This window comes from Atractosteus spatula, unplaced genomic scaffold (assembly GCF_055471065.1).
Source record: "Atractosteus spatula isolate fAtrSpa1 unplaced genomic scaffold, fAtrSpa1.hap1 Scaffold_4, whole genome shotgun sequence".
NCBI lineage: Eukaryota > Metazoa > Chordata > Actinopteri > Semionotiformes > Lepisosteidae > Atractosteus > Atractosteus spatula.
In genome coordinates this window covers 69,650-121,465 of record NW_028296868.1, presented here as the reverse complement: position 1 = coordinate 121,465, position 51,816 = coordinate 69,650, and the positions used below count along the sequence as shown (strand labels likewise).

The window sequence follows — 51,816 nt, the reverse complement described above, 5'->3', positions numbered from 1 at the left end:
GAGACTTAAAAGAGCTGGAGAGGATTTCTTACAACTTTTGAGCCGGCACAGTTTTCGAAAACGTTTTCTTCACGCTGCACTATACAACACAGACAGCCAAGAGTCTCCAAAACAAAACGAATTGACAGATAGGAGAAAAGTCCCACTCGTCCTAAAGTTCCCAAAATCCAGCACTGAGCGTAAACAAAGTGTTCAAGTAGCGTGGGAATGCTACCCCTAATGCTAGCTGGAGTTTGAGCGTCTGGTTCAGAGTTTGCTCAAGAGTTTACCTTTCACAGATGCGCAAAGATGAATGTTGAGGGTGCACGCTTCAAGGCGCCTTACAGTGCAGGGAGTGATTAGAGACGATTCGTGACGTGTGCTCGTTCCCATATACCGTACGCCCCGGGTTGCAGTGCTAGGATGACGTCCAATACCGCTTCGGCACGTAACGGCATTATATTCAAGTGCAGGACATGAGGGTTTTATTTTGTTCGTTTTGTTCTGCTCTGCTTTGCTTTGTTTTGCTTTCCATGGCGTTTGTAAGAGCGTCAATAAAAAGGCGATTCCTGCGTCTAACACGAATGTAAGAGCTATTTCAAGTGCGGCTTCTAAAATGCTTGTAGACATTTGTCTGTTGTTGATTGTTTTTTTGTGTCTAACAAAGTGCCATTTTCCTGTCCAGACGGGGAGACTTTATCATTCCCATATGAAGTAACCCTTAAGTCCTCTGAGGCGTGTCTGTCTGCAAGGTTTGTATTTTGGAAAGGTTTTTTTTTTTAACGGAGAACGACTTTGAAAAAGATTTCCGCCGGCGTCTCGCGATCCATGTGAGATTGTAGCAAGAATGCAGCAATAACAGCATTTGCTGTAGTCGTGGCTGAGTGGTTAAGGTGATGGACTACTAATACATTGTGCTCTGCATGCATGGGTTCAAATCACACACTTGTTGCTCTCCATGTCTGACACGTGTGGTACTAGAGCAGTACGTTTTCCAGCGGTGGCTGAACATGGTATAGTAGGCTAACGTTGGTATCAAGCAGTGACAATAACAGTGGTTAAGTGCCGCTACTGCCAAGTGACTCTGGGTTGAGACTGTGTTTCCATTTACTTGCAACGCAAATGGAGAAAGAGATTTTTGACAGTCTCTCGAGAGACTGCGCTAGGTGTTTAGAGATAGACTTTGTCAGTTCCCCCTGGAATGATGGCCTCTCAAATAGTTTGTGATTCCTCTAGACGTTTATACAGTAGAAGCATGGTTCGTGGCTTAAATTCAAGCTGACCAAGACTTAGGAAACGAGTTAGAGGTCTGATGCAGAACTGCGAATTCAGTGAACGGGAACACTACAGTACATTGCACTGCATGTGTGAGGAAAGCTGCCCACTTCAGTCCCTTGTCGACCGAACAGAGGACTGTAAAGGATACCACCAAGAAACTTTAGGATGCTGGTTGGAATTCAGCTCCAAAGAAGCCCCTTTGGATGTTATGTCATCAAAAAGTAAGAACAACGAATCTCCCTTTGATCAAAAGCGCAACAAAACTGTTTTCTGTGGAGCAGGTTTCAGACCCGTAGACCTGTTTTATTTTTAGGGCAGGGCGCATTCCCAAACGCGAATCTCCTGTTTTAGAAATGCTTTGGGCGGCGTGAAGTGAAAATAAGAAATGAACTCCAGATGCACATGGAAGCAATCAAGTGTTTCATCCGAGCTGTTTCAAAACTGCTCAAGAGCTTTCCTTTCACAGAGGCGCAACGATTAATGATGGCGGTGCACCCTTCAATGCGCCTTACAACTCTAGGGAGTGATTGAGACGATTCGTAGCGTGTGCTCATTTCCCTATATTCCCCGTGCTGCAGTGGTAGGATGACGTACGTTACTGCTTCGACACGTAACGGCATTATATTCAACTGCAGGAGCTGAGGGCTTTCGTAAGCGCGTAAACCAAAGGCAATTCCTGCGTCTAACACTAATTTAAATGCTTTTCAAAGTGCAGTGTGGTGCAGCTTGTAAAATCCTTGTCCACATTTGTGGTTTGTTGATGTTTTTTCTGTCTGCCAAAGTTGCATTTTGACATCAGGACGGGGAGACTTTATCCTTTGAACGTGAAGCCACCCTTAAACCCTCGGAGGCGTGTCTGTCTGCCGGCACGTATTTTGTCAAAGGTATTTTTTTTAACGGGGAGCGACTCTGAAAAGGTTTCCCCAGCCACCTCGCACTCGTGTTAGATTATAGGAGGAATGCGGCAGTGGCAAGCTTGCCGTAGTCGTGGCCGAGTGGTTAAGGCGATGGACTTGAAATCTGGTGGGGACTCCCCGCGCAGGTTCAAATCCTGCCGTCTACGGCGGCTGCCGCACATTGTAGTGTGCCTGCGCGGCAGAGGCGAAGTGCCGCTTCTCCTTTTCTGGTACTATAAAAACGCTAAATCGCTTGGACCCGCTGCCATGGAAATCAATTCTTCAGATAACCACACATTTTGCGTTCGCACGTCTGGTGCTCTACTTATGCCTTTGAAAATCGGATCAATAAAGCTCAAAGAACCGACAAGATAGGTGCTCGTAAAGCACGCAGTAAAGAATTCTTATCAGCGAGGGTTTCAGTGGGTTAACTGAGGAGAAGGCGTGATCGCTAATTGTTGAGTTTTTATTTGGTGTTAGAAACACTCTTACTGTGCATGAAGTGCAACAAATGTAGCCACAGAAATTGCATCGTGCTTTCATTTATGCTATTGCAGACACCAACGTTGCCTAGATAGAAAACCGAAAAAGCCGTGGGTTTGCTTGCCAGTCTGAAGGATCTCTCTTCGAATCTCTATCATTTGTCAATGGAAGTAAAAGGCGCTGCAATCTGATACGTTCACATTCAAACCCTCAGCTGTTGTTCGACTTTATTTCTTGACTAATTACAACTGAGTGTCGCATGAGCAGTTACGTAAACTTGTCTGCTATATTTGAACACAAATGCCGTTCTTCAATTAAAACTAACAGTACATTGTCAGGGACATTCAGTTATATACAAACAAGAGACAGACAAGAGAATATTTCTACCTTTCATGTGGACTACGTGTTGACTTACTGATCGGAATAATTGAAATGTTCGGGTTCATAGCCGATGCAGTGCGTGCTAATTAGAACAGCAACGCTGGGCTCTCAGCACCGTACTGAGCCCAGGTGCAGTTCATTTACATGAAGGAAATCTTGTACTGGGTACGATTACACCCACATACAGTAAGTAGCACAGGCTACTTAGGGAGTAGCCTGATGCGTTTAAAAGTGACCCGAGCCAGGCAGGAGCCGAACCTACAATCTCCTGATCCGTAGTCAGACGCGTTATCCATTGCGCCACTGGCCCTGGTGTCACACTGCACGACTGCAACCCAGTGAGCTCAGCACTGCAACTAGTAAAACATTACCCCCGGTCCATTCTTTTCCAAAAGTGAGAAACACCTGTTTTCTACATTGTGTCTGTTTAAAACCATATCTCTTTAAACCAAACCAAGAGTTTGTCCTTTGCACTGATATTCTGATTCATTTCGATTTCAAAGAAAAAAAAAACACTTTCTTCCAAAGCATCATAAAATTGTCCCTTCTTCCAGACTCTACTTCTCTCTTGTAGTAGTACAGCAGACCTTTCCAGGTGAGCAGATCACAGAGTCCGAAATGAGCTTCCTCCATCCAGCAAAGTACCTGAACATGACTCTGTCATCATAAAAGCACCCCTGTAGTAAAGCAATTAAATCCGAAATCAAGAGGGCAATTGCCTACTGAAGTTCAAGAAGTCATCAATTTTAACCTAGCAACACATTAAAGGCTGCATCTATACAAGTACGATTCTAGAAATGCTCACCAGATTACGTTTTAAGAAGGAACTGCGGCTCAGGTTCCGCCGAGATCTAAACTCGGATGGCAGGATTCAGAGTCCAGAGTTTGGACGGGTGGCGCACAGAGGGTCCATATACTGTAGATCCCTCAGTGATCTTCCGCGTGTTCAAACCGCCAGCGTGTGACTCCCCTGTCCCCGTGACCTCATTGCTCTGCTCTCGCCTGTGTGCAACCGAGCCCGACTCATGGTAAAGTGGAAAAAAAATGCCCTCAACGTGTGATTTACTCTGGAGCGAGGACAGATGTCACCTTCTTATCATTGAACAGGATGTATGTGATGTGGCGACTAGGTTCAATTTTTTATCCTCTTTAAAAGATTAAGGACTGGGTGAGCCTGATTTACTACCCTTTCAGCTAAGAACCCGACGTGCGGACCGTTTAAGCTACGTAGACTCGGTCGTTTAACTCTTCTCCATTAGCAGGGTTAAGGTTAAAGAAAAAACATTGCTGACTTCTTTTTTGTTTTCCAGCCGCGAGCGCTGATTAGCAAGGTTTGCATTTCATGTTTTGCAAGTTGCATTCTAAGAAAAACAAGTCGTTCAAGACAGGAAATGAATACTTGCATTTAATTAAGTCTAGCCGTAGGCGGTTGTCCATAATGACCAGTCCTGTTCGAGAAGACAGAACAAAAAAAGGAACCGCTGGGATTCGGACCCGGGATCTCCTGTTTACTAGGCAGGCGCTTTAACCAACTAAGCCACAGCGCGCCAGGAGCTCTGTCCTTTTGCAGCCACTTGGACACACAACTCAGACACATCTGCATTCGCTGTGCGCTCCGCCTGCTCGCTGAGCAAGTTGCCACCTTTACATACAATAGCAACATCGACACCAAGAGAAAGGATGACAAATGGCTTTTAACTGGAACTTTTCATGTCCAAGGAGCTCAATGTGCTTTCCGTGTACAACAGGGCCACTGAACTCCACACCGGCCACTGAAGCACAGCAGTGGCTTGCTGGCTTGACATCTCCCAAGGAAGATGTTGAAATTGCATGTGGAACAGGAAAATGACCCTCGAGTACGAGGGAAAAAAAAGAAAAAGAAAATCTGGAGCGCGCCAACTCATGTCCGGACAGCCTGGTTTGAACAAAGTGTTCAAGTAGCATGGGAATGCGACCCCTAATCCTAGCTGGAGTTTGAGCGTCTGGTTCAGAGTTTGCTCAAGAGTTTACCTTTCACAGATGCGCAAAGATGAATGTTGAGGGTGCACGCTTCAAGGCGCCTTACAGTGCAGGGAGTGATTAGAGACGATTCGTGACGTGTGCTCGTTCCCATATACCGTACGCCCCGGGTTGCAGTGCTAGGATGACGTCCAATACCGCTTCGGCACGTAACGGCATTATATTCAAGTGCAGGACGTGAGGGTTTTATTTTGTTCGTTTTGTTCTGCTCTGCTTTGTTTTATTTTGCTTTCCATGGTGTTCGTAAGAACGTCAATAAAAAGGCGATTCCTGCGTCTAACACGAATATAAGAGCTATTTCAAGTGCGGCTTCTAAAATGCTTGTAGACATTTGTCTGTTGTTGATTGTTTTTTTGTGTCTAACAAAGTGCCATTTTCCTGTCCGGACGGGGAGACTTTATCATTCCCACATGAAGCAACCCTTAAGTCCTCTGAGGCGTGTCTGTCTGCAAGGTTTGTATTTTGGAAAGGTTTTTTTTTTTAACGGAGAACGACTTTGAAAAAGATTTCCGCCGGCGTCTCGCGATCCGTGTGTGATTGTAGCAAGAACATGGTGCGGCTTCTTAAATGCTTGTGGACATTTGTCTGTTGTTGATTGTTTCTTTGTGTCTAACAAAGTGCCATTTTCCTGTCCAGACGGGGAGGCTTTATCATTCCCACATGAAGCCACCCTTAAGTCCTCTGAGGCGTGTCTGTCTGCATGGCTTGTATTTTGGAAAGGTTTTTTTTTTAATGGAGACTGACTTTGAAAAATGTTTCCGCCGGCGCCTCGCGATCCATGTGAGATTGTAGCAAGAACGCAGCAACGGCGGTGCTCGCTGTAGTTGTGGCCGAGTGGTTAAGGCGATGGACTAGAAATCCATTGGGGTCTCCCCGCGCAGGTTCGAATTCTGCCGACTACGGTGTCCTCCTCACATCGTTGTGTGCTGGCGCAAGCAAGGAAAAGTGCCTTTCTTCTTTTCCTGGTGGTTTTAAAACGCGAGATCGCTTGTACCCGCTGCCTTGGAAAGAAATGTCTACATGTTTACTTGCACATTGTCTATTGTTTGTACATTGTCTTGATGCACTGTTTGCACTTTGTCTTGTTTTTTACACTTGTTTTACAATCGAGAGACCTTCTGTAAGTAAGAATTCCATTGTACCAGTACCGGTTACATATGGCAATAAAGTTCAAGTTCAAATGCTTCAGCGTCCGCAAACGGCATTTTGCAGCTGGAAGCAGATGGCGACGCTTTTTGCGGTCGCGTGTCTTGTGCCCCATTTCCGGCCTTTAACATCGAATCAATAAAGCTGTTAGAACCGACACCATAGGTGCTTTTCTTACAACTTTTGATCTGACTCAGTTTCGGAATGCAATTCCTGAACACTGCGAGAGACAACCTACAGATGCAGCCATTCAAAATGAGCGGTAAAAACCCGTAGTACAGTAACCAACCCGCAGGGCACCGTAGGGCACCGCGGTAAGTGATTGGCTGGTCAAAATGACCGACAGGGGCACTCGTGGTGCCTTTACTGTGCACCTTTACTAATGTCTTTACTGTGAACATTTCAATCCGCTTAGTTTTGAATATTTATATGGAATTTTACCACTAAAGGGAAATTTTAGTAGCTGAGCATAAAAAGAAGAGGAGCATAACGCATCTGAAGGTCATAAACGATATTAATTTAGGAACATAAACATTACTGTATGTACATAAACTGTACTGTGTATGGCTGGTCTTGATAGTTTAAAGAAAAAATACACACCAGTCTTCCATTTCTCCCTAAACATTTTAAGCATGAAAGTTTTATGAAACAGTACCCAAATATGTGATTGCTGTATAGAATGAATTTTAATTTTTAAAAATTATTTAACATGAAAATTAAGCTGTTTACATCTTCCGCCTGAGAACAGTCACCCGTTGCTACCCAACGCAGAAACACAGCCACTAACTAGCAAAGAGAGGACATTAGCTAGCCAATATGATAAAGAAATAAATGATTATTTTATTTCTTTTGCACATTTATTTGAACATTTCCATCGATTGTACAAGCACTTGGAAACTGTCCAATCCCTAGTTCATCAAGCATTTACCGGTCTGGTGCCGGTCTGTGTCTTCTAGGATATAATGCCAGCGAACTCTTGTTTTTATGTCCACTATAACTACGCTGGGCAAACGTTCCGAGGTCAAATTCTTCCAGCACGGGGGTACCTTTAAAGCGGAGACGACGGCACCGAAATTTTTTGGCGCGCCTTCTCTTTAAAGCCCTGGCCAAATATGAAGACAGTACGTACAGTTATAATTCAAACGGAATTAAAAACTACACATCCCAGTTACCATGGTGGTGCTTGTGATCATTGCGTTTAACCAACGAAACAGGGCGAAAAATCAGTCACATGACTTTGGGGCAGAGTTTCGAAAGCTTAACCTATCAGCAACAAAGCGAAATTTATACGATAGGCTACCTCAAACTGTCAGTTACACGACTGTGTATGTCGCTTAAGCCACTCCTATTTGGCATTTTAGTTATGGAGGCGAGAAGACGCCCCCCCCCTCCCCCCTCTGGGTGTCTGATTTGCCGCCATCTTTAACTGTTCGGTGTCTAAATCGGAGTAGCTACGCGTACGAAATAAAGTTAATCCCAACTACAAAACATATATTTTTGTGGTAAGAGGGCGCAAAACATCAGTATTTACTGCTATTAATTACTGTACGATTTATAGTTGAAATCTGAGCCTAGATATAAAGTTAGATATAAAGTTAAAATCTCGACAAAGCAATGTAGGAAATACAGAGAAAATAAATCCTTTCTGACATCTAAAATCAGTTTCGATCGAGGTCTCTAAAACGAACAAGAAAAAGAGGATTTTCGGAGGGCAATTACGCTGTGTTTATATAGAATAACTGATTTATGAGCAATCTAATTTCTTGTTCGTTTAAAACAGTGAAATGTCAGCTGCAAAAGATCGCACCAGAAACAGCACTCTCTCTGCCTGTCATAGACGTTCAGGAAAGGCTGAATGAAGTCATGTCAAGTACAATAATTCGGTGATCAATAATAACAGTTGTAGGACAGTATATAAGGAGGATAAGGATTTTGAAGTTGACTCGAAATCTGATAGGTAACCAGTGCAAGGACTTGAAAACAGGTGTAATGCATCCCTGATAGGATTCTTGCCGTCATATTCTGAACATATTGAAGATTGCTCAGTGTGGATTTAATTTCCCCAGTGAACAGGATGTGCATTTATTAATTCTAGAAAAAAAGCCTTTCTTGATTTCTCTAGTTCCCTTTAAAATAAACTATTATTCCACAATGCAGAGTATTACATGGCCAGTATTTACACATGATATTTGTGATTTAAAGAAATTAACACAAGCAGCTTTTGGAGATTTAAGTGTTGGCTGAGTTATTGCAGGATAAAAGACTAGAGATGTTGGCAAGAAGAAGATAATTTGGGGAAAGCTGAGGAATACACTTATAACAAGAACACTTCCTAATGGGGTTAGGCATACTTTTGATGAAGATGATGAAGTTAACAGACTATATGTTTACATAGATACTGAAATAAGGATTGTATTTTAGATTATGTGTAGTTGCTGGCATTGAACTGTGTGTTGGATGTACATGAATTGAAGGAATGGGCAAACATAGCTGATGCGGATCCACAGAGCCAGCATATTAAGATGTTTATAATTAGAGGCAATTTGTTTAAATAACTAGGTATGGATACTGATGTGCAAGAGAGGTGGAAAGGTGGAAAGGTTTCCTTAAGCCAGCACTATAAAATATTTTATTCTCAGTGAGATGCTGCCATTTCATCGTGGGTTTCTAACACTGTGTATAGTTCCATCCACACAGTGCCTTTACTTCCATCCATTTCTAATCTCTTTATCAAGTACAGAGGATTTGGAGCCTATCCCAGTAAGCAAAGGACACAAGGCAGAATACACCCTGGACATAGCGCCAGTCCATCACAGGACAGACAGACACAAACACACACACGCCAGGGCCAGTTTTCCCATAAACCAATTAACTTACCAGTATGTTTTGGAGTGCGAGAGGGAGTCATATCACACATATGGAGAAAAACCATCTAACCCAGAGAGAACATGTAAACCCCTCACACACAGGATGGCAGGAATTGAACCTAGGACCCCAGTGCTGTGTTGTAACAGAAGAAATAAGGTTCTTGATCCTGAGATGAAGTAAAACAGATGAGTTTATTGCATGCAAGGAACAATAAAGCCGAAGTCTTGTTTCCCGCAAGAAACAACAAAACCGAAGTATTGTTCAACGTACTGTTACAAACTTTTGGGTTATATAGTGTTTTCTTCTCCGTTTCTGACGTCACTCGGTCTGATGGTAAAGAGGGGGGTTCATGGTATTTGGCCAGTTTACGATGTTCTGGGCAAATGGTCAGTTTAACATTACACCCAGGGGGGTTCCTAGCTTGCATCTGCAATCCTTATCAGTTAACCCCCTTTCCTGCCATAAACCCCAGCTTGTGACTTAGAAGTCTAAACCCCCTACAGAAAGGATTAAATTCAAACCCCCGTCTTCACATCTTTCTTCATTCCCCCCTTATAAAATATGGCATACGTCAGTGTAGCCTATTTTTATACATACAATGTCAGGGCAGATCTTTCCTTTCTTGGCGAACAGGTATGTATTGCCATGTCATTGTACGTTCCACGGTTATAGCAAGATGTGATACATGTTTTTGTGAATGTGATGATTACAATTATACATATAAACAATACTACTCCTACAGATACACACTATAAAAAGGTTCCACCCCAGGCCCCAAACACAGACTTTACCCAAGACCCAATTCCCCAATTTTCAGTATAATAGTCCTGATATTTCTGTCCCTCATTGTAAATGTGTTGGGCCAGATCTGAGACGTGCTCAGAATTATCAGGAATATATGTGCAGCATTCAGTGTCAATTACTGCACAAGTTCCTCCTTGGGCCGCCAGTACATAATCTAAAGCTAGTCGGTTCTGCATGGCCACTGTTCTGAGGGCTACCATCTCATCATTAACAGCCTTCAGACTAGATGAGGTAGAATTTGCTAATTCTTCTAAAGTCGAGGCCATTTGAATTAACTCTCGACTCAGAAAGTTCATGCCGGCTTGTGGAAATATTATACCTAAATAATATTCCCAATCAGCCAATTTTCTTTGTGGTCTGTGGTTAGGTCCGAAGGGGCTGTGGATTTGAACACGGATATGAGGAACCACATATCCTAAATAACACGAGCCAGACCACTGGGCTGGCAACCATGGGTAGGCTCGTTTTCCACAAATGAAAGATGTTCCGTTTGGCGCTCCCCATGCCTCTGAAAATAAGAAGCTTATACTGAATTGTGGGGTGTGCCGATCCCATCCTGGAATTTGGAAGGTAGAGGTGGATATATTTGCAGCGATGGTAAGGTTGCAACGACTCCATCCAACCAAGTGCAGACCAATTAGTGTGCTGAAAACATATGTTTCCCTCACGTTCCTTATTGAGAGTCAGGTATGGTGGTGTATGGCTTCTGTTATATTTAGGAGCGTAAGAGCCTGTGAAACTCGTGGGCTCTAAGCCTCGCTCCTGTAGATATTGTAATGTTGTGCAGGTTAAAGTCGTGTTATGGCAACCCCCCATAGTTTGTCATATTAAAATCTCCTAAATTATCCCTCCAAATGATCATGCCTATGACTTCCTCGAGACGCCAAGGAATGGCTCCCATAGGAAGTCCTCCCTGTACATATTTGGGTAATGTGGCACACACCCAGCAGGCACTTTGGTTGGTTTTCTTAGCTGTCAGATAGGAGAGGCCTAAAAAGGAATTAATTCCATGTTCTCCTTTGTGGGAGAGATGATCATTAATTCCTGCGGAACATAGTCCTACAGCAACAATTATTCTTATAAACAGAAATGATTTCTTTCTGAGTCTGTAAATGGGGATGAGGCTCGTCGGCAGTGTGGCGCGTGGATCCAGCGATCTTTTCCTTCCACTCGAACCGCAGACTCGGTTGTCAACAGGATCTGGTAGGGTCCGTCCCACCTGGGCTGGAGAACCTGTGAAGGAAATTTCCTGATCCACACCCACTCTCCTGGGATGAGGTTGTGCCCTCCTTCAGGTGGTGGTCCCCACGCCTCCAGGACCTGCTCGCGGGCTCCTTGGGTGGCCTCTGTCAGCAACTTGCAATAATACAAAGGAATGGTTGATCCATCTGAGGAAACCCCAGTCTCAGCACCTGTAAGAGAACTTGTTTCAAATTATTAAAGGCGGCTTTTGCTGCGGGAACCAAGGCAATCTTGTCCTTGTACTGCACTCCCCCCTTAAGCAGATCTGTTAAGAGTTGTGCTCACCCTGTAAAAAACATTGCACCCAGGCCCTGTTAAAATTTCACAATGCTAGACACAAAAGGGCCTTATCATAACTGCTTCTATTAGACACTCTAAAGCTGAAGCAACTCAGACTTGTGGGTTTCCTCATCAGGGGAAGCACTCAGAATACCATCAACATACTGAGTGATCACAGCCAGTTGAAGCTACGTGATACCCTGTTCTGCATAGTCATTCTTTGTAATGCATAATATTCCAACCCAATAGATCTGGTATAAAACCACCCATTAAAATCTGGTACTCGGCAAGTAAAACTTGCTGTCCCAATACTCCTGTGGCCTCCTGCCATCTTCCCCTATACATTGCTCTATAGTACACTGTTGAACAGAGGAGTGAAACAAGCAGGACAGTAGTGCTCCAGTATCCCCTAACAGAGAAACCAACACTCCATTAACAGTACATTTTTATCCACTGGACTGGGACAGACTTAGGGAGGCTACAAGGGATTTACAGGATCTAATCGTTAGGTAAACAGATTTTCTCACAAGACGTTATTCTCCCCAGTCTCGATTCTAAACCTACAGCGTTTCAGCATGTCTGGTTTCGAGACATTCGAATAAAACCAAATTGTTTCCACTATTGCAACTAATTGTATAAATTACAATTTATAATAATTTATAATAATACAAAAACTGTTTAACTACTTTTACGTCCACCTGTACTGTACTTATACGTTTCAGACGCTCTTATATTTTCCAATCTCCTTAAGTTGATTTTCGTCAAGTCTCTTTAGTTACGTCTCTAGCCAGTCCCGCTGGCTAAACACACTCACACCGTCATTTAGTATACCAAAACTCACAGTTACACACATACATGCCGGCACACAAATTCATAAAACACACATACACATCGAGAATATATTTTTCTCTTCGTAATACAATGTGCTGTATTCTTGTTTTACTTCTACATGAATCCTTTTAATTCCTGAAGCGCACTCCAGGTTCGCTGCATTTCTAATTTCGGGTGCGGTACTTTAGCCCACCGGTCAATATCTTACGGTTTTGGATTTGATCGTATGGGGGAAATCAGGGAAGGTAGGTGCGATTGCAGACCCCCTCGACGGGGTGCGAGACAGTGTTAGAGTGGCGCTGTCATCAACGGCGCCAGCCCCTGCTACATCAAGTCCTTTCCCACTTCGAGTGAGAGTACAGATCTGCGGGCGCCCTCCCTCTAACAGGGGAGACCCTGATCCGTCTTTATCACACTCATACCAAGTGTTATCCCAATCAGACCCCCCTTCTCCATATGGCCACTGAGGGAATTGATCCCAATTATTTTCGTTTCCTGCCTGTTTGTTCCCCTGTGGGAGAGCAGGATATAACTTAGTCGCTGGCTGCAGCACATTAACCAGTGCAGCGTGACCAGAAGTTAATTCCTTCTTTAGTTTCTCATTCTCCTGTACTGCCTCTTTTAGCTTTTTTTTTCTATACTCTTTCGTAGCGAGTAAAGTATATTTTCTTCCGGGTTTTTATTTTCCCCGTAAACACACTTTTAAGTCACATCCCAATTTCTTTCTTTTTCGTCATGTATCTGCCACTACTGGTGCCGGCCGTGCACCAGGGTGGGAGCTACATGCTTGTGCTTTTGCCAATCAATACTCATATGCTTTCTTTACAGGCGTCTTCGCCCCAAATTCCCTCTGACAAACTCAGCTTTTTCCATATTTTTCTCCTTCTTTTCCGTCAACTTACACTTTTCCGATATTTAAACGGACCCTTCCACCACTTTCTCAAACCATCAGTTAGCGCACATGTTCGGTCTCTTTAAGATTTACTTTTGTCGTGTGTGAGGTAACAGCTCATTCAGTAGGGGGATGCTTTCACTTGAAAAACCTGTGCATTCCTGCACTCATTCAGCCAAAGGCGTCTGTTACCTCCAGATCTAAATACCTCTCAGAGACTTTAGAGAGGATTTACACCGCACTGTTCACAGGTAAGAAACGAGACCTCGAAAACCCCCTTTCTTGATCAGTAATTCACCATCCCCAGAACGCCAGCATCGCTGCTTTTGCCCCGGGGTGGACTTACGCACTGAGCTCAATCAGGGCGATTCTCGGGTCTCAACGTCCTTTAAATCCTGCTACTTAATGCTTTGCTCTTTTATTATGAGGTGTGTTTATGTTAGTGTCGTGCGTGTGTATATGTATTTCACAAACAAGGAAAACACCAAAAACATACATGCATATATCTCTTCTACTCCTGTTTCCTTTAAAACAAAAAAACCCACGCCACGCCAGAAACCACGCCACTCCAATCTGTGCACGATCAAGGCGTAGCTAATCTCAGGACCCCGGGCGTAATTAAAGCCCACACCAATCCTGGATTATACGTGCATTTAATGCACCACTCAGCTCCAGAACCCCGGGCGCAATTAAGGCCCACACCGATCCCGAGCCACAGAACTCCGGGTGCAATTAAGACCCACACCAGTCCTGAACTACGTGCATTTAATGCACCACTTGCTCTAGAACCCCGGGCGCAATTAAGGCCCACGCCGATTCTGAGCCTCAGAACTCCGGGTGCAATTAAGACCCAAACCAGTTCTGACCTTCAGAACTCCGGGTGCAATTAAGACCCACACCAGTCCTGAACTTCACGGTAAGGGTCCAAAACCCGTTCAAAACTCCACGCGCAATTAAGGCATACACCAGCTTCGAACGCCTGTACACAATACCGCGGAACCCCTGCCAGACCAAATTCTGGGCTTACAGCAACCAACCCATTACATACACCGGTGCCTTCCCCGGGCCAGAGGAATTCAGAAACTCACGTTTACTCCGTCATCTCGGGCGATTCTCGCAGGGAGCAGAGATTTCCCAATCGGTCAGAGAGAGTCGGGACTTTTAAATAAAAGAGGAGTCCTTACCTCTTAGTTACAGATGCAGCCATTCAAAGTGTGCGTCACAGACACGTACCGCAGGTGACGTCGCTCAGTATGACGCAAGATGACGCGTGGCACCGCAGTAAGCGATTGGTTGACCGACAGGGGCACTCGTGGTCCGTTGGTCTGTCGTAGAAAGACTTACAGTAAAAACGTCTTTGCTGTGCCCGTTGTAGATATTGAATTTACCAATGAAGGGAAATCTTAGTAGCTGAGCATAAAAAGAATAGGAGCATACTGTAACGCGTGTGAAGGCCATAAACGATATTAATTTTGGAACATAAACATACAGTATATAGCTGGTCTTGGTACTTTAAAGAAAAAAATACACACCAGTATTCCATTTCTCCCTAAACATTTTAAGCTTTGAAGTCTTTAACTAACGTGATACCGGAGTCAACAAGCATACTTTTAGAATTTGATTAAAAGGGAATATAATATGGAATCGCGTATCTAAGGAATTTAATAATGGTATTCGTGTGCTGCGACAGGGCTGTGTAGGGCTGTTTCGCTTGCCTGTTCATGCGAGCTGTGTTGTAGCCGACTGGTCTAGGTGCGTGCCTAGCAACTGGTAGGTTGTGTGTTCAAATCCAGCTGGTACCGGACTTTTCTTTTAACAAACATTTCTTCGAAAAAATAGAATAGCGATATTATGGACAATCAATTGACTTTTATATTTCAAAATATCGCAACATGATCGATATTTGCGATATTTTGAACATATCTTCCCTTCTGACAGCGGTTCCTCCTTCTATTGTGTGTGTGTGTGCAACAGAGTAAATTTTTATAGAGAAATGGAGGCTGGACAGTATGCGTTACAATATAAACATTTATATTGATTTAAATCGTGTTCTGATTTAAATCGCAAACGCGTGTTTAATTATGTGTTTTTTAATCATAATCAGGCTAATGCATTTCTACATTTTCTGTATGAACCAGCTTAGAGGTTCATACAGAAAGACAGCTTGTGTTTAAATTGAGTGTAAGGTAATTTATGCTTCTAAAGTCATGGTCAGCATTTATTATCGTACTGTGCTGTAAACTTTTTCTGTGCCTAGTCACATTATTTTATAGCGTTTTTATTGCGTTATTAAATCTGGTGGCGCTGTGTGTTACAGTAGTTTCGTGACTCCCATGTCACATGGTCTGTGATTGAATCCCATAGAACTATGACTTTATTTTTTAACAAACATTTCTTTGAAAAAAATGAAACATTTCCCTTGGTCAGAGATTAAATAAAACCTCACTCGCACCAAACAAATTTATATTTCTAAATATCACAAAATACGTTCATTGTCTTCCAATCGAATCGAGTTGACATTGGAAGCCTGCCACACCCGGACTCTTAAACCAACGCATTAGCACGTCAAAGCCCATCGAGGGTATTGAGCCAGTATTGGCTTTAGTATTCCCCCCCTCTCCCCTCAATTCAATTCAATTCAAGGTGTTTTATTTGCATGACAGATGGGTACAAGCAGTGTTGGGTATGTATATTGTAACGCTTACGGCAGACAGGCACTGTGTAAGAGCCGGCGCACCAGAGCAGCGCACCGAGGGAGCGTCTGCATTTCTAACTTAGTTTTTAAAATTAGTCAAGCAATATGAAGCATCCCCTTTTACTTTGTGCCTGAGCATAAAAAGAATAGGAGCATACTGCAACGCGTGTGAAGTCCATAAACGATATTAATTTTGGAACTTAAACATACAGTATATGGCTGGTATCGGTACTTTAAAGAAAACATACACACCAGTATTCCATTTCTCCCTAAACATTTTAAGCATCGAAGTCTTTAACTACCGCGATACCGGAGTCAACAAGCATACTTTTAGAATTTGATTAAAAGGGAATATAATATGGAATCGCGTATCTCAAGAAATTAATAACGATATAATTATATTCATGTTGCAAAAGAACTGCAACGGACATAAAAACTCCCTTGCTTTTAATAGAGCGTTCCATAATTTCTAACTACGAAAATGCCAGGTGAAAGGATTTGTAAACATATTTTGTTAAAGCAAGTCAGTTTTTTCCGCAACACATAAAAGACATTTTTCCAAGAAAGTTTAGCCTTTGTCACTAATGAAACCACTAAATAAAGACATAAATATAGAAATCTTAAGATTTGTTTTATTTAATGTTGGTAGCAGGATGAACTGTCAGAGTGTATATTTTGTCGCAGAGTTGCTGCAAGATGTTAACAGTGAAAAAGGTATTTAGAAATGAGTTATTTCAAGATGAAAATTTTCAGAATAATTGCAAATCTAGCAGGATAGAGAAAGCACAGAAAACTGGCAGTTAGATTGATCAGATTAGTATGAAAAGTCATTTAGCAAAGGGAATTAGAAGAGTGACAAACTAGTATACTTTAGATCTTTTTTTTCTGAACCAGGGACAATCTGATCATGTTTCCCTATAACAATAATAAAAAACTTTATTTGATATATCACCATTAAAGGTGGCATCTCAAAGCAATACAGTAGATGTAAAAACAGATAAAAGGACCACAGATTACAAAGTAAATGCATATAAGAAAGACAAGCAGGTAGAGGTGCTACCAAAATTAGAAAATGAAGCAGATACAGACACTAAGTCTTCTGAAAAGAAAGGTTCTGAGGTTAGATTTAAACTGGCCCTGGTGTGTGTGTGTTTGTGTCTGTCCTGTGATGGACTGGCGCTATGTCCAGGGTGTATTCTGCCTTGTGTCCGTCGCTTCATTCATGTGCATCCAACACACAGTTCAACGCTAGCAACTACACAAAATCTAAAATATGAGCTCTACTTGCCACTTACAGTACCAACAGTACCAGCTAACTTTAGTAGTGACATTTTCATGGATCTTTTTAACAATAAAATTTACAACATCAGACTTCAGACACAATTAAACAGGCCTCAAAAAAGTCTGGTACAAACATTTTCAGCATGGAATAAACCATTACTTTAATGGTATAAACCTTAAATGGATTCATATTCTCAATAAGATTTGGTGCTCAGTAACATGACTTAGAAAATGACAGAAGACATACGTATCATGCTTATCCTTCTATTTTTCATAATCGTAAACTCCTTAAGGCAGTTACATTTTCTCTGTTCTGACCTGGAGTTACAGAGAAATTTAAATTCTAATAAGAGATTTGTAATGAGGAAAGTCATACCAATCACTCATACAGTACCAGGATTTGCAATTACAATACAAATACTTTCTTTCTGTATGTGTTTATTTTGCAGTTTGAGTCTATGGCATTCCTTTGGGGGTCTATACTCCAAGGCATGACTTTTTTATGTATAAACATCAGTATTTACTGCTATTAATTACTGTACGATTTATAGTTGAAATCTGAGCCTAGATATAAAGTTAAAATCTCGACAAAGCAATGTAGGAAATACAGAGAAAATAAATCCTTTCTGACATCTAAAATCAGTTTCGATCAAGGTCTCTAAAACGAACAAGAAAAAGAAGATTTTCGGAGGGCAATTACGCTGTGTTTATATAGAATAAGTGATTTATGAGCAATCTAATTTCTTGTTCGTTTAAAACAGTGAAATGTCAGCTGTAAAAGATCGCACCAGAAACAGCACTCTCTCTGCCTGTCATAGACGTTCAGGAAAGGCTGAATGAAGTCATGTCAAGTACAATAATTCGGAGATCAATAATACCAGTTGTAGGACAGTACATAAGGAGGATAAGGATTTTGAAGTTGACTCGAAATCTGATAGGTAACCAGTGCAAGGACTTGAAAACAGGTGTAATGCATCCCTGATAGGATTCTTGCTGTCATATTGTGAACATATTGAAGATTGCTCAGTGTGGATTTAATTTCCCCAGTGAACAGGATGTGCATTTATTAATTCTAGAAAAAAAGCCTTTCTTGATTTCTCTAGTTCTTAGTTTCTCTAGTTCCCTTTAAAATAAACTATTATTCCACAATGCAGAGTATTACATGGCCAGTATTTACACATGATATTTGTGATTTAAAGAAATTAACACAAGCAGCTTTTGGAGATTTAAGTGTTGGCTGAGTTATTGCAAGATAAAAGACTAGAGATGTTGGCAAGAAGAAGATAGTTTGGGGAAAGCTGAGGAATACACTTATAACAAGAACACTTCCTAATGGGGTTAGGCATACTTTTGATGAAGATGATGAAGTTAACAGACTATATGTTTACATAGATACTGAAATAAGGATTGTATTTTAGATTATGTGTAGTTGCTGGCATTGAACTGTGTGTTGGATGCACATGAATTGAAGGAATGGGCAAACATAGCTGATGCGGATCCACAGAGCCAGCATATTAAGATGTTTATAATTAGAGGCAATTTGTTTAAATAACTAGGTATGGATACTGATGTGCAAGAGAGGTGGAAAGGCTGTTTCCTTAAGCCAGCAGTATAAAATATTTTATTCTCAGTGAGATGCTGCCATTTCATAGTGGGTTTCTAACACTGTGTATAGTTCCATCCACACAGTGCCTTTACTTCCATTTCTAATCTCTTTATCCAGTACAGAGGATTTGGAGCCTATCCCAGTAAGCAACGGACACAAGGCAGAATACACCCTGGACATAGCGCCAGTCCATCACAGGACAGACAGACACAAACACACACAGACCAGGGCCAGGTTTCCCATAAACTAATTAACTTACCAGTATGTTTTGGAGTGCGAGAGGGAGTCATATCACACATATGGAGAAAAACCATGTAACCCAGAGAGAACATGTAAACCCCACACACACAGGATGGCAGGAATTGAACCTAGGACCCCAGTGCTGCAAGATAGCAATGCTAACCACTTTGCCACCATTATAAATGGATGGATATCTTAGTTATCTTTCTAGTTCACAGGTTTGCATGCATAATTTAATTTTGAAAGCCACTGAGACATCAGGTACTACTGTTGTATTTATGAAAAAGAAACAAAACAAAAAACATACTAACAACTGTGCCATCCTACTCCTTAGCTAATACATTTTATTATTCATAAACAGTTAACATTGTTAGCAAAATATTTTGAATTATATTTAACCCTATTTTTTCTTTAGTTTTGTATTTAACTTATTATATGATAGTCAGACTTAATGTATATTTGAACAATGAAAATATATTTTTACAAGATTTTACATTAAGCACTTAAAATTAATATGGTTAATAATAGTAAACTGTAACATGCTGTAACAAGATCGGTTAAACAGCGAAGAAAATGCTTTCAGAGAAAATGTTTCAGGTGTGAAGAACATAGATCTCCAATGCAATTTCAACCAAACCTGTTCCCACACACCCTGCCCCCACTACCATTAGAATATACACAAAGCACTCAAATCTTTCGAGCTAATGATCAGGTGACCCGAGAGAGAGCGAGAGAAACACCAAGGGGTGCGGAACCAGGGAACTATTTACATGGAAAACGGGCGATCTCCCCAGACTGTCCGCCCGTTTCACTGTTACCTGGATACCTCTTTATTTAGAACTCACTAACACTGATTTTTAGTTTAGAAGGATTCAAGTAGGGTTTTAGATGAAAGGCAGCGACCTTAATCAAGCCCAAATCACAATTGAACCCATTCAGAGCCTACATTACATTTTAGCGTTTCATTCTGAGCAGAAGACCCTCACACCTGAAGAAGGGGGAGGTGTTTTTCGCTGGAAATCTCGCCTGCTTCTACTTTACAACCGGAGTGCTGGCTGTGACGAATTAAACCGGTATTACAGGTTTCAATCACAGACCATGTGACATGGGAGTCAGGAAACTAACACCGCGCCACCGGATTTGATAACGCTATAAAAACGCTATAAAATAATGTGACTTGGCACAGAACAAGTTTACGGCACAGTACAAAAATGCTGACCATGACTTTAGAAGCATAAATTGCCTTACACTCAATTTAAACACAAGCTGTCTTTAGCCCTCTAAGCTGGTTCATACACAAATGTAGAGATCCAGGCTCAGAACACACAGCTTCATTAGCGAATACATATGCAGGACAACTAGAGAAGACGTTTTACAGAGGATGGATTTTTAGAAACATCCCATCAGTGACATCACTGAAGTCAACTCCTAGGTACTGTAACTGTCGTGTGGATAGTTTCACAAGAATCAGACAAAGGTTTAAGCATCGCTTGTTCTAGATAAAACTGCAAAAAAAAAACAACCACCCATAATGTACTTCTTTGCGGCTCTGTTTGCCCAAATCATATATTCACAACGTGAAATCTAGAACATAATATTACGTAACCAAAATCCGCAATATGGAAACAGAACCTGTGTAATTGTTGATAGATGATGTACTCGTAACATTTTTTCAAGACGAACTACAACATTTAAAAAATGACTTGTATGTACTTGATATCTCTAATCAATCCACGGGTCCCAGCACGAAACGAAACTAAAACGCATACCGTTTCGCGCTTCTTATTAGTTGCTCAAAAGTAATTTGACCGTATGAAATGCATAATATAAACCTAGAAACATATACGTGAGTAGTACTTAAGCACTGTAGTATCTGTGTTAAGACATCAGGATGTCTTCTATCTTCTTCAGGATGAATAAAGTGGGCCTATTTATCTATCAATCATATTTAAATAACTAGTGTTCTGTACCGTGGAACCCCTAAAAGTACCACACTTGTACCATACAACAGTAGTACCTGATGTCTCAGTGGCTTTCAAAATTAAATTATGCAATAAATAACCACATGTAAGACTCTGATGCTTAAAATGTTTAGGGAGAAAGTGGAATACTGGTGTGTATTTTTTCTTTAAACTACCAATACCAGCCATATACAGTCTGTAACGTAGGGATTTCTATACGTCTTTATTTAGTGTTTACATTAGTGACAAAGGCTAAACGTTTAGCTTCAGTAACGTGTACATATCTCCCCTTTTTATAAAACGACATGGTTGAAAACTGTTCCAGAGCCACTGTTGTTTCATCAGTGAAAAGTACATCATGAAATGCCTCTCCCTGTTCAATCCACTGGAAAAAAGAAAAGGAGCATAAAGCTTCTGATGGTCATAAACGATATTCATTTAGGAGCAGCATCAGAGGTATGTTTTTAACTGCACTGCATTGGAGAGAATACCATAGTGTGTTTTTTTTTACTCCCTGGCGGAAACTGGCTTCCAGAAGAATCAGTATGGCTCAGAGATTAAATAAAACTTCACTCGCACCAAACAAATGTATATTTCTAAATATCACAACATGATCGAATTTAAGTCATTTTAATAACAATGAATAGTCACCTATGCGTTACAATATAAACATTTATATTGATTTAAATCGCGTTTAAATCACCTTTATTTAAAACCCATAAATAAAGCTGATACTGTTTAGACTTCCAATTATTTAAAACTGTATTAAAGCAGCACGATACACAATGCAACGTAAATCGCTATCTTTGTCTTCTGTGTAATAATGTTCACCTCTCTGTCCAGCAAATTTACAGGTTAAAAATAATACTGTTAGGCTGGGAAAACGATTTTTCTCCCCCCCCCCCCTCAAAAACCCAGTAAGTACAGTACTTACTAGTTAAAGGCTAGGCTCCCGACTACGGCGAAAGGAACCCTTCTTTCATTAGAATACAATGAACATATTTTAGCCCTGAATGAATAAATAGCAAACATGGTTTACATAAAAGACATTTTTCCAAGAAAGTTTAGCCTTTGTCACTAATGAAACCACTAAATAAAGACATAAATATAAAAATCTTAAGATTTTTAAAATGCATGACTTTGCTAAAATTTATTTGAAAATAAAAACAATTACAACCGCCAGGGGAGAGAGAGAACAGGGGAGGGATGTTGGTTTTGCATAAGGGGCGGGGCTATGGAAATTAGGTCTGTTTGGGAATGTGTAGTTACATGTTCTGGCTGTTTGTGAATTATCATTGTTGAGTATGGAGTGTTGAGGTATTGATTTTGTGTAATGCTTTATGTTGAAAATTGAGGTGGATTTTGTTTATGATAAACAGGATAAACTGGGATGGGAGGAAGGTTTGGTTTTGCATAAGGGGCGGGATTATGATAATTGGAGGACTTTGCGAGAGTAAAATGGTTTGATATATTTGATTTTGTATTGTGGTTGTTATCTATGTTTTTGGTTGGTATTATGTTTATATGGTTGTTTTTGTTGGTTGGTTGTTATTATGGTTATTAATAATACGATCTATAGTTGAAATCTGAGCCTAAATAAAAAGAAAAAGCAAGTGATTAGGTTTATGAGCAATCTAATTACTTATTCGTTTAAAACGCTATATAAAATAAAGTTTATTATTAATTTGCTGCACAGAGCGGTGAATATTATTATGCATAAGACAAAGATAACGATCCTGATCAGTTTAGAAATCTGTGTACGCTGTAAGGTTTTTACTTCTTAAACTTTTAAAATACACGTTTTGAATAGAAAGAAATCCTCTTCCTGTTACAGTATGTATAGCAAACTAGCACGTCTTTTTTCTCCAATCAGAGGGGTGTCAGATGGTGTCAGCCAATCACCATTCTGCGTTGGGTAGCAACGGGTGACTGTTCTCAGGCGGAAGATGTAAACAGCTTAATGTTCGTGTTAAATAATTTTTTAAAATTCAATTAAACGGGCACAGTTAAGACATTAAATATACATATACATACTGTATACAGTACAGTTTGCATACGGTAATATGTTACGCGATTAAAAAATAAATAAATAAAACTGGAAGGTTCAGCACCAGCTGGATTCGAGCACACAACCTGCCCGTTGGTAGGCACGCACCTAGACCAGTCGGCTACAGTCAGCTCGCATGAGCAGGCAGGCGAAACAGCCCTACACAGCCCTGCCGCAGTACACGGATATAATCATACCGTTATTAAATTCTTGAGATACGCGATTCCATATTATATTCCCTTTTAATCAAATTCTAAAAGTATGCTTGTTGACTCCGGTATCACGTTAGTTAAAGACTTCGAAGCTTACAATGTTTAGGGAGAAATGGAATACCGGTGTGTATTTTTCCTTGTGATATTTTAAGCTCTAGTTGAATGATAGGTGTCGCATTTTAAATCATTTTCGTAGTTAGAAATTATGAAACGCCCTGTTAAAAGCAAGGAAGTTTTTATGCCCGTTGAAGTAAAACAAAATGCCTGACAAAGTATGGCTTGGACAGATTCCAAGTGCTTGTACAAATGTGCTAAAGAAATTATACTTTGAGTATACAGCTTGTCCAAAGTCATCCATTATTAATACTATTAGTAATATCTTCGGTAAAGGCTTTGATGCATAAATATTTCTGATAAAGGTAGGTTGTGTACTTTTGTCCAACTGAGCAATCTTGCTTTCATAAAATATACCAACATTTTAATGACTGAAGATTAACATGCTGTAATACACTGTTCAAAATTAAAGGCTCAAATGCTGTACATGAGAGGTTAAGCTCCCCCTGGCGGTTTTACAAGGTGACGCCGGATAGTTTCCGGCAGAGCGTCAAATGACGCGCGATTAACCACGTCACACTGCGTGACACTGCGTGATGCCGCGACACGCCCACCGGGGTATGCCGCAAAATAACGCACGCATTTTGAATGGCTGCATCTGTATGTGCGCGCTGACCGTCTCTCCTGCCGATGGGAAGTTCTGCGCCTTCTGGAGCATCCGCCGACTACGCCAAATTTGTTGTAACAGAAGAAATAAGGTTCTTGATCCTGAGATGAAGTAAAACAGATGAGTTTATTGCATGCAAGGAACAATAAAGCCGAAGTCTTGTTTCCCGCAAGAAACAACAAAACCGAAGCATTGTTCAACGTACTGTTACAAACTTTTGGGTTATATAGTGTTTTCTTCTCCGTTTCTGACGTCACTCGGTCTGATGGTAAAGAGGGGGGTTCATGGTATTTGGCCAGTTTACGATGTTCTGGGCAAATGGTCAGTTTAACATTACACCCAGGGGGGTTCCTAGCTTGCATCTGCAATCCTTATCAGTTAACCCCCTTTCCTGCCATAAACCCCAGCTTGTGACTTAGAAGTCTAAACCCCCTACAGAAAGGATTAAATTCAAAACCCCGTCTTCACATCTTTCTTCAGCTGCAAGATAGCAATGCTAACCACTTCGCCACCATTATAAATGGATGGATATTGAAGTGGAAATCTAATAAGTAAATTGATTCTTAAAAATGTAGAGAGCTTTGAAAAAAATATATTGGTGCTTTTAGATAATATATTTCAAGGATGTAACTGCTGTGCTACAGTGCGTGCAGAATTTTAGAAAACAGTTCGTCAACAAAGTACACTGTTTAGGTTAGTTTAGAAGACAATGTACCAAAACAATATATGCTGTCTGGGTCATTAGAATTAGCTGAAAGTAACCGATAAGCTTTGAATAACAAATCTAGTTTTTCTTCTCTCGCTCTATGATGTAATCTGTTTTCTCTTAGAGAAAGTGGAAGTTTTAGAAGGGACCAAGTGCTGAACTTTTTTACAGTGCAACGTCTTATAAAAACCCTGTACTGCTTGTAACAAATTGAGTCTCTGGTTGCACTTTGCGAAGTGGCAGCAGGGCTCCCAATATTGCAATATTGAAATAAAGACCTTACTCAGGTGAGAACTCTCTTTTGTGGCTTCCTTGATAGTTATATTTCCATGACAATATCTTAGTTATCTTTCTAGTTCACAGGTTTGCATGCATGATTTAATTTTGAAAGCCACTGAGACATCAGGTACTACTGTTGTATTTATGAAAAAGAAACAAAACAAAAAACATACTAACAACTGTGCCATCCTACTCCTTAGTTAATACATTTTATTATTCATAAACAGTTAACATTGTTAGCAAAATATTTTGAATTATATTTAACCCTATTTTTTCTTTAGTTTTGTATTTAACTTATTATATGATAGTCAGACTTAATGTATATTTGAACAATGAAAATATATTTTTACAAGATGCGGGGGAAAGTGCAACATCTTATTACAGTGCTAAATTTAATATTATTGATTGCTAATAGTTTATGCTAACACCTAACTTTCTTAATTAGATGTATTTAAAACAGTGAACTAAGTGTAACATACTATTCAGAAATACAATCGAAAATAGTTTTGTGGTGTTTGTATGGATGAAACGTTTCTAAAATGTATAACGTAACAAAATTAAAGACGATTAAAATCTGTAATCTTTCCACTTGTAATGTCATTAGACAGAACAACACGTTTCTGGTTTGTTTTAATTAGTATTAGTTAGTAGTTAGTAGTTTTAATTTAATTAGTATTGCAATTCGCACTGATTCACTTGCGAAGATATGGACTTAAGAATATTCGTGCCTGGTCAAAAAATGGCATTAAGCACTTAAAATTAATATGGTTAATAATAGTAAACTGTAACATGCTGTAACAAGATCGGTTAAACTGCGAAGAAAATGCTTTCAGAGAAAATGTTTCAGGTGTGAAGAACATAGATCTCCAATGCAATTTCAACCAAACCTGTTCCCACACACCCTGCCCCCACTACCATTAGAATATACACAAAGCACTGAAATCTTTCGAGCTAATGATCAGGTGACCCGAGAGAGAGCGAGAGAAACACCAAGGGGTGCGGAACCAGGGAACTATTTACATGGAAAACGGGCGATCTCCCCAGACTGTCCGCCCGTTTCACTGTTACCTGGATACCTCTTTATTTAGAACTCACTAACACTGATTTTTAGTTTAGAAGGATTCAAGTAGGGTTTTAGATGAAAGGCAGCGACCTTAATCAAGCCCAAATCATAATTGAACCCATTCAGAGCCTACATTACATTTTAGCGTTTCATTCTGAGCAGAAGACCCTCACACCTGAAGAAGGCTTGCGTTTTCTCTCTTCTCTTTTAAGCATGTGTACAATGTGTAATACAATTAGAATGTGTAATTACAATGCGAATCGTATGAGGGTGGGGGGGAGGTGTCTTTCGCTGGAAATCTCGCCTGCTTCTACTTTACGAGCACAACCCCCTCTCTGCCGGAGTGCTGGCTGTGACGAATTAAACCGGTTTCACAGGTTTCAATCACAGACCATGTGACATGGGAGTCAGGAAACTAACACACAGCGCCACCGGATTTGATAACACTATAAAAACGCTATAAAATAATGTGACTAGGCACAGAACAAGTTTACAGCACAGTACAATAATAAATGCTGACCATGACTTTAGAAGCATAAATTGCCTTATACTCAATTTAAACACAAGCTGTCTTTAGCCCTCTAAGCTGGTTCATACAGAAATGTAGAGATCCAGGCTCAGAACACACAGCTTCATTAGCGAATACATATGCAGGACAACTAGAGAAGACGTTTTACAGAGGATGGATTTTTAGAAACATCCCATCAGTGACATCACTGAAGTCAACTCCTAGGTACTGTAACTGTCGTGTGGATAGTTTCACAAGAATCAGACAAAGGTTTAAGCATCGCTTGTTCTAGATAAAACTGCAAAAAAAACAACAACAACCCATAATGTACTTCTTTGCGGCTCTGTTTGCCCAAATCATATATTCACAACGTGAAATCTAGAAAATAATATTACGTAACCAAAATCCGCAATATGGAAACAGAACCTGTGTAATTGTTGATAGATGATGTACTCGTAACATTTTTTCAAGACGAACTACAACATTTAAAAAATGACTTGTATGTACTTGATATCTCTAATCAATCCACGGGTCCCAGCACAAAACGAAACTAAAACGCATACCGTTTCGCGCTTCTTATTAGTTGCTCAAAAGTAATTTGACCGTATGAAATGCATAATATAAACCTAGAAACATATACGTGAGCAGTACTTAAGCACTGTAGTATCGGTGTTAAGACATACCTCTCAAATACTGTAAATCAAGTTAAAAATATCTCAAGACCGATTCTGGTCATAATGAAACCATGTTTCGTGTATGTTTTCTTTAAAGTACCGAGACCAGCCATATACTCTATGTTTATGTTCCAAAATTAATATCGTTTATGGCTTCACACGCGTTGCAGTATGCTCCTATTCTTTTTATGCTCAGCTACTAAGATTTCCCTTCAGTGGTAAAATCAGATATGAATATTCAATACTTAAACGGGCACAGTTAAGACATTAAATATACATATACATACTGTATACAGTACAGTTTTCATACGGTAATATGTTTATGTTCCTAAATCAATCTCTTTTATGAGCATGTGAAAGGCATGGTGAATCGATTCTCAAAAATTACTGTACTTTGCATGATTGGACACAAATGCGTGATTGCGAAATGCTGTGGTGTTACTTTTACAAAGACGGTCAATGAAAAAAAGAATGTTGACCAGGGCAATACTTTGAGTTTACACTTACAGCTTGTCCAAGGTCATTCATTATTAATACTATTAGTAATATCTTCGTTAAAGACTTTGATGGCCACAGCTCAAACATGAGAGGTTGAGCTTTATTAGCTCCACCTTGCGGAAATTCCGGATACTATTATTTTGCTTGTCGTATTATAGGAGAATTTACGGTAACTCGCGGTATTTACCGGTAGCTTGAGGTAGACTGCGTACAGCGTACCGCAAAATAATGCGGTATCGCCCGCGCATTTTGAATGGCTGCATCTGTAGGCTGCCAAAAGTCTCCGAAACCAAATTTTGATAGCAGAAAATTCTCACTCGTCCAGAAGTTCCCTTGGGACCCAACATCCAGCACAGAGTGGTAAAAAACGTCTTTTTTGTAGACCCTTGCAGCGTGCATTGGTGGTTCAGTGGTAGAATTCTCGCCTGCCACGCGGGAGGCCCGGGTTCGATTCCTGGCCAATGCAGTGGCTTTTGCAGCGAGCGGCTCCATCACTTGCATCCCCTTTCAACTCGCAACTGAAAACCCACTGAAGCTTAGAAGCTGTGAGCCAGGTCAGTACCCGGATGAGGGTGACCTACAGGGAAAAGCAAAGCTTACAGCTGGAAGCGGTGTTAATGGAGCCAGCGGTGGGACGCTCACCCTGAGGTCTGTGCGGGTCCCAATGCCCCAGTATAGTGACGGAGACGCTGTGTGGTAAAAAGGCGCTGTCTTTTGGATGAGATGTAAAACCGAGGTCATAGCTCTCTGTGGTCATTAAAAGTGACCACCAAAACCTTTGACAAAAGCTCTTGGTAATTGATGGTCTTCAATAATGCTTCTCCTTTAGGTACATTTGAAATCAGCTGAAAAATGCTGTGAAATGGGGGGGGCACTTCAGGCCAGTGTAGGATTTGAATTTGAATTTTTGAAGAACCATTAAACAGCACGAGAAAGCCCGTACACTGAATTGCAGGGCTTTCTATTCAAAGAAGGACAAAAGAAACTTCCCTGAATTCCATTTTTTGCAGCACAGAGAGGACAGTGGGAACAAGGCCTGTTAGCTCAGTTGGTTTGAGCGTGGTGCTAGTAACGCCAAAGTCGCTGGTTTGATCCCTGTTCGGGCCAGGCAGTCTCCTCCTCTCTTGCCAAAACCTGTTGCTTTCTTGCTGTGGTGAGATTGGTGGTAATGCAAAGACGCCACATACTACCGACAGACGAGAGTGTTGCGGGAGAAGAGAGAAGTGATGGAAGATTGAAGAGTGTCCTAGGTGGAGCCAAGATGAAGTGTCACAATTGCCTAGGGGAGGATTTCAAATGTTTAAGATGGTAAAAATAACCGGAAGTGATCCCCCAGTCCGGCGCAGTCTGACGTACTTCTGTCATATAAAGTAAAACTAGATGTCGAACTGGAGCCTCACCATTTGCATAAGTGAGGCTCCAGTTATACATCTAGTTTCACTTTAAATGACAAAACTGAAGAGACTTAAAAGAGCTGGAGAGGATTTCTTACAACTTTTGAGCCGGCACAGTTTTCGAAAACGTTTTCTTCACGCTGCACTATACAACACAGACAGCCAAGAGTCTCCAAAACAAAACGAATTGACAGATAGGAGAAAAGTCCCACTCGTCCTAAAGTTCCCAAAATCCAGCACTGAGCGGAAACAAAGTGTTCAAGTAGCGTGGGAATGCTACCCCTAATGCTAGCTGGAGTTTGAGCGTCTGGTTCAGAGTTTGCTCAAGAGTTTACCTTTCACAGATGCGCAAAGATGAATGTTGAGGGTGCACGCTTCAAGGCGCCTTACAGTGCAGGGAGTGATTAGAGACGATTCGTGACGTGTGCTCGTTCCCATATACCGTACGCCCCGGGTTGCAGTGCTAGGATGACGTCCAATACCGCTTCGGCACGTAACGGCATTATATTCAAGTGCAGGACATGAGGGTTTTATTTTGTTCGTTTTGTTCTGCTCTGCTTTGCTTTGTTTTGCTTGCCATGGCGTTTGTAAGAGCGTCAATAAAAAGGCGATTTCTGCGTCTAACACGAATGTAAGAGCTATTTCAAGAGCGGCTTCTAAAATGCTTGTAGACATTTGTCTGTTGTTGATTGTTTTTTTGTGTCTAACAAAGTGCCATTTTCCTGTCCGGACGGGGAGACTTTATCATTCCCACATGAAGCAACCCTTAAGTCCTCTGAGGTGTGTCTGTCTGCAAGGCTTGTATTTTGGAAAGGTTTTTTTTTTAATGGAGAACGACTTTGAAAAAGGTTTCCGCCGGCGCCTCGCGATCCATGTGAGATTGTAGCAAGAACGCAGCAATGACGGCGCTCGCTGTAGTCGTGTCCGAGTGGTTAAGGCAATGGACTAGAAATCCATTGGGGTCTCCCTGCGCAAGTTCGAATCCTGCCGACTACGGTGTCCTCCTCACGTCGTTGTGTGCCGGCGCAAGCAAGGAAAAGTGCCTTTTTGCTTTTCCTGGTGGTTTTAAAACGCGAGATCGCTTGTACCCGCTGCCTTGGAAAGAAATGTCTACATGTTTACTTGCACATTGTCTATTGTTTGTTTGTACATTGTCTTGATGCACTGTTTGCACTTTGTCTTGTTTTTTACACTTGTTTTACAATCGAGAGACCTTCTGTAAGTAAGAATTCCATTGTACCAGTACCGGTTACATATGGCAATAAAGTTCAAGTTCAAATGCTTCAGCGTCCGCAAACGGCATTTTGCAGCTGGAAGCAGATGGCGACGCTTTTTGCGGTCGCGTGTCTTGTGCCCCATTTCCGGCCTTTAACATCGAATCAATAAAGCTGTTAGAACCGACACCATAGGTGCTTTTCTTACAACTTTTGATCTGACTCAGTTTCGGAATGCAATTCCTGAACACTGCGAGAGACAACCTACAGATGCAGCCATTCAAAATGAGCGGTAAAAACCCGTGGTACAGTAACCAACCCGCAGGGCACCGTAGGGCACCGCGGTAAGTGATTGGCTGGCCAAAATGACCGACAGGGGCACTCGTGGTGCATTGGTTGGTAGTGAAAAGATTTAATCATCTAATGTCTTTACTGTGCACATTTCAATCCGCTTAGTTTTGAATATTTATATGGAATTTTACCACTAAAGGGAAATTTTAGTAGCTGAGCATAAAAAGAAGAGGAGCATAACGCATCTGAAGGTCATAAACGATATTAATTTAGGAACATAAACATTACTGTATGTACATAAACTGTACTGTGTATGGCTGGTCTTGATAGTGTAGTGGTTTGATGGGTTTACTGAGACAATTATCAATTGTAGCAGTAATCACGAGGTTGTTCGTTGGGGCTTTTAGAAAATCAATCGTCAGAACAACTAACAACGCACACACACGGGTTCAATACACGAGATACATTTATTAATATAAACTGTGCACCAAACATATACTAGTCTGCCTGGATACGAGCGGCAGACCTTACTGTGAGGGTTATCAATATACAAGGTATATAATCTCGAAGAGATGCAAACACAAAGAGATACACAACAGAGAATATATGTCAATATATATCGTTCGGTTACCAAATCGCTAATCAGTGTTATTACCCACTGTTACTCTAAACTCGGAAGTAAATACATTACTCATGAATTAAATTGATAACAACTTGTGTTGAGGTACAATTAAATTCTCGAGACGCAATGTAGAACATGGGGTTTACTTATCCACTGTGTTTGGATTTGGAATTTCCCGGCACGAACACCAAACCAGCTGACAGGCTCTGTTGCAGCGGTTGTCCAATGGGCGTTGTGTCGGCGTCCTCTGGCTACCGGCCAACCAGTCGAGGTGCAGCTCGGAGTAGGACGGGCGGAGGAATCTGACTGCGGCGCGCAGGGCAGTCGTTGCTCCGAAGGGATCTACCAGCAGTCCGGCTGGCTAGTAGAAAGTCTCTATGCACAGAGTGTGACCGCGAGTCCTCACAAGTCACTCTTTTGCCTGGGAAGAAGCTGGTTCGTTCCCGGTCCAGCGCTGCTTCTGAATAAGCTATTCAGGTTGTCGACGAGGGTCCAACTGTAGGCTGCCGTTGATCAAGCGGAGCATTCACGTTGGTAGAATTCTGAATACGTACGGGATCCTCGGCCTCGCGCTTAGAACAAAGTCCAAGTCCTTTTGCAGACAACAGCAGTTGTCACGTGATTGTCTCTGAGGATGCGTGAAAATGGCCAAGGAGAGCCCAGAACTGAGCTTGCGCTCCCTTTTTGATCAAGACCCAGATGTGTGCTGATTGGTTGAGAGTTTGGCGGGCATTGGAGACCCACGTGGTATTACCACGCCCTGCCAGTCCCTGATTGGTTGGTCAAGGTGAGATATAAGTCACTTACTCTTGACACTTAGAAATGCAGTCCAGATGTCCATTCGGCACTCCCTAGACAGATAGGCGCCAGTGGATGACCATTGATCATGATAGCCAGGCTTAGCTAATTGCATCCCCGTCTGGGAGCTTGCTTGTTATCAAAAGAAAAACATCTTAAATCAGCTTGCATGAATTCTTTCTCTGTGGCTGCACCACAGAGATGGAGGGTGAGATGGGGCCTCCTTTAGGAGCATACCAACGCTTAATTCTGTCTTATTAACAAGCATTGCCGCTACATATCCCCCCTTTTTGAAGGTCACGAGGTCCTGAGGCGTTGTTGCCTTCAAAACAAAAACAGAGTTAAGTGATGTTTGTTGTACCACGGTGGATTCTACCACCCAATATTCACATTACCTCTCGAGAATTTGTACAGGAAATAGTGTTGGAAAGAACGTTGCGTATACCTGCTCTCAGTTATAAGGTACCTAGGAATGAGGCATTGGGCATCATCATTAGCTCTAGACCTTAAACTTCCGGCAGTTCACTATCAGTATCGGATAGCTCTGCAGCAGGCAGACGTTTGGGAGTGGTTACCTGATTTCGGTGATAAACCATTGCTCCCTTTGTCTCATTCAAACTACCCCGCAAGGCTTTGATACAAGAGAACAGCATCCAACACATTACCCCAGCCATGATCCAGCTACCCAGCAGCAGTGTCAAGATGACCACGTTTATTGTTCCTAGCGCCCCAGAGGATCCACAACGACTGTGCTTGGGACCTACCAGTGTAGTTTTTAAGTTTGTGTCGTTAAGAACAAATTCGACTACCTGTACACCCTCAAGACTTACTGTCTCTTGGATTCTCTCATCCAAGTCAATGCCGTGTCCTCTGAAAGCGTCCACAATCTCGAGTTCCGTTTCGTATACTTCTGACTCCAGGTGATACAGTGCTAAATCGTTGAGATGCACTATCGCTCCTTCAGGAACTTGTAGAAAAACTGTTTGGTTGGGTAGCTGCACTTCGGTAGCTGTATCATGCCTGTCATATGTTATTGTAACCGTTAACTGTGGTGTGCTGACCAGCCATTGCTTTCCCACCTGCTCAACCTGGGGTTCGTTAACCTCACTTTTGCTCGTCACTGTGGCTTTACACTTTTCAGTGGCAGCCCCCTTTCTGATACCACACAACCTCTGAGTTGTGTCCCTAAGGAATGGCTTACTTGGGCATACCCAGTGGATATCCTTGGTTGATATACACAGTTCCAGGTTTGGAACAAGATACAAATTTGGATCATCCTCCTGGTAAGCTACGAGCGGTGGGGTGGTCAACTTCACATGCATGTCCCCCCTCCAGAAGCCAACGTTCGATATAGACTTGAGTCTATAGATATCCTTGCCACTCACGATGGGAAGGTTCAACAGGAAACCTATTTCCTTGGCTTCAGGGTTGACATGTATAGGAATGGCACTGCCTAGACTGTATGCAAAATGTACCTGTAATGGCTGCACCATCTCAGAAGTGGTTGTCCTAAGTACTTCTTCTACTAAGGACAGTGGAACCAAGTAAGTTGGAATCTGTCCCATGGCTAAGCTAGTTATCGTGGCACTAAGCTCCCTAAGCAAATCCTGCATCAGCATCCTGACCTGTTGCACGTAAGCATAATCCCACTGTAACACGTCGACAATCCTGCCCACGGTGTGGAGGGTGTTATTTAACACTGCTGCATGAAGGTTTACTGCTAATATTGTGCCCTGTAAGGTTTTCCCTAGGCTTTCCAGCCGCTGCTGCTGTTGATACAGCCTGTCCTGAATTTCTGGCATTTCCTTAAGTAACCCAGACACCTGCCTTCTCAGGGTGGTCAGGGTGACAGTGTAAGCAGCAAACAGACCAGCTGAAAATAGCGAGCCCACGGTGGAGGCCGCAGCAATCAGACCCCCCAAGAACCTTTTGGGGCGGCTGAGGCCTGTCATCTCCTCCTGGCTGACTGTTGCCTTCCTCAGCTGGCGGAGCATGTGTATAGTGTCTAGCTGGGCATGCCATACAGCATCCTTAGCCCACTGCCTGCCATGATGGGACACCCTACTGTTCATGTTGATGTGCTTCCGAAACACATCACTTGGGTCCAGCCGCACATACACTCGCTGAGTATATGTTCTGCAATTTGTTAACAACAATCCGGGAGCGTCCTGCAGGACTATGCCGGTAGGAGGACCGGGTTCCACAACTTCAAGGGGCTGTGTCGAAGCGATCCACAGCACTGTCAGGACCAGCCGTGGCAGTTTTAGGATTCCCATTCTGGAACACAGATGAGGCACATGGTACAGTTCCACTATAATTTTGAATATATTTTCCTAGGAGGACCTACACTACAGTACCTAACTACCTGCAGCTACAAAGGGGCACCCCCCTCTTGATCGGGTTTAGACTTTTAACCCTATTCTGTGTCCTCCGGCGCCATTTGAGGTGGGCGATACAACCGGAGGTGGTTGCGATGCACCCACTTATAGACCAGAGATTGCCTTCCTTTTTCAATCCGAATTCGATAAGCTACCGGTGATACCTTATCGACAATCTCGTGGGGTCCTGTCCAACTGGGTAAGAATTTCCGGGCCACCCCTGTGGGTTTGGCAAATTGGAAGTACAGGACCTTGTCTCCTACTTGGAGTTCCTGGTTAACTGCCTTTCGGTCATAGTATGCTTTCCTACCCTCTGCACTCCTTCCCAGATTGTTCTGGGCAAAAGCAAAGGTTGCCTGCAGATGTGCTTGCTGACACATACTGATGGGCCATAGCAGCCCCCGTCGTGCTCAGGTCCTCCACCCCATAAAGACAGTGTAGGGGAAGAGTCATCTTCCGACCTGTCATCATCTCAAAAGGTGGGACCCCCGTAGAGCAATGGGGCGTGGCTCGGATGGCCATCAGAACCAGGGGCAGCTTAATGTCCCAGTCCCTACTGCTGGTGGAGACAAACTTTTTGAGCATACTAACCACCGTTCGGTTTGCCCTTTCTGCCTGGCCCGAGGATTGAGGGTGGTAGGAGATATGCAACTGGGCCTTGACCCCAAGCATATTCCACAGGGTTGCCATTACTGTAGCTGTGAAATGGGTTCCCCGATCCGAGTCCACGGTCAGGGGGAGTCCCCATCGACTGAACACATGGTTCACCAACAGCACTGCAGTTGTCTCTGCCGTGTCGTTGGGTGCTGGGAGGCACTCAATCCATTTTGTGAATGCACACGTAACCGTGAGGAAATATTTGTTCCCTCTGGATGACCTCACCAGCGGCCCCACCCAATCCATTTGTAGATTGGACCAGGGGAATGTCATGCCCTTTTTCTGGAGTGGTGCACGGTGCAAGGGCCGTGATGGTTGGAACTGGCTACACGTCAGACACCCCTTTACATACGCGGCGATGTCTTGGCCCATGTGAGGCCAGAATGCCACCTGCTGGATAGTGTCGTACGTGGCCTTGATTCCCCGGTGACCCCCACAGGGCTCGTCATGAGCGTGTTGGATCATGACCCCCCGATGGCAGCGGGGAACTACCCACTTTGGGACACCTTGTGCAACTGGTACACAAACCAACAACCCCTTTATAATTTTTAGGTTGTCTTTCACCTCTGCCAGCTCCTTCAGCTCTGGAGACTGGCTCAGCACCTGCTCCGAAAGAGGTTGACGCACTGGGTCAGCGATATGCTGATACATTAGCCCAATTGCTGGGTCCTGTTTCTGCATTTCTGCAAGATCGGTGTTAAAACCCTGTGACCCAAGCACTACAGATTGAGGGTCAGCTCCGACATCCTGTCTAGCCCTGCTTCGGGTGACCGCCTTGACCTCAGCCACGGTTTCTGGGGGTAGCCATTCCTGCTGGAACTGCCAGGGTTCACCCTCTAAGGCGCCAGATTTAGCCAGCCGGTCGGCCTCATCATTCCCGTCTTTGTCGGGTCTCTTCACCTGGGAGTGTCCCTTCACCTTCCTCCAGTAAACCATCATTCCAGCCTCGGTCGTGAGCTTGTCACTGGCCAGGAACAACTCTTTGTTCTTTACTTCCTTGCCCCGGGCATTTTTCATGCCGTTACCCTTCCAATACGGAAGATGGGACACGAAGCTATGTCGGGCGTAGTTCGAGTCACTACAGATGACAAATTGTTTAAGGCCATTTGTCAGGGCCTGCTGGAGGGTGATCAGCACCCCAGCTACTTCCGCATACTGACTAGTCTTTGGTCCTAGCTTATAGCGGGTCGGCCCACAGGGAGTATTGTCTTGCCAGACTACTCCTAACCCTGCTAGCACCTGCTGTTTGTGGCGAAAAGAGCAACCGTCAACATAGGCCATGGGTAAGCCCTGGCCCACGTTTTCATCGTAGTACCGGTGATTGTTCGGTAGCTCAGCAGCGGGAATTGTTTCTGGAGCTTCCATGTCAGTGTCACAGCCGTGACACACTTGGCCCAAAGCCAGGCCCTGTCCCAGGTACATTTTCTTGCTCTGTGCATAACGTACCTCTATCTCATAGCCTTGTAGGGCCATCATCCATGCCACAATCCTGCTATTTGACACCCTGCCCGCTTTGAGTCTCTGGCTATGCAGGAATGTCACAGGTTGGTGGCAGGTTTCGATGATGATCTTTTGTCCCCCTACATAACTACGGAAGTGTTCTACCGACCAGACCGTAGACAACAGGGCCTTCTCGCAGTCCAAGAACTTTTGCTCCACTGGGTTCAGGGCTCGACTGGCATACGCCACCACCCTTCGCTCTTGGTCATATTCCTGACTCAGAGCAGCCCCAAGGCAGTGCTCTGAGAACCCTGCTTCAAGGTAGAAGACCTTATTTTTGTCAGGGTAGGCCAAGCACGGCGCACTACCGAGTCTGCGCTTCAGCTCCATCACAGCCTGTTCTGAGGAAGGTCCCCACTCAAAGGGCACGTCTTTCTGCAGCAGCTTGTGGAGGGGCCTTGCTATTTCAGCGTAATCCTCAATGAACTGCCGGGAATAATTACATACTCCCAGAAAGCTGCGCAGTTCAGACAGGTTAGTGGGCGACTTCATATTCTGGATAGCTTGGACTCTGCTGGACTGTGGCTGTATGCCTTGGGCTCCAACCAATAGTCCCACGTACTCCACTTGGGTCCTACACCACTGTCCCTTAGCCAGAGACAGTTTGGCCCCTGCACGGGAGAGCTGGGTCAACACATGCCTGATCTCGGCCATGTGTTCTTCCCAGGTCTGACTCCGCATCAGAATATCGTCCACATAGACCAGGTTGCCCCTGGCGGCTGCATCACTCATGGCTTTGTGCAGAAATATGTTGAACTCCGCTGGGGAGTTGGAATACCCAAAGGGGCATCGATTCCAGGTGAACTGCCTGTTTCCAAAGGAAAAGGCCAGTTTGTACTGGTCTGTCGGTTCTACCTTAAGGGTCCAGAACCCATTGGCCACATCCACTGTGGTGAAATATTTTGCTGTTGTCACCTTGGCTAACTCCCGATCTAGGTAGATCATTGGCCATCGTGACAAAGGAACCTGTTTATTCAACTGCCGGTAGTTAATGGTCAGACGCCACTTACCATTGGGTTTCAGCACCGGCCACAGTGGGGAGTTATAAGTGGAGTTACACTCCCTTATGATCTGACGCTCTAGTAGAGCATCCAACGTCTGCTTTATGTACTCGTATGCCGTGAGGGGAATGCGATACTGCCTGACATAGGTTGGGCGGGCGCCAGGGGCCGTAGGAATGCGCACTGTGTGCAAATCCGTCACCCCGCAGTCATAGGCGTCCCGTGCAAACACTTCCTGGAAATCCTGGAAGATCTGATGCAGCTGCTGACGCTGGCTTTCCGTTTCCAGGGCATCTGCCTTACCAACCTGATCCTGTACCTGCTCTAGGAACCCCGCTTTTGACGGCATGGCGGTATCCCGGGTCGCACTCTCGGCTGAGTGGTCCGTCGGAACCCCTGCGTGTACTGTATACACAACCATCTCATCCTTATCGCTAAGGTCCACTCTGCACACCTCCTGGTTGCAGAATCCCTCTATTGGCATAATTGCAATCATCCGCCGGGGGTAGGTGTAGTACACCTGCTCGGTCCCCCCCTCCCTGGCCAAGGGACCAGGGAGCTGCCCCAGTACTGGGATGGCCAGTTCGAAATCATAGAACCCATTGTCAATTACCAGTCCCATGTCAGTGCGAGCAGGGATTTTGACATCTTGTTTTGCTATGTTTTGCACCAACAGGCAGGTGGCTCGGCCATTCCTTTCCAGTCTGGGGGTACCACAGACTGCTAGGTTCAGTCTGATAAACTGAGCTGATGGTTGGAAGAAAACCATCTCAGCATCCATCCTCTGTCCCTTCTTTAGGACAAGGCGTACCGGAAACCCTGCTGTTGACGCAGGAACGATCAGGTCCGATTCGTTTACTACCTGGCAGGCCTGAGGAATCGTCTGACCTGACCGAATGTTCTCGGGGTCGCCGCTTAGAGAGTGGGCATCTGGGTTCACCCGTGTCCACAGCACACTGTTTACTGTGTCCAACTGGGCGCCCAGTCGAACCAACAGGTCTGCACCAATACAGACCGAATGGGTCAGCTGAGGTGCTACCTGGAAGTAGTGAGCAAACTTCCTTTTTCCGATGGAGATGGAAGCTGCACAGCTTCCTTTGCTCCAAATGGACCTATGAGGTGGGGGTGCCCACCACAGACCCTGTGATTGCGTCACCAGGGTCACCTGACGGCTTCGCGACAGGTCCTCGAACAGACCTTCACTGATTATGGACTTCTCAGAGCTGAGGCTGAGAATTACATCATCAACCTGCACTTCTGCCACCTGGACCCCTCCCACCACCATGGGGTGGTAGTCCTTGTCCCCCTGAGGTACCAGGGCGCACAGAAAGGACTCCCATTCATTACCGGACAGGGAGATCCACTCTTCTTCAGGGATGAAAAAGGGGTGTGCTTTACCTGGCGGGTCAAGCAGCTGCTCGGAGCACTGCTCCTGTAGTTGGGAGACCGTGGGAGTGCTGGCCTGGGCAGGACTTCCCTGTAGTTTTGGAAAGCAAGAAGAGACATTTATTTCTCGTCCAGAGGAACCAGGAGAATCCTCCAACTCAGCTATGGTGTTCAGTGGGCACTGTGTGATCACAGCATAACCACTGAACCCCCCTTTTTGCTGTACGACAGGCTTAGGGTGCTTGACCTGAGCCCACAATTTTCCACGCTGGCAGTCCACCAGAGGCTCCAGCCTGTCAAGCAGGTCTTGGCCAATGAGTAGTGGCTCTGTTTTAAACCTAGAGATGTAAACAGGATGCACCACGTTCATTGGCCCGAACCTAAGTGCCACCCACACTCGGTGTGTGATCCTGGCATGATCCTGGGTATAGCTGGAAATATCTATCTTACACGGTTCTACCTTAAGTCTGATGCCTTTTCCTTTCGCTACTCGTTTGAGCTCGCTGAGTAGATCGGCTGACATCAAACTAATTTCAGCCCCAGTGTCAACCAGTGCTTCTCTATCTAAGACGTTTTCAAGAGAAACCTTGATATAAATACGCCTTGCTTTGCCTTTCTGGCTGAGATTCCCTAAGAATTGTTGGAAGCCTGCCTTTTCTTTGACTTCAGGGGCGGGGTCAGCGCCCAACTCAGAGTCACAGCCTTCTTCCAGGCAGGAACCCTCCCACCCAATCAGATAGACTGAGGGAGGGGTTTGGGATGGATCCCCGCCTCCTCCAGTGAGAAGGGGCGTGGTCCCACTAAGCTCATTCACGCTTCCGGCATTCAGTGCGGAAGGTTTACCCTGTCCTGATCTCTCAAGCAGGGCTTGTTCAAGCCTGGCCAGGCGGGTTGCAGTCGACTCCCTTCGTCCAGCCTTCTGATAGGCTCTGCCTGTGCCCTTGCCTTCCCCGTAGCGCTCACGGCGGCTCTGACGCTTAGTGCGGTCCTGCCTGCCTATTTTGCGCCGGGGCTTAGCGGGCTCAGGAACCTCAGCTCCCTCGAGCTGAGGCGAGTCGTCAACCCTGCTGGCTTTAGTGGCGAACACGGCCGTTTTAGCAGGTTTTCGCTCTGAGGAAGCAGAGACTTCAGCTCCCCAGGCTTTTTGAGCCAACCTTCTAATGTCAGCCATTTTCATCGCTTTTGCATCAGTGTGCATCACAATCATTTTCCTGATTGAGGGATGCAGATTAGCAATGAATAAACCTTTGAAATTCACGTTCTCTTCGCAACCCTCTTCATTCCGCCCTGCAAAATAAGTGCGCCTAAGCCTCTCATAATAGTCGCGAGGGGCTTCAGCTTTTTCGTGCTTAATATGGTGCGCAGCGGCCACGGCAGCTATGGGATCGATAAAAGCCGAAAATTCTCCGATCATTGCCTGACACAGCTCCTCAAAGCTATTACAGACCTCCGGTCCTTGTCTAGACATCCACTCGTGGACCGCTCGGCTAGTAGTTTTCCTTACTAACATAGCCTTTTCCTGTTCGGACGCTCCGGGCATAAACTGCAAAGTATGTCTCAGCTCATCGATGTAGGTTTCCACATTATTCCCTGACACTGACGGGTCAAACCTTTCTACATCTTTGGCTAACTGCCTCAGGGAGTGGAGGTTAATTTTTACGGTTTCTCCGCGGGCAGGGGGACGGCCGTGATCAGGAGCAGGGGGTCTATGCCTGAATTGCATCGCCCTTGCGTCTCGCGCAGGACTCGGCGATCTCCCCCATGCCGATCCGACCACAGACCCTGGCCGGGAGAAACCTCCTCCCGGCGCGCTGGGTGAGCGCTCCGGGCTGCTAGGTGGGCTGGCATGCAAGTGGGATCTAGCCTGTTTTGCTTCCAGTACGGCAGCATCTAACTCCTTTTGCCTTTCCTGGCTGAGCTCATTTAAACGCTCAATTTCTTTTTCTTTTTCTTTCAAGCTCGCTTCCAGGTCTCTCCTAGCTACCTCAGCCGCAGTTTCTCTAGCAGACAGGTCATCTAATTTACCTAAAACTTCCCTGAGTCTGTCTTCACTTTCCTCATTTTTCACTCTCTTTTCTCTGATTATATCCAACAACTCAACTCGCTCCGCCTTATATCTTTCTAGCTTTCCCTGAAGCTTTTGAAACTTTGTCAGCTCGGACAAAGACAGTTCCAGCTGTTTAGCTAGATTTAAGGCGAAACTCGATAGGACCTGAACTGCGTTCACGGACCCTCCTGTGTTAAGCTGGTTCGCTACCTTAGCTACTAAATCTACTTGCAGCTTCTCAATATCATCAAAGTTCAACTTTTCGATACCGCTCCAGTAACCAGGATTGTCGTCGCTAGAAATAGTACTTATAAGCGACTCCACTTCAGACATTTTAGCAGCCATTGTCATTACGTCAGAGAAACTTTAAGAGTATTACTTTTTTTTCTTTTACCAAAATACAGTATGGAATCTAAACACCCGAGCAGATGGATTTCCAATCAGTACACGTTACACTAAACGCTAGAAAACAGGGGGATTTCTTTACGCAGTTATCAGCACACCCGGTATTCGCGTATAGAAGCCGCGGTGCTGTGCTGAACTTGAACTCACAGCAATATCAGTTATTCTGTGCGATTGATTCTCATTTCATTCTAAACTCGCCCACCCAGGGACGCCATTAAATGTAGTGGTTTGATGGGTTTACTGAGACAATTATCAATTGTAGCAGTAATCACGAGGTTGTTCGTTGGGCTTTTAGAAAATCAATCGTCAGAACAACTAACAACGCACACACACGGGTTCAATACACGAGATACATTTATTAATATAAACTGTGCACCAAACATATACTAGTCTGCCTGGATACGAGCGGCAGACCTTACTGTGAGGGTTATCAATATACAAGGTATATAATCTCGAAGAGATGCAAACACAAAGAGATACACAACAGAGAATATATGTCAATATATATCGTTCGGTTACCAAATCGCTAATCAGTGTTATTACCCACTGTTACTCTAAACTCGGAAGTAAATACATTACTCATGAATTAAATTGATAACAACTTGTGTTGAGGTACAATTAAATTCTCGAGACGCAATGTAGAACATGGGGTTTACTTATCCACTGTGTTTGGATTTGGAATTTCCCGGCACGAACACCAAACCAGCTGACAGGCTCTGTTGCAGCGGTTGTCCAATGGGCGTTGTGTCGGCGTCCTCTGGCTACCGGCCAACCAGTCGAGGTGCAGCTCGGAGTAGGACGGGCGGAGGAATCTGACTGCGGCGCGCAGGGCAGTCGTTGCTCCGAGGGGATCTACCAGCAGTCCGGCTGGCTAGTAGAAAGTCTCTATGCACAGAGTGTGACCGCGAGTCCTCACAAGTCACTCTTTTGCCTGGGAAGAAGCTGGTTCGTTCCCGGTCCAGCGCTGCTTCTGAATAAGCTATTCAGGTTGTCGACGAGGGTCCAACTGTAGGCTGCCGTTGATCAAGCGGAGCATTCACGTTGGTAGAATTCTGAATACGTACGGGATCCTCGGCCTCGCGCTTAGAACAAAGTCCAAGTCCTTTTGCAGACAACAGCAGTTGTCACGTGATTGTCTCTGAGGATGCGTGAAAATGGCCAAGGAGAGCCCAGAACTGAGCTTGCGCTCCCTTTTTGATCAAGACCCAGATGTGTGCTGATTGGTTGAGAGTTTGGCGGGCATTGGAGACCCACGTGGTATTACCACGCCCTGCCAGTCCCTGATTGGTTGGTCAAGGTGAGATATAAGTCACTTACTCTTGACACTTAGAAATGCAGTCCAGATGTCCATTCGGCACTCCCTAGACAGATAGGCGCCAGTGGATGACCATTGATCATGATAGCCAGGCTTAGCTAATTGCATCCCCGTCTGGGAGCTTGCTTCTTATCAAAAGAAAAACATCTTAAATCAGCTTGCATGAATTCTTTCTCTGTGGCTGCACCACAGAGATGGAGGGTGAGATGGGGCCTCCTTTAGGAGCATACCAACGCTTAATTCTGTCTTATTAACAAGCATTGCCACTACAATAGTTTAAAGAAAAAATACACACCAGTCTTCCATTTCTCCCTAAACATTTTAAGCATGAAATTTTTATGAAACGGTACCCAAATATGTGATTGCTGTATAGAATGAATTTTAATTTTTAAAAATTATTTAACACGAAAATTAAGCTGTTTACATCTTCCGCCTGAGAACAGTCACCCGTTGCTACCCAACGCAGAAACACAGCCACTAACTAGCAAAGAGAGGACATTAGCTAGCCAATATGATAAAGAAATAAATAATTATTTTGTTTATTTCTTTTGCACATTTATTTGAACATTTCCATCGATTGTACAAGCACTTGGAAACTGTCCAATCCCTAGTTCATCAAGCATTTACCGGTCTGGTGCCGGTCTGTGTCTTCTAGGATATAATGCCAGCGAACTCTTGTTTTTATGTCCACTATAACTACGCTGGGCAAACGTTCCGAGGTCAAATTCTTCCAGCACGGGGGTACCTTTAATGCGGAGACGACGGCACCGAATTTTTTTGGCGCGCCTTCTCTTTAAAGCCCTGGCCAAATATGAAGACAGTACGTACAGTTATAATTCAAACGGAATTAAAAACTACACATCCCAGTTACCATGGTGGTGCTTGTGATCATTGCGTTTAACCAACGAAACAGGGCGAAAAATCAGTCACATGACTTTGGGGCAGAGTTTCGAAAGCTTAACCTATCAGCAACAAAGCGAAATTTACACGATAGACTACCTCAAACTGTCAGTTACACGACTGTGTATGTCGCTTAAGCCACTCCTATTTGGCATTTTAGTTATGGAGGCGAGAAGACGCCCCCCCCCCCTCTCTGGGTGTCTGATTTGCCGCCATCTTTAACTGTTCGGTGTCCGAATCGGAGTAGCTACGCGTACGAAATAAAGTTAATCCCAACTACAAAACATATATTTTTGTGGTAAGAGGGCGCAAAACATCAGTATTTACTGCTATTAATTACTGTACGATTTATAGTTGAAATCTGAGCCTAGATATAAAGTTAGATATAAAGTTAAAATCTCGACAAAGCAATGTAGGAAATACAGAGAAAATAAATCCTTTCTGACATCTAAAATCAGTTTCGATCAAGGTCTCTAAAACGAACAAGAAAAAGAGGATTTTCGGAGGGCAATTACGCTGTGTTTATATAGAATAACTGATTTATGAGCAATCTAATTTCTTGTTCGTTTAAAACAGTGAAATGTAGGCTGCAAAAGATCGCACCAGAAACAGCACTCTCTCTGCCTGTCATAGACATTCAGGAAAGGCTGAATGAAGTCATGTCAAGTACAATAATTCGGTGATCAATAATAACAGTTGTAGGACAGTATATAAGGAGGATAAGGATTTTGAAGTTGACTCGAAATCTGATAGGTAACCAGTGCAAGGACTTGAAAACAGGTGTAATGCATCCCTGATAGGATTCTTGCTGTCATATTCTGAACATATTGAAGATTGCTCAGTGTGGATTTAATTTCCCCAGTGAACAGGATGTGCATTTATTAATTCTAGAAAAAAAGCCTTTCTTGATTTCTCTAGTTCCCTTTAAAATAAACTATTATTCCACAATGCAGAGTATTACATGGCCAGTATTTACACATGATATTTGTGATTTAAAGAAATTAACACAAGCAGCTTTTGGAGATTTAAGTGTTGGCTGAGTTATTGCAGGATAAAAGACTAGAGATGTTGGCAAGAAGAAGATAATTTGGGGAAAGCTGAGGAATACACTTATAACAAGAACACTTCCTAATGGGGTTAGGCATACTTTTGATGAAGATGATGAAGTTAACAGACTATATGTTTACATAGATACTGAAATAAGGATTGTATTTTAGATTATGTGTAGTTGCTGGCATTGAACTGTGTGTTGGATGCACATGAATTGAAGGAATGGGCAAACATAGCTGATGCGGATCCACAGACCCAGCATATTAAGATGTTTATACTTAGAGGCAATTTGTTTAAATAACTAGGTATGGATACTGATGTGCAAGAGAGGTGGAAAGGCTGTTTCCTTAAGCCAGCACTATAAAATATTTTATTCTCAGTGAGATGCTGCCATTTCATCGTGGGTTTCTAACACTGTGTATAGTTCCATCCACACAGTGCCTTTACTTCCATCCATTTCTAATCTCTTTATCCAGTACAGAGGATTTGGAGCCTATCCCAGTAAGCAACGGACACAAGGCAGAATACACTCTGGACATAGCGCCAGTCCGTCACAGGACAGACAGACACAAACACACACACACCAGGGCCAGTTTTCCCATAAACCAATTAACTTACCAGTATGTTTTGGAGTGCGAGAGGGAGTCATATCACACATATGGAGAAAAACCATGTAACCCAGAGAGAACATGTAAACCCCACACACACAGGATGGCAGGAATTGAACCTAGGACCCCAGTGCTGCAAGATAGCAATGCTAACCATTTCGCCACCATTATAAATGGATGGATATCTTAGTTATCTTTCTAGTTCACAGGTTTGCATGCATGATTTAATTTTGAAAGCCACTGAGACATCAGGTACTACTGTTGTATTTATGAAAAAGAAACAAAACAAAAAACATACTAACAACTGTGCCATCCTACTCCTTAGTTAATACATTTTATTATTCATAAACAGTTAACATTGTTAGCAAAATATTTTGAATTATATTTAACCCTATTTTTTCTTTAGTTTTGTATTTAACTTATTATATGATAGTCAGACTTAATGTATATTTGAACAATGAAAATATATTTTTACAAGATGCGGGGGAAAGTGCAACAGCTTATTACAGTGCTAAATTTAATATTATTGATTGCTAATAGTTTATGCTAACACCTAACTTTCTTAATTAGATGTATTTAAAACAGTGAACTAAGTGTAACATACTATTCAGAAATACAATCGAAAATAGTTTTGTGGTGTTTGTATGGATGAAACGTTTCTAAAATGTATAACGTAACAAAATTAAAGACGATTAAAATCTGTAATCTTTCCACTTGTAATGTCATTAAACAGAACAACACGTTTCTGGTTTGTTTTAATTAGTATTAGTTAGTAGTTAGTAGTTTTAATTTAATTAGTATTGCAATTCGCACTGATTCACTTGCGAAGATATGGACTTAAGAATATTCGTGCCTGGTCAAAAAATGGCATTAAGCACTTAAAATTAATATGGTTAATAATAGTAAACTGTAACATGCTGTAACAAGATCGGTTAAACTGCGAAGAAAATGCTTTCAGAGAAAATGTTTCAGGTGTGAAGAATATAGATCTCCAATGCAATTTCGACCAAACCTGTTCCCACACACCCTGCCCCCACTACCATTAGAATATACACAAAGCACTGAAATCTTTCGAGCTAATGATCAGGTGACCCGAGAGAGAGCGAGAGAAACACCAAGGGGTGCGGAACCAGGGAACTATTTACATGGAAAACGGGCGATCTCCCCAGACTGTCCGCCCGTTTCACTGTTACCTGGATACCTCTTTATTTAGAACTCACTAACGCTGATTTTTAGTTTCGAAGGATTCAAGTACGGTTTTAGATGAAAGGCAGCGACCTTAATCAAGCCCAAATCATAATTGAACCCATTCAGAGCCTACATTACATTTTAGCGTTTCATTCTGAGCAGAAGACCCTCACACCTGAAGAAGGCTTGCGTTTTCTCTCTTCTCTTTTAAGCATGTGTACAATGTGTAATACAATTACAATGTGTAATTACAATGCGAATCGTATGAGGGTGGGGGGGAGGTGTCTTTCGCTGGAAATCTCGCCTGCTTCTACTTTACGAGCACAACCCCCTCTCTGCCGGAGTGCTGGCTGTGACGAATTAAACCGGTTTCACAGGCTTCAATCACAGACCATGTGACATGGGAGTCAGGAAACTAACACACAGCGCCACCGGATTTGATAACACTATAAAAACGCTATAAAATAATGTGACTAGGCACAGAACAAGTTTACAGCACAGTACAATAATAAATGCTGACCATGACTTTAGAAGCATAAATTGCCTTACACTCAATTTAAACACAAGCTGTCTTTAGCCCTCTAAGCTGGTTCATACAGAAATGTAGAGATCCAGGCTCAGAACACACAGCTTCATTAGCGAATACATATGCAGGACAACTAGAGAAGACGTTTTACAGAGGATGGATTTTTAGAAACATCCCATCAGTGACATCACTGAAGTCAACTCCTAGGTACTGTAACTGTCGTGTGGATAGTTTCACAAGAATCAGACAAAGGTTTAAGCATCGCTTGTTCTAGATAAAACTGCAAAAAAAACAACAACAACCCATAATGTACTTCTTTGCGGCTCTGTTTGCCCAAATCATATATTCACAACGTGAAATCTAGAAAATAATATTACGTAACCAAAATCCGCAATATGGAAACAGAACCTGTGTAATTGTTGATAGATGATGTACTCGTAACATTTTTTCAAGACGAACTACAACATTTAAAAAATGACTTGTATGTACTTGATATCTCTAATCAATCCACGGGTCCCAGCACAAAACGAAACTAAAACGCATACCGTTTCGCGCTTCTTATTAGTTGCTCAAAAGTAATTTGACCGTATGAAATGCATAATATAAACCTAGAAACATATACGTGAGCAGTACTTAAGCACTGTAGTATCGGTGTTAAGACATACCTCTCAAATACTGTAAATCAAGTTAAAAATATCTCAAGACCGATTCTGGTCATAATGAAACCATGTTTCGTGTATGTTTTCTTTAAAGTACCGAGACCAGCCATATACTCTATGTTTATGTTCCAAAATTAATATCGTTTATGGCTTCACACGCGTTGCAGTATGCTCCTATTCTTTTTATGCTCAGCTACTAAGATTTCCCTTCAGTGGTAAAATTAGATATGAATATTCAATACTTAAACGGGCACAGTTAAGACATTAAATATACATATACATACTGTATACATTACAGTTTTCATATGGTAATATGTTTATGTTCCTAAATCAATCTCTTTTATGAGCATGTGAAAGGCATGGTGAAGCGATTCTCAAAAATTACTGTACTTTGCATGATTGGAAACAAATGCGTGATTGCGAAATGCTGTGGTGTTACTTTTACAAAGATGGTCAATGAAAAAAAAAATGTTGACCAGGGCAATACTTTGAGTTTACACTTACAGCTTGTCCAAGGTCATTCATTATTAATACTATTAGTAATATCTTCGTTAAAGACTTTGATGGCCACAGCTCAAACATGAGAGGTTGAGCTTTATTAGCTCCACCTTGCGGAAATTCCGGATACTATTATTTTGCTTGTCGTATTATAGGAGAATTTACGGTAACTCGCGGTATTTACCGGTAGCTTGCGGTAGACTGCGTACAGCGTACCGCAAAATAATGCGGTATCGCCTGCGGATTTTGAATGGCTGCATCTGTAGGCTGCCAAAAGTCTCCGAAACCAAATTTTGATAGCAGAAAATTCTCACTCGTCCAGAAGTTCCCTTGGGACCCAACATCCAGCACAGAGTGGTAAAAAAACGTCTTTTTTGGAGACCCTTGCAGTGTGCATTGGTGGTTCAGTTGTAGAATTCTCACCTGCCACGTGGGAGGCCCGGGTTCGATTCCCGGCCAATGCAGTGGCTTTTGCAGTTAGCGGCTCCATCACTTGCATCCCCTTTCAACTCGCAACTGAAAACCCACTGAAGCTTAGAAGCTGTGAGCCAGGTCAGTAACCGCATGAGGGTGACCTACAGGGAAAAGCAAAGCTTACAGCTGGAAGCGGTGTTAATGGAGCCAGCGGTGGGACGCTCACCCTGAGGTCTGTGCGGGTCCCAATGCCCCAGTATAGTGACGGAGACGCTGTGTGGTAAAAAGGCGCCGTCTTTTGGATGAGATGTAAATCCGAGGTCATAGCTCTCTGTGCTCATTAAAAGTGACCACCAAAACCTTTGACAAAAGCTCTTGGTAATTGATGGTCTTCAATAATGCTTCTCCTTTAGGTACATTTGAAATCAGCTGAAAAATGCTATGAAATGGGGGGGCACTTCAGGCCAGTGTAGGATTTGGGTTACAAGAACCATTAAACAGCACGAGAAAGCCCGTACACTGAATCGCAGGGCTTTCTATTCAAAGAAGGACAAAAGAAACTTCCCTGAATTCCATTTTTTGCAGCACAGAGAGGACAGCAGGCACGAGGCCTGTTAGCTCAGTTGGTTAGAGCGTGGTGCTAATAACGCCAAGGTCGCGGGTTCGATCCCCGTTCGGGCCAGGCAGTCTCCTCCTCTCTTGCCAAAACCCGTTGCTTTCTTGCTGTGGTGAGATTGGTGGTAATGCAAAGACGCCACATACTGCCGACAGACGAGAGTGTTGCGGGAGAAGAGAGAAGTGATGGAAGATTGAAGAGTGTCCTAGGTGGAGCCAAGATGAAGTGTCACAATTGCCTAGGGGAGGATTTCAAATGTTTAAGATGGTAAAAATAACCGGAAATGATCCCCCAGTCCGGCGCAGTCTGACGTACTTCTGTCATATAAAGTGAAACTAGATGTCGAACTGGAGCCTCACCATTTGCATAAGTGAGGCTCCAGTTATACATCTAGTTTCACTTTAAATGACAAAACTGAAGAGACTTAAAAGAGCTGGAGAGGATTTCTTACAACTTTTGAGCCGGCACAGTTTTCGAAAACGTTTTCTTCACGCTGCACTATACAACACAGACAGCCAAGAGTCTCCAAAACAAAACGAATTGACAGATAGGAGAAAAGTCCCACTCGTCCTAAAGTTCCCAAAATCCAGCACTGAGCGTAAACAAAGTGTTCAAGTAGCGTGGGAATGCAACCCCTAATCCTAGCTGGAGTTTGAGCGTCTGGTTCAGAGTTTGCTCAAGAGTTTACCTTTCACAGATGCGCAAAGATGAATGTTGAGGGTGCACGCTTCAAGGCGCCTTACAGTGCAGGGAGTGATTAGAGACGATTCGTGACGTGTGCTCGTTCCCATATACCGTACGCCCCGGGTTGCAGTGCTAGGATGACGTCCAATACCGCTTCGGCACGTAACGGCATTATATTCAAGTGCAGGACGTGAGGGTTTTATTTTGTTCGTTTTGTTCTGCTCTACTTTGCTTTGTTTTGCTTTCCATGGCGTTCGTAAGAGCGTCAATAAAAAGGCGATTCCAGCGTCTAACACGAATATAAGAGCTATTTCAAGTGCGGCTTCTAAAATGCTTGTAGACATTTGTCTGTTGTTGATTGTTTCTTTGTGTCTAACAAAGTGCCATTTTCCTGTCCGGACAGGGAGACTTTATCATTCCCACATGAAGCCACCCTTAAGTCCTCTGAGGCGTGTCTGTCTGCAAGGCTTGTATTTTGGAAAGGTTTTTTTTTTAATGGAGAACGACTTTGAAAAAGGTTTCCACCGGTGCCTCGCGATCCATGTGAGATTGTAGCAAGAACGCAGCAACAGCAGCGCTTGCTGTAGTCGTGGCCGAGTGGTTAAGGCGATGGACTAGAAATCCATTGGGGTTTCCCTGCGCAGGTTCGAATCCTGCCGACTACGGTGTTCTCCTCACGTCGTTGTGTGCCGGCGCAAGCAAGGAAAAGTGCCTTTCTGCTTTTCCTGGTGGTTTTAAAACGCGAGATCGCTTGTACCCGCTGCCTTGGAAAGAAATGTCTACATGTTTACTTGCACATTGTCTATTGTTTGTTTGTACATTGTCTTGATGCACTGTTTGCACTTTGTCTTGTTTTTTACACTTGTTTTACAATCGAGAGACCTTCTGTAAGTAAGAATTCCATTGTACCAGTACCGGTTACATATGGCAATAAAGTTCAAGTTCAAATGCTTCAGCGTCCGCAAACGGCATTTTGCAGCTGGAAGCAGATGGCGACGCTTTTTGCGGTCGCGTGTCTTGTGCCCCATTTCCGGCCTTTAACATCGAATCAATAAAGCTGTTAGAACCGACACCATAGGTGCTTTTCTTACAACTTTTGATCTGACTCAGTTTCGGAATGCAATTCCTGAACACTGCGAGAGACAACCTACAGATGCAGCCATTCAAAATGAGCGGTAAAAACCCGTGGTACAGTAACCAACCCGCAGGGCACCGTAGGGCACCGCCCTACGGTGCCCTGCGACAGGGGCACTCGTGGTGCATTGGTTGGTAGTGAAAAGATTTAATCATCTAATGTCTTTACTGTGCACATTTCAATCTGCTTAGTTTTGAATATTTATATGGAATTTTACCACTAAAGGGAAATTTTAGTAGCTGAGCATAAAAAGAAGAGGAGCATAACGCATCTGAAGGTCATAAACGATATTAATTTAGGAACATAAACATTACTGTATGTACATAAACTGTACTGTGTATGGCTGGTCTTGATAGTTTAAAGAAAAAATACACACCAGTCTTCCATTTCTCCCTAAACATTTTAAGCATGAAAGTTTTATGAAACGGTACCCAAATATGTGATTGCTGTATAGAATGAATTTTAATTTTTAAAAATTATTTAAGACGAAAATTAAGCTGTTTACATCTTCCGCCTGAGAACAGTCACCCGTTGCTACCCAACGCAGAAACACAGCCACTAACTAGCAAAGAGAGGACATTAGCTAGCCAATATGATAAAGAAATAAATGATTATTTTGTTTATTTCTTTTGCACATTTATTTGAACATTTCCATCGATTGTACAAGCACTTGGAAACTGTCCAATCCCTAGTTCATCAAGCATTTACCGGTCTGGTGCCGGTCTGTGTCTTCTAGGATATAATGCCAGCGAACTCTTGTTTTTATGTCCACTATAACTACGCTGGGCAAACGTTCCGAGGTCAAATTCTTCCAGCACGGGGGTACCTTTAAAGCGGAGACGACGGCACCGAATTTTTTTGGCGCGCCTTCTCTTTAAAGCCCTGGCCAAATATGAAGACAGTACGTACAGTTATAATTCAAACGGAATTAAAAACTACAC

The 51,816-nt window shown here is 43.1% G+C and overlaps 5 non-coding genes across 5 annotated transcripts; all 5 read left to right on the top strand.

The window, feature by feature from the left end:
- Positions 1 to 2,238: 2,238 nt before the first annotated feature.
- trnas-uga (transfer RNA serine (anticodon UGA)) lies at positions 2,239 to 2,320 on the top strand. Its single transcript has one exon. It is a non-coding gene; the product is annotated as a tRNA-Ser (tRNA).
- Positions 2,321 to 5,856: 3,536 nt separating this feature from the next.
- On the top strand, positions 5,857 to 5,938 carry trnas-aga (transfer RNA serine (anticodon AGA)). The gene has a single exon. It is a non-coding gene; the product is annotated as a tRNA-Ser (tRNA).
- A 22,046-nt stretch (positions 5,939 to 27,984) lies between these two features.
- trnag-gcc (transfer RNA glycine (anticodon GCC)) lies at positions 27,985 to 28,055 on the top strand. The gene has a single exon. It is a non-coding gene; the product is annotated as a tRNA-Gly (tRNA).
- A 20,993-nt stretch (positions 28,056 to 49,048) lies between these two features.
- On the top strand, positions 49,049 to 49,122 carry trnai-aau (transfer RNA isoleucine (anticodon AAU)). The gene has a single exon. It is a non-coding gene; the product is annotated as a tRNA-Ile (tRNA).
- Positions 49,123 to 50,323: 1,201 nt separating this feature from the next.
- Positions 50,324 to 50,405, top strand: trnas-aga (transfer RNA serine (anticodon AGA)). Its single transcript has one exon. It is a non-coding gene; the product is annotated as a tRNA-Ser (tRNA).
- The last annotated feature ends 1,411 nt before the right edge of the window (positions 50,406 to 51,816 follow it).